Consider the following 72089-nt stretch of genomic DNA (forward strand, 5'->3'; position numbering starts at 1 on the left):
TTTATTTACAACCATATTACACTCTGATTTACGATTCACCGTAAATTGAATGCAACATTTAAGGAAAGCAATTCCTTTGTTTGTATTTTCTCGCAGCTTCACGTTTTTAAATTTTATTTTTTTAAGCAGCGGACACCATGTTATACTACTTCGCACACTTTAAAATTCACAAAAACGCGATTAATTCACTGTAAAACGTCCTCTTTTCAGCGAACACCGTTGCAAACGCACGAAACGTACAAATATAAAGTATTACTTATAAAAATTATTATTTACAAGCTCGAAGTAGACGCAGATTTCAACGAAAACGCAAGGCTGCTCTGCGACAAATGAAAACGTTACTAGTTAGTAGTTACTGACTACTGTCGTCTGTGTCGGACTCTTGGTCTTCTAGAAGTTTCTAAACACTCACACACGCGAAATGAAATCGACAGTGTTAACAACGGCAGAGTCTGCAAAGTGCAAGCCCGTTGCTTGAAGGGAAAAAACTCGGAAGGCCAGATAGTTCGCTTTTGCGACGGCACGCCTGACTTCATGCACCACACGGTATGTAACATTGAAAAACAAATAGCGTTTCAAAATTGTTCGTGCTAGTGTTTTGTTTTGTATATTTCTCGGGTTGTAATACTCCGATAAACTTGAATTTTTCACAAAATAATTTACACATCAAACAGACCTATTCGTGCAATTGTTAAAGTCAACTGGTTCGTTAGATTAGGCTACATGGGTAGCCGAAATGATTTTTGTAAAATGACACGGGTTAAATACGAGTTGGTTTTCTCGTGTACCTAATATTCTACCTCGTCATCTCACGCTGGTTTTTTATTTTTATTTAGCTTTGCGCCGCGATCGCTGCGTTGAATTATTCCTAACCCGGTTATCTACATCCGCATCACTTTTTTTTTATATTCATCAAGCCAAATGTTAGTAAACAGCCGTTGACAAACAGTATAAATATATATAGAAGTATTGATAACAGTTTTTATATTATACCTAATATAATAAAATTAGTGTTCGCCATTACACCTGTTCTTTTCTGAAACGGGATTAAAGCTCCCGTAATTAAAATACACGTACATTATTCGTGTATTTATATAGAAATCATGGTTATTTCTCTATATTTTAATTATTTATTAACAACTCATAATAAAGAGTTGTTTAAAGTGAAGCGTGAGTAAAATATTGATTTAGGTATTTAATGTAGATAAATGACACGTCATCACGACTTTGTGATTAAGTACGAAATATATAATACACAACTGGTCTGCATCAGAGATTGTACATACAGTAAGACGGTTTAAGAGCGAATTCCTTTATCTATATTGAAAGGTCTTATTTATATCCATCATAGAAAGTAACAATGACTGTTTTGTTAAAAATAAAAGGACGTGATTGATGAAAGTGAAATGCAACATTGTTACGTGCATACACGTGCTTAAAATGGAATACTAATATTAACTGTATATTTCAACATGTGTAAACAAATCTATCTAAGAAACGTAAGATTGTTAATGCTTTTCTATAATAATATTAAGAAGAGGTCTGGTTGAAATTGAACAATACTTTTCACTCATCAAAAAATGATATTAAATGTGTATTTTGTGCTAAATTAAAAAAAAAAAATTCTTCATTATGAACGGGAAATAAGTGTATAAGGTATAACCAAAAGTAATTCATTGAAAAAAATCGTTTTAGTTAAAAAAATACTGAACAAAACGCAACATGAAATAATTTTAAAAAAAAAAAAAAAAATGAAAAAACTTACTATGTTAATTGCTTGTACTGTAAAACGGGGTCAATTTTAGAGGGTTTTTAGCTATAAGTTCGTGAATTCTGTAGCTATAAAATAAAAATTAACTTGTAACGTAAGTTTATGCAATGCTCGATATATGTGTACTATTTATATTTTATAACCATGCTAAATTATCTAAAAAAAAATTTTTAAATTGTGACCCTATTCACCCCCTTATGGGGTGAATAAAATCGGTGTATTAATATTAATGTAAAATCCATTTAACCCCTCATTATAGGTGAATAGGGTCAAAAAGTTTTTTTTTTTTAAAAATTCAACTTCTAAAGATCATTTTTATATAATATTTCATATATTTATGATACATTTTAATGTTATAACAAAATATATAAAAAAAATATGACAATTTTAGTTAGTTTATTTAACAATAAAAATAAATACGATCTTAGATATTTAGTCTTTCGAGTTAAAATAGGAAAAACATTTTAAGTGTATAGCAATAAAAAAATTACTTATCATAGGTACTCAGCTTTTGAGTTTACAATAGAAAAAACTTTTTTAAACATTTTTAGTTTACAACAATACAAAAAAAAAAAAAAATAAATACTTATCATAGGCATTCAGTCATTTGAGTTTGAGTTTACAATAAGATATGTTGGATAAGTACAAAAATTAAGTGTATGCAATGTTCAGTGTTCTTTTTTTTCAAACTCCTCTTGTACACTTTTCAAGCTTACTTCAAATTCCCACTTATCTCTTAAAGATTTTGGTTCTTTTAGAATTCTGATAACTTGATCTTTGCCGAATTCACTAAAGTCAATTATATCAGGAAATGCATGGACGCATTTGTCCATATTTCTTATGGTTAGACTAGGTCTTTTAAAAGACCCTTCATAAATTTTGCCTTTTTTAATAACTGACACAACTTTCCCAAAAAATATTTTGGGCTTATTTTTTCCAAAATTGACTGCAACCCATGTTCCTTCGTCAATGTTTGTTTCCAAAACGTTTATTGGAATATTTATTATTCCACGATTCCCTGAACTTGTAGACTGTGTTGGTTCAATTATGGTATCATTAACTGATGGTTCATCGATATCATTGTCATTTTCATCAATAAATGTTTGAATTAATAGATTATCATCTTCACTTATCTATGATTCTGATGATTCAAAATCATGAGCACGAACACTTTTCCCCGCTGGAACTTTCAAACGTGATTTTCTAGATTTTTTATGTGTACTTTCTCCAAATCTAGACTCTTAAAAAATTTGTTAAGTTATTTTTGACAATTTCACTGCTTATATCAAATTGATCATCTTTCGGTAGCATATTTAAAACATGATTTCTACTTAAAGGTCAAATACCAGATTTTTCAAATCCAGCTCTAATAAAATTTCCATCTCTTCCATTTAAGTTATTAATTGTTGATTTTAGAAGAGAAGGAAAAATACTTTTATCAACTGACGGTGATTTTTTATTACTTTTCCAGTCATCTAGAACTTTTCTCCATGATCCTTTTAACGGTCGAAAAAATGCGATATCCAATGGCTGGGTTATATGAGTGGATTTTGCGACCTTTATTTTTGTAATAAGGCACTATTATTTTCATAAATCATTTTAAAAAGCATCGACCGTTCATCCATCCAGAAGGAGTTCTATTATATCTAGCACCTCTTGGACCACCCTTAGTTCATTTATCATACAAATGCATTGACTTATAAATTACATAAGGTGGGAAAAGTGTACCGTCAGCAGCAGCAGCAAACATGACAGAGGTAGCTGATTTTGTAAAATTCTTAATCCTTTCTGGGTATTTAGTACCTTTCTTGCATAATATGAGTTTACGTCCCGGATCATCTGACAAATTGGTTTCATCGTAGTTTATAATTAAATCTGGGGAAATGTCTTTTAAATATGGTGTCAAATTGTCAAAATAATCATTTATCATTTTATTAGTTACTGCAGCACAGCTCCGATTAATATTTTGACATATTCTTTGGGATATACTCTGCCTATGTCTCTTTAGGAATAATTTAGCTCAATCGTATCCAGGTCGATTATCTTTAAACTTAGCTATTTTCGTTCCTACTCTATCCAGATGGTATTTTACGAACATTCTGAGTTAGAATTCAGTAATAGGATAACCCCAATTAGAACATTTTAAAATATTTTCGACCAAAGCTTTTTCCACACTTTTTGGTAAACTAATTTAACCTCCTAATTTTTTCGGGACAAAATGCGGGTTTTGTTGGCGATTTTTATGAAACCTCTGTAAGACGCTAAAAGAGATATTTAAGTCACTGCTCACAGATCTTATAGATTTTCCACTTGCAATTATCGTCAATGCATTTTCCAATTCTTCAACACTATGTTGTTGATGTCTGACCCCCCCCCCCCCCGAAGATTCGGGACATATGTTCGCGGCATTTCCTCTAAAATATTTTTTTGTATTATGATATTTTATACTTAACACATTGCCTATCAAAATTATGCGAATACGAATCGAAACAATAATAATGTAAATATTAACACTAGAGTATCAATTAAAAGTATTAGCTACTATAATATTCTATTATAAAATAAGGTAGATTTCTATTTGTATTGATATTATATGTAGATACCTATATCAAATAGTTCATGGAGATTTATTTGTTACACACAATTACAGTATACATATTGGATAAATGCATGGAGTTAATTAAGGAAAGGAAATTTTTATAATCAATTTGTTCTTTATTTTTCAAATTATATTATGTCTAATCTCGTACACTTGTTATTGGGAGAAGTGGCTATTTTTTCTGATTTTCCATTGTGCACATATTTAAATTTGAGCTTAGTTACTGTCAATTAGGGGCTAAATTGTGAATTTTTTTTAAGTGGTGTACCTTAACGTTTCGGTAAAATATATTTATATATTTACAGTCCTAATTGTATATATATTTTATATACTTATGTATGTATATTGTATATAATAAAACAAAAAAAAAAAAAAAACAACAAAATGTTAAAAATTAATTTTTGGCTGGTGTTTTGTTGTATAATTATAATAATTCTTTTCAGCATCAGGAAAAACACAAACCATATTTGCTTAATGGATTCTGGATGTACTTGATAATGGTGAATTTTTTTATTGAGCCATAATTTTGATGCTAGCAGTGGATTGAATTCGCTTAAAGTTGACATGTTAGTTTTTATGTAGAGAGTATCTATAATAGTGTCTTGTGTTAAGTTTGATCTTATGGTTGTTTTTATAACGTTAAAGTATGAAATTAAACGCTCTGCATCAGCACACGAGGCTTAGTTGATAAAATACGAGCCTGAAAATCCATTGAAATATTCATAACAATTACAAAAAAAATCAATTTTGTACCTACCATTGACGTAGAAAGTGATTTCCATGCATCACATTTTAGTAATATATTTAAAGTTTAAATGATGCTTTTTCCCCATTTATATTTGATAAACTAGCTGCTTCATGGTAAGAACTAATGAAGTGTACAAATTCAAATTTAAAACAAATAAAACTATGACACATCTTTAATTCAGCATCTGCTATATACGAATTGATGGTCTCTAATAGTTTTAATTTTAACCATTCATTTGAATTCAATCTTTCATCTATATACGTAATTAATAACGTGTTCCAGAGAATTATGAAAAATTGCACAAAAACTACGATGATCTGTGATATTATTTTCTTCTCATATTATTAATAATTTTTTCATGCGAAGTAAAACTTTTGATGTTGAATATTTATTTCATAATCTTCAAAATTAATTTAATTAAATGTTTTAGTTTCAATAACAAAGTTATTAAATGTTTCTTCCCAACCACTCCTAACAGGAGATTTTTTTAAGATTATCTAAACACTTAAGGAAAGCCTTTTTCTTTTCTTCTAAATCATATTTTGTCACATTATCAGCTTGCAATTGTTTTTGAAAATGTAAATATAAATATCCCAAATCTATTATAAAGCATAAAAATCTCAATTTTTCATAATTAGTGAGGAACTAAAAAAATTCTGTTGTATATGATTTAACCTTCAAGTCTTGGAATTTTTCTTATATTTTGGTTAAACCAAATCCACCTCTAGGCACGCCTCTGATATGGTTAACTAATAAATTAACAATTTTCTTCACTGATAATTTATTTTAATTCTTTAGTGCGTAATCCGGATTAGAGAAAAAAACTTGATATGGGTGCACATGCATCTATATTTTTTCTTACTTCGATCACATTTGCTGTTAATTTGTCTCTTGCTAAAGCAGTACGATACATAGCACTGCAATTTTTTTATAAATGGTAAACTTATCTATTAGTTCTTTTTCAAGTATAGATCATAGTCCATTTTTCACCTGAATTAATGAATGTACCATCAGTTACAATTGACATTAAACCTATTGAGTCATACCATGGTATAATTTGATTAATAGCTTTTCTTATTATATTATAATACCTCTGATATCTCTGGATTTTGGTTCTTCAAAGCTTAAAAAAATTAATTCAAGATTGCCTTCACTAGTCACTACTTTAATTAATACATGAATGTTATCAATTTTATTTCGATCAACAGACCAATCTACTCTTAAGTGGTACAGAAATACAAGCTGACTTTAATTTCTTTGTCAAATTTGGTCTATCTGCTTCTACGATAACTTTAAGGAATTTCTTATGGTTAATAGGAGTAATATACTGCAGATCCCTTTAATTAGAAACAAATGGAATAAACTCATCCAAAATATTGTTATATTGTATTTTATTTTTTTTAAATGTGCTACTTGATTTGATGGCCAAGATCCAACTATATGTTTCACGCTTAGTATCATAAACTGTATATAAAAACTGATGTTTTTTAGCTAATTTTTGTTTTGAGATAGTATCTTATTCATTGGATCATTAGTAATTTTTTTTAGAAATATTTAATTTAATTGATTGATCTTGTTTTAAGTGTTTAATGAGTACAGTTGAATTTTCATGAAAACAAGAAGGAGTAACATTTTAGATTTCTGGACCTTGGGTCAAAAAAGGCCAATTTCACTATTTAATACTTTTGGATAATACACAACTACATTTTATTTAAACTTAAAAATTCATATAAATTTGAATTTTTTATCGTATGCATTTTTCCTTTTGCAATCGTCATGATATAATAGTATATACTAACTAATGGTATACGTTTGGATTTTTAATGTACTTATTTAAGTATTTTTGATTGACATCGGTCCTATGAAAATCAGTATTTATAAAAAAATATGCGACATTGCCCACATCATCAATATCTATAAAAATATTTTTTTTATATCTAGCCTTATACTTCTTAGGTTTTGTAACAATTAATCAAAACAATTGATTTTTAATTTTTATATTTATTTAAAATTTATACATTAACAATAATTTGTTTAAAGATAAATATAATAAATTAACACTCACTAAAATATTATATTAATAGGATAAAAATAACTGTCTAATATAATAGTTTATGAGATATTATAATTATTATTCAGCCTTGAATATTTGTTTCTATTGTAACTGAAATGAGAACGCTTCTTTCATTTTTAAGGTTCACAAGTGATTATTTTTATACAATATATTCTTTTTAAAACAGGTTGACTGCCATGAGACCTTTTTCGGGGTCTCATTAGTTTATTCTCTGACGCCATGGTATTTTTAATGCGATTACTCAAATTTAATTTGAAAAAAAAAATGATAGAATTTTGCTGAAAATTTAAATATGGTTTTAGTATCACTTATATGACTGATATACAGTAATTTTGGACAAATTCTAGCTGAGGCCCTTAATAGAGTCTCGTGGCGGTGATGAATAACAATAATAACATGTAAAAAAAAAATTGATGATTGTTCCTAACAAACTGAGATACCAAATAGGTTTTCAAAATAAATATATCGTAATAATATTGTCATTCCATTAAATTTAGGATATTCAATTACAGAATATAATTTTTTAGGAACTTGAGGTTACAGGTTTGCTTAAAACATAATATAAAATTTTAAAATAAACATTTTCCTTAGACGAACTACCTTATAAGAATAAAAAGTAATATTATAACAATAAGATAAAACTAATTTAAAAAAGTAACATTCTCTTAATTCATTTTTAGGATTGAATATATAAATGCATTGGTAACTTCATCTTTAATGACTCTCCATTGACGATTTGGTTCAGATTCTGGGTTTGTATGGTTCTTTAGGCGTCCAGGTGGGTTGTGTATGTCTGTAATTTCATCTTCAGACTAGTGATGGTAGAAAATAACAGGAACTGTGATTTATAACAGTTATCCAACGAGTAGCAGTAACAGGCTGTTACTCAAAAGAAAAAATAACTGTTACCAATATTTTTTTTTCTAAATGTTATTTCCCTGATGTGTTGTTCCGATAATAGATAATAGCAAGGTTGTGATTTGGTTATTACTGTTATTAGTATTATCATTATTCACTATATACAATCTTACAACAACTTTACTGAACAACTGTTATTACACGATTTAAGATATTTTAAATGTTGAAAATCGTGCATGAGGTTATGACTTGTCAACTTGATTAAACTTATAAGTATTAGTCTAATACTTTAATGTTCTATATGACATGTTATTTTTTTATAATTTTAATAGCAAATAGCTGCTAACTTACAAATTACTATTTTAGTATTTTAAAGTTTTACCAAAATATGAGTAAGTATAAAAAATAAAAAATATTATTAATTTAATATAACAATTGCTTTAATATTATTTTTATATTTATTATATTTTATTTTGTGTAATCGTTAAATAATTGAACATATTTTATAAAATTTAGGTATTAAATATTATATTCATACATTTCATTTTACCTACCTATTTGTTAGTTTATTGGTTAATTTTCAAAATAATATTGTTATAAAATAACATTAATAACAATATTTAATAACTTTACAATACATAGTAACAATATTCAATAACTTTAGAATAGGAACAATATTCAATAAATTTAGAATAGTAACAATATTCAATTACATAATTATATAAACAAAATAAATAAGCTTTGATATAAACTATATAGCTAAAAATATAAAATAATTAAGTAATTTTTAAGTTAAAACCTCAATTGCTATTATACATATTGTTTAGTTAATAAAAACACATTAAAATTCATCATAATATTTACTTAAGTGTCATAACTTCATATTGAATTATAGTTTAAAAATAATAACATTTCTACCTTTTCACTTTTGAGTCGAGTCGACAACGACGATCGTTCAAAATAAGTCCTGCTTTCGAAAAAATACGCTCACAAGGAACTACACAAGGAAGTACCAAGGAAACATAAAGTTTGTCTAGCCAAAATATGTAAGTATGGATAGTTATACTTGTGTTCTTGCCACCATTTAAGAGGATCCAAATTTATTTTTAGCATACCATCTTCTAGGTACCTTTGTATCTCAATTGTTGCGCGCGATTTAGATGTACCTGAAGGTATTAATTTGGCTATGCTCGTGTCTATAGTTTCCCAAATCGATGAGCTATTTGATGTGGATGGAGTGTCTATACTTATATAGTCAGGTTGGTCTTGATTTTGTTCATCCAGTTGATTTGATCTTTCTAAATAATTTATATTTGCAGTTTTTTCAATTACTTCATTTTTTGTTGTTTCAGATAGTGAATTATTATTATTAAATGGAATGTTTTTGAAACGTGGATCCAAAAAAGTGCACCTGCATAATGTTTTACTTTTATCTACATTTCTCCATGCGTCTCGATTTTTCATATTATCTATAAGTTGCTTTATAATAATCAGTGTTCTTTCATTAAATTCCATTGTATACAACTTTTTGCACGCATTTAATAAGCCTTGAGTTAATACTACGACTATAGATGCAGTCATGTATGATTCACTACTGACTGCTCTAGTAGCCTCTTCGAAAGGTCTGAGTACAGTACACAATTCTTTTATTATAGTTCATTCATCACTGTTTAAGGTCTGAGGTGCCTTATCAAGCAAACCTAATGTCCCCCTTATAGGATTTTCTAATTCAATAAAACGATTTAACATATAATATGTAGAATTCCACCGGATCTGGACATCTTGTAGTAATTTTTTAGGTTTGTCTATCCCATTATTAATTTGATAAGTTCTGAATTTATTGTTGGCGATCGTGCTTCTACGAAAATATGTAACAATGGTCTTAACTTTATCAATAAGTGTAATTTCTATAGTAAGAGCCGATTGAACAACCAAATTCAAAGTATGAGCGAAGCATCCTAAGTGTTTGAGTTTAAGTAAACCTAATGCATTTTTGATATTACTAGCATTGTCAGAGACAGCCAACTCTATTTTGTCTTCAAGGTGCCATTCATTAATAGTTTTTTGGATTTGTTCACTCAAATTTATGGCAGTATGGTTTTCATTAAATGAAGAACAACTTATGAGAATCGACTGTAAACTAAAATTTGAATCAACAAAATGTATAGTGATGGCCATGAAACTTTCGTTGTTACGAGATGTCCAACAGTCGGTTGTTAAACACACATGTTTTGCTTCCTGTACTACTAACTCTTTAACTTCTCTCAATCGCTTTTCATACAAGGCTGGAATATACTGTTTAGAGATTAAATGACGATTAGGAAGTGTATAATTAGGGTTCAGCATTTTAACGAAGTGTTTAAAACCCTTGTCCTCGACTATTTTAAAAGGTTGGTAATCTTTAGTAAATAAATTTAAAAGTAACTGATCTATATCTTTTTTCATATCAACTGTCATTTTTTTTGGAATGTATGTAGCTATAGATAGTTGTTTACGTTTATGAGATTTCGCATTATTTTCAGCTTGCATTTGGCTTTGACCAGTTTCGATTTGAGAAAAAGCATTTGCATTTGCATTTGATGGAGCTGAATCAATTAATGAAGTACCGGGTATAAAGGTAGTTGATGGCAATATTGGCAATGATATAGCAGAAGAATTTATTGAATTGTCGTTAAAATTATGTGTACTACTAGGGTCATCAATACCGGATTCAGTGGATTGATTCTAGTTTTAATAACAACAAGAGTAAAGAATAATTAATTAAATCAAAAAAATTAGTTGTTTTAATGTGATATTAATTTATAAATTTACTTACTTAATTTATACTTTGTCCTTGTTTTAAAAATATAAAATGACAACTAGATAAGTGTTTTTTAAGATTAGTTAATGTCGACTTATAAGAATAACTCTTATGGCATATATCACACTTAGCATTGACTTTGTCTTTAATTGTAAAATAAGACCACACTGAGCTGCTTCTCCTATCCATGATTTATTTTTACAAATAAATTTTACTTGTTGAAATATAATAAAAAAAACTATCAACAGTAGAAACGTAATGAATAATATTTGTTTTATGGTAGGACTGATATATTGTAATATCTAACTTGTTTTCACATTTCATAACATGTCAAAATATTGTTATGAGTTGCTATTTAAATTTTTTTCTTATAAAATTCCAGTGATAATTGAGTATAAAAATAGAATTCATAAAACACAGTTTCTTTAATAATAATAATGTCATATATTTAAATTTAAAATAATGTATAATATTACAGTATAGAAATAGAATTATACAACATAAATTAAATCATCAAAACAACAATACTGATTTACATCAATTTTAAATTTAAATATACCAAGTATGATCTATTATAATACAATAATACAAACAAATTTTAGTTTCATATTCTGTATATTATTGCAAAAAATTAAACTTTATGGTCATACAATACAGTTTACAATATAAGTAAAATATAATAAAAACAAATAAGTTGTACACATATTATAAATATAACACAATACATAATAGAAAAAAATAATACAATGCAATACATTTAATGGAAGTATAATAAATGTATAATCAAAAATATTTATTTTGTGTGTGGTATATCTCAAAACATGGTGCTGGACACAATCCAAAATTACATTTCACACACATATATGTAGTATCTTTCCTCTTGTTATTTTTATTTTGACAAACAATACATTTTCTTTGAGGTTTTGCTCTTGATGGAGTAGGTGGTACTATTGATGGATAATGATTACCTAGCAATCGATGTGGTAGTTCTACAGTGTTGGATCGACGGCCTTTCTTTTAAATGTCCAATTTTGGTGTGCCATATTTTGTAAAAATTTCTCTAATTAATTGGTATTGAAAATCTGCTAGACTTATCTTATTTCCTGTACATGTTTTATAGGCTGAATAGGCATTTAGAAGGGATAAGTCAATTAAATGAAAAAATAACTTTTTATACCATTTTACAGTTCTTTTAACACATTCTACAGAAGACAACAATATATCTGTCTTATCAATCGCACCCATATTTTCATTGTACTTCAATACACTAAGGGGTTTAATTATTGAGTTACCTTGGTGATCTTGTTTTCCAGAAGAGATCATTTTATCCTCATATTGTGTAGTAAGCATCATTTCATCTCGACGGTCTTTCCATTTTATAGTTAACATGCTGTTGGTATGATGTTTGTCCTGTTTTCAGTTTTGTAGTCATGGATGGTATTCCTTTACGGTTTTTACGAACTGTACCCGTAACATTAGTTTTTTTCTTTATGTAAATACTTTGCCAGTGATGGAGAAGAATACCAGTTATCAATAAATAACTTATGGCCTCTATTCAAGTATGGCTTGATTAGTATATTGACTACAGCACCAGAAATACCTAGGTTTGGGTTAGTTTTCTTATAGTTTGTTGTACTACCAGTATAAATTAGTATATCGAGTATAAAATCTGTTTCACAATCACATATAACAAATATTTTTATACCAAATCTATGTCTTTTTGTTTTAAGAATATAAATGTTTATGAATAATGTTAAGTGTGTCTCGAATGATAACTAAACACTTTTCTTTCAGTTGTCTTAACTTTAATGAATTTTTTTTGAAGAAGTTTTTAAGCCGAGATGATACGTGATCCGAACCATAGGCCATGAACTTCCAAATTATTTACATGGTATTTTTCTTTAAAAAAAGATACAGTTGGATTGCATAGAGTGTTCTTTATTATTTCATGAATAATTATATACTAATAATAATAAACTATGCTAAAACGTCACATATTATTATGTTGATATAAGTAATCAATACAATATTTCTATATTATAGTCAACATATTATAAATTTTGATTTATCAACAAATCTTTTGTTATAGCTATAGTAGATTTAATGAATGCAGCAAAACCTAATATAAATGTTTTTCTTTTGCTTTTCCATAGATCTAGCCTGGTAGCTGTTTTTCATAAATACAAATATTCAATATTTTTTTTCATTTTTGTTTCTAGGTATTGAATATTATGACTATTAATTGGTTGCTTAAAGCCTTTTGCATCTGGGTTTCTAGAGTTCAAGAAATCAAAAATCTCATCTACAATCCTGATGAATGTTATTGTTGCATCACATTTTTCAAAATTAATTGAAGTCTTGGATAGAAACTGTAGAAAGTCTGTGACGGAACTGCTGATTTTACCTTCATACTATTGCAGGGGTTCCCAACCTTTTTATCATCGAGTACCACCAGACACTTTTATAATCAATACGCGTACCACCTCAATTTTAAAACTAAATTAGGAGTCAAATTTTTTTAGCGTATATTTTTATTATTCAATTCTTTACATTTTTATTATTTGATATTTATGAAAGTAAAAAAATCATAATTTTTAGTTAAATCTAAATATTTAAATTTTAAATTACAATTTTCAAATTAATAAAAAAAAATAATAAATATAAATAATAATAATAAAATTAAATAAATAAAATTAATGTGATATTTGTTGTTGTTTATTTTTTACAAGGTCATCAATATACCATATTATATAAAATATAATATAAATAACACAAACGTTAAAACACTTAAAACTATAAGAATGCGCTTTATCGATAAGAATAGATTATCTAAAATTCTAAATTGCTACGATTACAAACCCCATGTTATCGACATTAAATTTATTTTGATAAAATAATAATTTTATAAAATTAGCTAATATCAAATAAACTAAACTAAATAATATTGAATGCAAATAGTAATAAAAAAATTTCTTCGCGTACCACCTACGAGCCTTCCGCGTACCACTAGTGGTACGCGTACCACGGGTTGGGAACCTCTGTACTATTGATTTTCCAATTTATATGTGAAGAGTTTATCTTGTTAACTAATTTAAAGCCAATGTTGTTTTGCAGTTCAAATAATTTTTGAATATATCTCTATTCAATAAGATTGTTGTTTGAGTCTTTAAACACTCCAAGTGTTCCCAAAGCATTCCTAGCTAATTTCGCATTATGGCATGCATCAGGTGTGAAATAAATATAAGCTTTAGATATTGAAAAATTCGGACTTAATAAAATCAAAAGGTTGATCTAGATCACATCTTAGAGTTTTAAAAGTTGTGAAATTAACATAAGCTTCATTACAGGTAACTGTCCCCACATTAATTTCAAATTTATTACATTGCGCAATAACAATCCTGAGCTTGTACATTTTATTTAATTTTATCTATAAACCAATACTCTATTAGCCATTTTCAATTTTGTTTTAAGTTAGATAACATAAAAACTAAAACCTCTGTTGACTCTTTTTTATAGTCTTCAACTGTCAAACTATTGCTATAGTCACAATAACCAATAAACCTAAATTAATTTGAATTTATAAATTTATATTTAAGTATGATATATTCAACTATGAATGTTTTCTAGTGATATATTACCTATGACTAACTTTATCCCATTGAATTGATTTTTTAATACTCATAGAATCTAATATCAGACAACAAATTTTGTCTTCTTTTAGAAATTTACCTGTTTCTATTAAGACATCTTGTAAAAACCAGTTTCTGCATTTATATTTGATACCCAATTCCTTATAGCACTTGGGTTAGGCAAAGCAATTGAAGTTCTTTAAATTAAAATAAATATTAGTTTTTCTGTAACTCTAGTATATAATTATTTCAGTTATTGGGGATATAGGAGATATATACCTAATATAGGTATACGCTTTTGGGGAATAAAAGTAAAGCGTAGTTGCGAATTTTTTAACTTCTTCATTGTATCGTCTTGCAGTAGACGTCACATTTACATTATTAATAATATCTTTTAAAAAAACCATTGTGAAATTTTTTTCAATTAAATTAGTAGTTCCTCTATCGGTACAGGATCCAATAGTAGACATCAATTTCTGATAGGAAAAAATTGTTAAAAATTAAAAAAAAACACTTCATCATTTTAATTGCAATATACAATAAAGTTTCACTAATCTGGACATAATTAATACATATATTCTTAAACTCTATTTCAAAAGAGATTAATAATTTTTCTCGCATACCGACTGACGGTTCTGGTATAAGTGAGACACTCTACTGTAACATTTATTTTATTTTCTAGTTTCTTTATAAAAACCTCAGTGTATTAATTTTTATATTCTGCCTTCTAACTTTTGTAAAAGTTTAATTCGTTTTTTAAGGTTGGTTATTTTTGGTGTATCAAATAATTTATTCTGTGTTGATGTATTCGTAGGGGTATGAAGTGACTGGCTAGAATTACAACAAATATAGCATTATTGTATATAAATTAAAATTGTTAATATATTTAACTTACTAAGTCCAATAAAAGTCAGATCAACAGCTTCATGATTACCCACAGCATTTTCAACATCAGAATTAATCGGTACATTAGGACAAGTAGAAAGTATATTCGCATGTGTTAATATATTAATTATATTTGATGAAGAAAAAACTGTAGATGGAAATGTAATTTACTTAATAATTGTTAAATAAATAGGTAAGTAGTACAAATACAACATTGAATTTGGTATTTACCTACCTGAAGAACTATAATTGTGATCAAACTTGTTGATTAAATGTTTTATTGTTCTTTTGGGATAATTGGAAATGGATGGAATAGCTGTATTTTTAATCTAAGTTTATCTGGAGCTTCTACAAAGTCACTGTTATTAAAATGAAGACTACATATGCGTGAATATTTTGTAGGAATAAAGCTATCTTTGGATAGAGTCCACCCATTTTTGTCTCCTTACCTCATCGATTGGGAATCTATAATTCAAAACAAAATATCAAGCACATTATTTATTATACGATAAATTTTAGTAGAACTAATTATTTTTGATGATTTTTGTGTTGAGTATGCAAAAATGTCTAAGCAAAATGCAACGAACAGTCTCAAAATGTTATATTAAATAAAAAAGTAAAGGCAGACACAACCACTCACATTACAGTAGGTACACAATTCGACAAATGTCAAGTGTTAACTGACAACTAATAATGATTAATAATAAAAATTAATAATGAAAAATCTACATCGGCCTCGATTAAAATGGCGGATGATGACTTAAAATCTTATCATCAGTTAGTAATCTAGTTTTATTATACATACTCGTATATCTGTGGGTTATTATTAGATTATTATCATGATAACAACTATTTTGTGATAACAACTTAAATTCAAATAAGCCAATTAAAACGCATTATTACAGAGCTGCACTGTAGCATCTAGGGTTTTTTTTTTATAAATGAATAATAATAAAATAATTACTACGACAGATTGTAAATCATTAACTAATCCATACTTTTTAATAATTACATAATTCTGTACCTATGCAATAATCACAGTGATCGTAACGTTGGAAATCTGGAATGTTTCTTTTATTTAGTTTTATTCAATCATACTATATACAGATAGTAAGTATTGATAAAAATAAATGTCAAGTTTTACGTTATACTAAAGCAACAAAAGAATATGCTTAGTATTTTTATAAACATTTTATTGTCTTTGTAACAAACGAATAACGACGATTTAAACGGTGGAGCAAATTTTTAACAATTGAATTGATCAAGACATCAAAGACAAACACATTGGATCGTTAGTGCACTTGGGTAAATCACTATAATGGAACACTTGTGTCCAGAAATAAATCAGTTGGTGTCATGCTTCATGTGTGGCTCACAGACATTGCCGCCGTACCGATTGTGTGCGGAGGCGCACGTAGGCTGCCCTCCATGCATCAAGTACCTATCGAGATGTGCTTGTGGTTGCCGTTTCCTCAGGAGATCGAACATGACGTTTGATTGGTTGATATCCGCCTTGAAGTTACAATGTAAATATAGGTCTAACTGTGTGTATGGCGGTCGACGCTTAATTATCCCTGGCCAAGTTGACTGCACGAATAAATGGTTTTCCGTCCAGGAACTCAGCAATCATTACCTAACAGGCTGTATGAGAAATTTTTTCACATGTCCTATGCAGAACTGTGGTTACGTGGCCCGTGTTGACACCATAACCGACCACTACGATAAAATTCATGGCCCATTTGAGTTGCTCAGCCCTAGCGATTACCACCAAACGTCTAACTGCGTCATGTTCAAGTTACCGACCAAGTAAGTCTAATGTCCTGTCTATATTATAATATGTTATTGTTAAAATAATTTCATATACTGTATACCGCACCTGATGTAGTGTTAATCTCCTTAATTTTTTCAATCCCAACATTTTCTTTAAAAAAAGTTTTTGTTTGTTTTTTAATTACCAAAAAATAGGCGATCCTGAATATTTCAAAATTTTTACACGCTTATTTCTAGAAATTTTGATATGTAATTAGGACTTGACGGTACAACAATAAGATTTTAAACCGAACATATTATTCGAGTAAAAATGTTTACAGTGAAATTTTTATTATGCATAGATATAATTCCAAAAAAGATACTACAATAAAAAAAAAAAGTTGAGTTCAAGTCAACATTTGAACAAAGATTCTACTATCACATCAGAAATGATGTGTTGAATTTGTAGATTTCATTGCTATGAACTGTTTTTTTTTTTTTTTAAGATACTTAAAAAACACTGATTGACACTGTGTTATTTGAAAATGATAACTTTTCAATTTCTTTTAAACTTTTTTGATCAAACATGATTCCGATTGCGACTTTTATTACAGGTAAAATTAACCAGTTTGAACAATTCGTAAACTTATTTTATATAATGCGTAAAACTAAAAATATTATTTTTGATGTTTTTAGCAAATCTAGTTTTCTTTCTTAAAAATCGAGTGGTTTATTTTTCATTTTTGTATGGTTCGTATTGGTATGTCGATGTAATTTGTTGGTCGCATACTCTCATTTACAAGTATACATCTACAAATAACACATTGTGGTCATGGATGTTCTTTTCCTCCGTTCCATGAAAATTCAATTTAAAAATATTCAGAACAATATTTTCTAAAAGTTTTTTTTGGTTCTGACTCCGGAGAACTCTTTGAAGGGTTGTCGTAATTTAATTTTCTCTTTTTAAATATTGACCCGGATATTGTTTCCATTTCTTCTTGACTTTGAGTCATTTACTTTTTGTTTAACCATTTGTTAATAGTTGTACAAAAGTACCAAAAAAAAAAAAAAGGAATTTATTTGAGAAAAAGTAGTATTAAATGTATAACTTCATACGTATATCGTATTTGATATGTCACGTGTTACTGAAAATAAAAATTTTGAACGTCATGTAGGTAACTACTAATACAGTGGATTCCGCTTATTGTGGGAAAACATGTCTGATCCCAATACAAATGTATATTAACAATGTTAAATAAAACCGTGTAATATGGACACTCGATTTGGTTTATGTGGGCAATTTTTTTTTATCGTAGCGTTAGAATATACACATAATCAGGGCTTGAAACCGAAATTTTTTTTTTCGATTTCGATTTCGGTTTTTGATATTGATATTTACTTTTTTCGATTTTGATTTCGGTTTCGGATATCGGTATTTATTTTTTCCGTTTTCAATTTCGGTTTCGAATACCAGTATTCACTTTTTTTGATTTCGATTTTGATTTCGGATATCGGTATTTTTTGTTTACGATTTGATTTGATTGGTTAACTTTCTTCCCATTTTAATAAATCACAAAAAAAAACTAAACAATGTTAAGAGCAAATACCACGAGAGACGATACTATAACATAACCACAGAGGTTTCAATGCATGCGAAGTAATAACTAAAATGATAGCAACTTTCAACTAGATAATAGCATGATAGAAATTATATTATGTTATTACTTTACTTCATTAGTACATAAATAGTATCCCAATAACAATTAAATTTGTACAACAATATTATTCTAATAATATTTCTTTTAACAGTTTGGATCGGTGGGTGGAGGGCCGGAGGGAACACATTTTTCAGTTGACAGAATTTATAAATACCCAGACGATTACGTTTTAGTCTATAGTTACTATTATATAGATCAGGGATTCCCAACCGCCGTGCCGCGGCGCATAAGTGTACCGCGAAATTATTTGGGTGTGCCGTGTAATTTGTGTCTTACATTGTAAATGTGTAATAGAAATCTCCTAAAAATAAAAATTGATAAAATGTCCACATGGAAAGACACAGCTATTATTATACATTAGAATATTAGATAATAACCGATACGGGTATTTATAGCAGTCATTTAGCACTTTAGCAGTTCAGTCATTCAGTATGGTGATAATCGTGCGCGTGTTATTACGTAACGTGTTAATTTTGATCAAGAAATATTGTACTTAAATTTAAAAAATGGATAGATTTGTAAAAAAAATTAAATTAACGAACGACGTTGATGCTAATGTAAATGACAACAATTTAAATTTAGAAATTAATATTAAACAATCCACTTCAGTAAGTGATACAAGTTTACTTATACAATATACTGATAGTTATTTATGTTTTGGATTTACGTGGAATGGCAATACTGACTGTCCTTTACATGTTTGTATCGTTTGTGGTGAAAAGTTAAGCAATGAAGCAATGGTACCCAGTAAATTAAAAAGGCATTTAACAACAAAACATCCGGGTGAGTCATTAAAAACACGACTATATTTTGAACGCCTCCTAAATTCAAATAAAAGAGCTGCATCTAGTATGATAAAAAAAGTGACTATATCTGATAAAGCTCTTGAAGCATCATTTAAAGTCGCAGAACTGATTGCTAAAAATATGAACTCTCATGTTATTGGCGAAAAATTAATAGGACCTGCCTGTTTAGTTATGGTTGAAACAATGTTAGGTAAAGATTCTAAAGATGTTATATCCAAAGTGCCACTTTCCAACAATACTATTAGTCGCCGAATAAATGAAATGGCTGATGATATTAATGACATTGTTTTAGAAAAAATTAAAAATCAAAAATTATTTTCATTACAAATAGACGAGAGTACTGACAGAACTTCTAAAGCTCAATTACTAGGTTTTGGCAGATTTGTTGATAATTCTAATATTGTTGAGCAGTTTTTATTTTGTAAAGAATTAAAGTCAACAACAACAGGGAAGGACATATTTGACGTAGTAAATAATTTTTTTGAAAAATCTGGATTATCATGGAATTATTGTTGTGGTGTGTGCACTGATGGAGCTCCGTCTATGACCGGAAAATATAAAGGTTTTGTTACTCTCGCTAAAATTAAAAATCCAGCTATGATTATAACACACTGTTTTATTCATCGAGAAGCTCTGGTTGCAAAAACATTAGGAGAACAAATGTTAAAAGTCTTAAATGATGTTATTAAAATTGTGAATTACATAAAATCTCGGCCATTGAAAACAAGGATTTTTGAAACTATTTGTAAGGAAATGGGTTCGGATCATATACATTTATTGCTACACACAGAAGTAAGGTGGCTATCACGAGGTCAAGTGTTTAATCGAGTTATTGAATTGAAAGAAGAATTAGAATTATTTTTTGAAAAAGAAAATCTCCCAGTATACAAAAATTTTTTTCGAAATGAAAACTGGTGTTATATTTTGGCATACTTGGCTGATATATTTAAAAAACTAAATGATCTGAATGCGTCAATGCAAGGACGTCAGGAAACAATAATTTCTTCGACGAACAAAATCAGAGGGTTCAAAAACAAAATTGTATTTTGGAAATCTTCAATAATTAAAGGGGATTTTTCAAATTTTCCAACATTTTCAAAATTAACGATAGTTAAATCCAATATTAAAGAACTACAACAACTTATAATTGAACATCTTATATTACTCGAAGAAAAAATTGAACATTATTTTCCATCATTGACAACATCTGCAGATTGGGTGGTGTTGCCATTTGATTTTACAGACAATATGAATGAACTTGATCTTACTAATGACGAAAAGAATGAATTCATTGATATGTGTTCTAGTTCTACTATCCGAATATTATTTAATAGTCAGAAAAGTAACATAGATTCCTTCTGGTTAAATTTAGCTTCAGAATATCCATCTATTTCTCAGAAAGCGATACTATTGTTATTACCATTTTCTACATCATATCTTTGTGAACAGGCATTTTCTGCTCTGAACAATATAAAAACAAGTAGTAAAAATCGTTTGAAAAATGTTGAACCTGATTTGTGTCTTGCTGTTTCAACTGTTTCACCCCGAATAGAGGAATTGTGTAAAAAATATCAGTCTCAAATATCACATTAAATTTGTATCATTCAAATATTAAACAAAATCAATTTATTATTTATAATTTATTAAATTTCAGATTATAATTTTTTTTTTTTTTAATTTACATTATATTTAAGTTTCAAATTATTTTTTATTTTTTTTTATCAAAATTAATGAATACAAATATTGGAGTTTCAAAATATTACTGTAGTTTGTATTTCTACAACTCCTATTTAATATAAGTATCTTGTAAATATTATAATTAGATAATGTCAAAAATACAAAAAAAAGCATTTTTTAGAAGAACAATGACACAATTGTGATTTTTTTATTAATTATTTATTTGTGTGCCGTGATTTTTTTTAAAATGATCAAGTGCGCCGTTAGGTAAAAAAGGTTGGGAATCCCTGATATAGATTAATGATATTATTGGACCGGACCAATCTTGTTCTAAGAAATTCAGTCAAAACATGTTATTGACATATTTTATCGTGTGCAGTATTATACTATTATTATTTATTAATTAATTTTTAGCCCGCATAACCAAACATTTTCCGACAACACATCTCATCATTCTCATGATCTCATCTGACAATTAATTGTAATACCTCATTTCATATCCACATTTATTTTCGAACACTATAGGTGAATAATGAGAATATTAACTCATTAAATATTACATTAAACGATAAGTAGTCGAAATTCGAAATAATGCTTCGAACTCATCTTCAGTATCTAGTAGAGGTTTTAATTTCTGTTTTTGATATCGTTATTTATTTTTTTGATTTCAATTTCGATTTTGATTACCGGTATTAATTTTTTTCAATTTTGTTTCCGGATTTGAAAATTGGTATTTATTTTTTCCGATTTTGATTTCGGTTTCGGATATCGGTATTTATTTTTTCTGATTTCGATTTCGGTTTTGGATATCGGTATTTGTTTTTTACGATTTCGATTTCAGTTTCGTTTTTGATATCGATTTTTAACGGTTTTAACCGGTATTCAAAATCGGTATTCAATACCGGTTCAAGCCCTGCACATAAGTATTTAAAAACGACTAATTTAATCGGGTTTCGTCGTATCTATGAGATTATGTTTATCGAAAGTAATAAAAATCATTACCATTCAAACAAACAAATTTTGTCAAAGAGAGGCGAAAAAGTGCATTGATTTCTTGTAGAAGTTCTTCATGCAAGAGGGAAACGAAAATAGTCCGTCTGATAAACTTGAAGCGTGTGCCCATTTTGTCAACCAGATCCATACTAAACAACTTAGACAACGAAAAATTACAACGTTTTGTATACCTTCTACATCCAAAGATTAATTTTATTTAATATATTATATGTATTTAGTTTTATTTATTTACCTAGTAATTATTTAAAATTGTTTTAAATTATATGATGATATAAATATATTTTTTTTATTATAATTTTTTTTTTATTACTAATTTCGGTTTTTATGGGCAACCGCTTAATGTGGGCAAATAGGGCTGGTCCCAACGTGCCCACATTAAGCGGAATCCACTGTATATACTTACATCGCCCAAAATCTATTGATATTGTGTTTTCTTAATATACTCGTAATAATAATGGAGAAATGTTAGTTATGGGTAACTTTTATCCTTCAGAAGTTCATAGTTTTCTAATGGTCACAGTTTACTATTTGATGTTAAACATTCTGAAAGTGCTGATATAATTTTTGACTAATACACTCTTTATGAGTATAGTCAATGTAACTCGTTTTTCAATACTTTAGATTTTCTTTTAGATCTGATATTTTCTAATATGCCAAATCATTTTATAAGTCTCAGAAATAATGTAATACTTGTTTTAGCTGATCATTACCTAATAGATTAATTCTGAATACAAAAATTATTATTTTATTTCTAATTCTTTAAAAAAATGTATTGTTTTAACTTTTATATACCCCCAAAGAAAAACTCGTAGACTAGAAGATTATAACGACTGGATTCGGCAATGATTACGTCATTAAATATATTACGTTAATGATAATATTATAATAATTTAGGTTGTGAGTTTTTAGCAAAACATATTTTAGCTCGACAGTGTAAAAAATATTATAGATTTCTTAACTCAGGGTTTATACTATGTACCTAATAATTGTAATAATAAAGCATTTATTTAAAATTGTTTGCATGTAGGAAACAGGTACAAATTTTAAAAAAGATTTTCAACGGATACTTTATGTTCAGCGTTAAGCCGTATCGTCGCATGCACCAGGATTTTAAATCACTACTATCCATGCAAAATATCAATCCTTCAGATTCCTTCCAGTATACATATACCGCATCACTGGAGTCGCACCAGAATGCGATTACGGTCACCGTAACATTGATGGAGATATACAATTGCCGGCACATTATATAATATTATGTAGGAATGTAGTTAATTTATGTAAAGTGTATATTGAATTTAATAATGTCATGTGCATATATTTATACCTAACAATGCTGAAATATTCATCATAATAACTATGGATCAATAACTTTGTTGCATTAGACATTTTTATTTTTAGCTATTTTTTAACTGTTATAATAAACAATTTAATATAATTACATATTAAGTAATTAATTTCATTAATATTTTAATCAGAAGTAATAAATGTCAGATGAGTAGATAACTTCTGAATTGTGTTGTATTTATTTTTAGTCGATTTTTCACTTTTGTCAGCCCAGGAATCTTGATCAACTAAAGGCCTCAAACTTATTTACATTAGTCACATTAGTCATTATTTTATATTTATAAAAAATTAACAAGCTATTTAACAATTATTTGTTTATATGGTATCTTATATCCAGTGGCGTCGAGTCATATAAATTTAAGTGAAATAAAATCAAAATATTTACACACTAACCCACCACTGAGGATTTTATTATTTTCCAGTTGATCTTTTAGTTATTAATTTAATTATTTAGTATTTAGTTTTCCTTTTATATATTCTTCCCACAATTCTAATGTATAGTCTTGTTTTTCTTTAGTATTATTAAGTAATATATTGATTTTTTTGTTTGTTGATAGAATTAATTTTTAGTAAGGCGTCTGTTTGAATTTCTTTTAAAATATTAACTACTTGATAAATATTAGGATGTGGATGATAAATTTGTGGGTTATAATCACTGTAAAATGATTCAGCCTCCTTAGTAGTACGAGGTTCGTCAATTGGTTCTTTTGTCCACAGGGAAGGTGGGAATTTGGCATATTCTATAATATAATTGTTTAGAACATAATCTGAAAGATCAGAAATATTGGTAGGATAAATAAACATCAACTCTGTAAATCCATGTTGAATTTTATTTTATGGTTATAGCGATAAACCAAAAAAAACAGTTCACCCAATCATTTATTTCTGAGTTATTGTTCAAGTATTTTTATATACATTTTGTGTAAGATGGAAGACAGCAAATAATTTGGCATATTGGAAAACATTTAAATACTGGTTTATGAACGGCAGTTTCAACATCTAAGTAAAATTTAGTAATATTTAATTTAGTATTTACTAAAGTATTACATAAATAGATAATTTCATACTACACTAATTCGTATTGTTGAGTAGTCTTAGATAATAAAAAACAAAATTCTACGGGTACATAGAGCTTTAGTTTGTACACGTGAAGTATATATAACTGAACAAAATGTTTTGAGGAGTAAGAAAAAGTCTCATCATTGTATATATACAGAACTACATAACAGCTCAAGATTAGTCGAGCATGTTATTATTATTATACATTTTTCTTGATTAACAAAATAAAACTGTTCACCATTAGAAGCAATATTTTCTTGGATTTCATAAAGCTGTTTATACGCTTCTTCTATGGTATGAGGTAGGAAAATTACGTTTTCTGATATGATACGTACACTGCCTAATACATGATTATGTTTTTAGGTTTCGGAAGTAAAGTTGAACGTATAATTTTACCTGGTTTTGAGTTTAAACTTTAAATCTATATTTGATTTTATTTCTACAGCAATTTTTACTTGATTCGATGCTGAAGTCTTCGGAGTACAAACAGGGTGATTGTAAGATGTATTATTAAATTTAATAATATTAGAATTATTTAGTGACACTAATACACTAGATACACATTTTTTATTTACAAACTGAAAATGTACACTTGATTGACAAAATATTTCTTATAGAATCGAATTTGGCGTATTTATTTTATTATAAATTTATAACCATTAGAAATTTTTCGTTCAATTTTATAAATACCGTTCCGACAAATATGGCATAAAGACTAAATAGTAAATATTATAACTATTCTGTATTTGTATGTACTCGTATACTACTATGCTCTTTACCCATAGTGAGTTAAGCGTTTATCATCAAAATGTTGTAATTCAGTATCTAATTACATTAGATATGGACAGAATATAAAAATTCATCTTGTAATATACTCGTCTTTGTACAATCTAACAAATTATTGATCACTATCTATATTTGTAAATTTGTTTTAACACATTAAAATAGTTATCAGTGTTATCAACAATTAGCTGAAAACATGTAATAAATATAATAACACTATTCAGTCGTAGCAAATATATAAAAATTATTGTATAGGTAGGTTAGGTAGGTATGTATGATACTTACTCATTATTCAATAATTAATAAATCACTTGAATGATCGGATAAACTCGAGTTGGGTCTCAGATTTCAAAAACAGCAGGTTCCGGTATATTTATGGAAGTACATGGTTGGGACTAGCTTATTCACGTTAACCAGGAGACACCACGTGGAGGTTGGAAAGAATATTTACCAAAAATGTTGTTTTTTGTTATGTTAAGGTATATATTAGATTAATTTTAAAAAATAAAAAAATATTATATATTATTTAGTAATAAATATAAGGTAGGGAATACATTTAAGACACTTCTTTTGTAAAATTTAAGCGGGTCAATCCTCTACTAGTAAAAGAAAGCACCTTTTCTCTTAAAAAATGTTCTTTTTCTGCAGTTTTTTTGATTGGCTATGTGGTTGAGTTCCGAAATGATACGTAAATTTCACTCTGAATCCCAAGTAAAATGTCTATTAAAACAAAAATTTTAGGGTGAACTGCATTGATACTAACATTTAATTTTGCATGATAACTTTCACAACTATTTGTGGTGCAATTTGTGGTTGCTGCAAACTCGGCCCAAATATTAGATGAAAATAATCTATAATAATAATACTTATTATAAAAACATATTATTTTTCTATGGAGGGAGGGGGAAGAAGTTACAATATGTTATCCAGCGACAACTGTCTTAAATAAAATATTACCGTGGACCCAATTCGAGTATTATCGAAAAACACCGTGGACTCAACTCGCGTTTTCCCAAATGATCGGTTAATTTTTCACTCAAGTGATTTATGCTTTACTTAGGTAAATTTTGAATTATTCACTTATATGAATAACGTCCCCAAACGGCGTTTTTCTTTGGTTTTTTTTTTTATATTGAATATTTCTTTATTTTGTTTAGTAGGTGGGTACCTACATTTCCTATAAATTTTAGTTATATTTTTAGGTAATGTGTATATCAATCATGTATGTCATGTGGTATTCATAGTATATAGTCCACATTATTATTAATAATCACAATAAAAGCAATATTTATTTTAATTTTACTTTTGGATTATTTATTATATCATTTAATAATAATAACGTGACATAATATAATAAATATAATGTTTGTAACCATTAGATATAATAATGTAAAAATTGTATGAAAAACTTTCAAAACTTACCATTTATTGTTTAAAATATATTTGTAATATTTATGATGAGAAATTTGGCTCACGCTCCTTTTAAAAAGTCAAAATCATACTTTTTGTTATTAAAACACTTTACGCAGTTATATACCCAAAAAGCGGGATTGGTAAATTGGGTCCCGGAAAAAAAAAGGTTGTAGGTAAGTTGAGTCCCGGAAAAAAAATATAAATTAAAATGTATGCGGTTTTTATAATATTATGTTCTCAATAAATAATACATGGTATAACATTTTGTGAAACCTAAACTTATGACCATATTTTATAATAACAGTTTTGTTTTTTTCGCTAGCCATTATTTCCATTTTCAAAATTTATAAAAAAAACAATAACTGCAAAATTGTGTAACTGTATAGCTGTAAGACACGATATAGTCACAAGTTGATGTTCAGCAGGCTACTAAAAATCTAATGAAATAGCCCAGATATATCGTACGTGTATCTGTATGTTGACGCGGCTTCGGCGGCGGTCGTATGTTTGTTGGTGTGGAGTGTTACGTCGAGAGGAGACGAGAAAAAAATAACACCGTTTTATTATGTCAACTGTGACGAGTGGTTATATTATATTGTTACACTTGGTGTATATAAAATTATAACAAGCAATCAAAACAAATCAATACACGAGGTTATTGTGGGTATTCAAAAAAAAAGAAATACCAAAAAGAAAAGAAAAAAAAACGGACGTTTGGTCGCGTGTTGACTCGTTAGTCATCAAAATCTAAAGTGATGAAATGTCGGAGGCCGGTACTCGTCTCGCACGACTTATCTTCCCGTCTCGCCTAGGCTTTTTACTGCGTTGGTGGGAGAGTTGACAATATCGTGATTTTACCCGTGGTGGTGGTGATAGTGTAGACCGGTCGCTGCGGCGCCTGTACTTTGTACCGGCGACCGTTGCGTACCGTGTCAATGTAATCATCATCAAAATCGATGATAACTACTAACTTATACAAAAAAATACAGACGAATAATACAAACACGTCTTGTGTACGCTCGTATACTCGTATATATATATATTATGTTAATTAGGTTTAATCAAAGTTACGACATTACGGTACCTATCTCATTTTTGGAGAAAAGTGGCTAGAAAAGAATACCTGTCTATACACACATTAACATCGTGCGTATAATTAATTGGTGTCCAGGCGGTGTACCACACTGTATGCAATATGACGTATTATTGTAACAATTATTCAAAAGTAAATTATATAAATATGAAATATTAAAGTTTTAAGTTTTTAATATTTTAGACCTAATTGCGCCAATGATTTATAGCCGGGACCCAACTTACATACTACTATTTTATACCCGGGACTCAACTTATTGCTTTCAAAACGAACCCAAATTATCGCGGACCCAATTCACCTAGCTCCCCAAAAAGGTAAAACGCACGCTATCACATTCACTATCGAATGCAAAATGAAAGTATTCAACAATTATTTACCTTTAACCTAATCATACAGTGTTCGTGTTCTGCATTTTTATCGCTTAACCGGTTAGTTTTATGACCGCAAAATTAACAATAACAGTTTAAGTCCTATATTTAGGAAGTAAATGTTTAAAAAAACTAATAATATACCTACATACTTCACTTGTGGTCATGATTAATATGAAAAGTTTTTTAATATAAAGTAAAAATTCAATTCAAATTTTAAACTAAACGTATTAAAGGAAATAAAATATTAAGAATTTAGTAATACGTACACCTAAGTTTGAAATAATAAGTTCATTATACAAAATTGTTGATTATAATTAGGAAATCGCTTTTTTTAATTATATATAAGTAATACTAACTGTACATTAAAATTTATTTAAGTTTATAATTAGCATATAAATATTAGATATTTTCAAACAATTCTTTATTAACGATGTATTTATTAAAGCTTATTTTACATTTCATACACAATGAGTATTTTAAGATATAATAATATTAATTACATAACTTAGTCTTCCAAAGGGTAATACTTAATATACAATGATACAATGTAGCCTTATTATATGTACACATGAATAATTTTATGTATGGAAATGTATTTTAAGTTGAAAAAACAAAATTCCATAGCCTGTATACAATTATTTTGATTTATTTAAAGATAACATTTAAATGAATATAAATTCGAGATCAAAAAGAAAAAAATATCTACATCTAAACACGATTCTTGGCGTAAACCTAATGAAATATCATAAAAACTGTTGCGCGAACTAATGATACACATGTCACACAAACACGAGAAATAAAATAATTATTAAACATTTTAAAAACTTGGTTCTCCTGAAACAAAATAATTAAAAATACAGGTATAAAAGTTAAAATACATCAATAAATTGAAACTATTATGTAATAGGTAAATGAATAGAAACATCGCAAATAATTAGTAACAAATATTAAAGTTATAATGTTCTCACCTAGTCAGTATGTTTGTTATAGCCCTTGGTAGGTTAAAAGAACATTTTTGATTTGTACTTCGTAATACATTATTTTAATTAATGATGATATATTTTCAATATCTGTGCGGTGTTTCTCCCAGCCATGAATCTGGACTTGGTGGGAAATCTGCAAAACCGTGTGTGCTACTGTTGTCACTTAGTTCTGAAGGCGCAGAATGTGTAGGACCTAATAAAATCAACATGATATTCAATTTTAGATTCATTTATCGTTAATAATTATAAAACTAAAAATACATTTTACGCCCTATCATATTTGAAGTTTTAACAATATGGTATAAATGTCCAGAAACTCTTACTTGGAAAATGTTTATCATACGTTGAGTTATTTTCCCCTAATTTATCCCTAATATTTGTTAATGACGAGTAAATGTATAATTATTACATTTATTTTTACCTATTATACTGATAAAAAATGCGCGAGTAAAATATTTACTAATTTTTTACCACTTTTCATTGTATCTATAAGTATCAAAGTTTATAGTGTTATATTATTATAGTATATTAAATTATTTATAGTGTTATTATTAAATATCATTCACTAATTATTTATTTTATATTTTTATATATATATATACGAGTAAGTACCTTTAAAAACAAAGTTTAGTTTTATGATATTTTTTATAAAATATCTAGTATACTCCTCCAATGCTGCAGTTCACTATACCCAAGATAATAACAGTGCACACTGATTGAGTTTCTCACAGGTACGATAAGAAAAAATAATATACTAATAATTAAGTCTTACGATTTCTTCGAGTAAAATATAAAATCAACCGTAACATAATAAAAATTATACAGAGTTGACTACGTGTTATCGAGTAGGTATATCATTTTTACGGCTTTCTCTAGATTAAAATAATAATAACAAATATAGGCTGAGAATTTTTGATTTTATTTGTACTGTCAATAATAACAGTTACCGATATTAAATAAGATACTCTAGTTTACTAAATAAATGAATTAATGTTAATTGAAAGAAATAAAAGTGTTTTTTTTTATCAATAGGTACAAGTTTTGTTTTGATAAACAATTATCGACCATCCGACAACCAAGTTGTTGTAAAATAAACTGTAAGTCGTTTTTTTTTTTTTTTATTAAATTAGTTGAATATTTTGATTGAGAAAACAATAAAAAAATCTCCAGATTACGGAGTAAAATGCTTTACTGATTACTTGATATTTTAGAAAATTACATTCCCGAAAGTTCATACTACTCTCCTGAAACGTCTTCGTTGCACCAACTACAATTGTGAAAATGTCCATTCAAAATGCGTGCTATGTTTTAATTAGCACATTAAAACATATATAAAATTATAAACTATTTAGTTAAATGAATATTTATTGAAATTAGAAGTATTTATATTATTAATATAAATGACATCAAAAATGAAGAAAAAAAAAATCAGTGAACAAACTCAGGTATTGTATTCAAACTAAATAACATAATTTGGATATTATATTCAAAGCTTTTTTTACATTTATTTATTAATAAACAAATAAAAATTAAATTATTCAATTATTACAACTTTTAAATTATATTTAAATATAAGCGATTGAATTAATTTTGCATAATATTATGTTCGCAAATTAATTAAATTTTTCAAAATTAATATTTTAAATCATTTTCGTAGAATTTTTTGTTACGGACAGTCCTAAAAATATCTGAGAAATGTGGTGGAATATGTTTTTTTAAGTTCGGCTGGACTCAGTATTTAAACATAGACTCAATTAGTCTTATATATTAAATTTCGCAACAAAATTCACTCAATTAGTATGTACTTTAAAATAACCTAGAACTCAATTTATTTTAAAAGATTTCATTGAGATTCAATTCGTATACAGTCAATAATAGGTTTATATTTGTTGATAATTCCAACAAAGATTCTGATAATAGTGATTGACATGCCTTCCGGCTTCATCAGTATCAAAACAATGAGTACAATTTCAATAATATAACAAATCAATTATTTTACTACTTAATAAAATTTCCGGAGGGTAACTTAATACTCGTAAAATATAAATTGCATAATTCATTGTAAGAAAAACCAATGCAGCATTCAGTGTGAGCGTTAACTCATTACCTCCGGTGATCACAGAAACCCATCTCTTGAGGTTACTTTTATATGAAAATGAGTTAAATTGAAAATGTCAACGATACAATATTTATTATTTAGTTGCTAGTAAATGTTTTTCAAGAACAGCTATAATTTAAAAAAAGTATTGTGAGTGAATATGTTGTACAAGGACATTGAAAATTAAACTATGACGAGTTAAAATTTTAAAAATATAAACCGTTAATTCGTAGGAAATAAATATTAAAAGGATTATTATTTTTTTTCTAATTAATTTTAATTTTAATTTTTTTAGTTCTTCATATTTAAATGAATGTTAATGCGTTATACTTTAAGGTTTGCCTATTAAAAATAATTTCTATTAACTTTACATTTTATAAACAATTTTAACGAAATTATATGACGTATGTAACAAATAAAATATGACGTTATAACAGTAAAGTTTTACCTTAGTTACTTTAAAACTCAACATTGATAATGCTTATTAAGTTATAGTTAAAATAGTAGGTATTGAGTTTGATGATTTCTTTTTTAAATATCAAAAATATATTCAATATTTTTTTTTCCCAAAAAGTAAATAAATAAATCCATTTGTAAAATATATTGGCATTTATAAATTGTAATATACTTGGAAACTAAAAAAGCATTTTCTGTTATTTTTTAAAATCATTTTGTATGTAATAATAAAATTAACATGATGAATATTATAAAAATGCATAATTACATATTGAAATATTATGCGCTGTAGTAAGAAAAATACAATTGTTTGTTTTCTGAAAGGTAAGGTCCTTAAAAAAGGTTTTCCTCTTTACTAAGGTTTACGCGATGGTTTCAACTCAATCGAACTATTATATTTTATTTTCATATACATTTTTTTTTTTTATTATTGTTTAGTATTTAAATAGCAATTGGTTACCTATCCTTTATGGTCTCTGGATCTACGTCTACCAATGATCAATTTATGATATTATATGTGTGGACTAAGACGAACAAAACTGAAATCACATACTATTATCTGACTACGAATATCTAGTGTTATTTACTAGATAACCACGGTTGTTACTTTAACCAGAATGTACTCTATGTAGTATAGAAATAGAGCTATTCGTGTTTTTAAATTTTCTTATTCTAGTCTTTATGCTCGACGTCATATAAAATTAAAAAATATCACATAAATAAAAATCTTTAAACTTACTGTAATATGTAATAAATTTAAAAAAAGTATTGAACTGCCGTTTTTAATTACCTACCTTTTTTAAGTCTTAATAATTTCTTTCTGTTTACAGATACAAACCGCGATATCTATTTTCTAGGTACTTAAAATGGTACTTTCCACAAAACATTGTTTTGGTTTTCTAATTTATTCATTTAAATATAATTTTTTATTAACAACCCATCTATTCTATTCAACCATGTTTATTAAAATAAATAAGCATGCAGGTAAATTTTATTTATTTTTGCAATAACTAATACTGTGAAAACAAATTCATCGTTTAACTTGCCTACTGTGATGTAACCATTATCTGCTGTAAATGTCGTAACGTGTTGAGTGGGGGATGACATGTATTGATGTGACGATGGTGAAGAGTTGCCAGGTAAAAACTTGTGGTGATGACTCCCAGGTAAAGGAGAGCTGTGTTCTTGATCTATAGTTAATGTGCTTGTACCATAACTGTCATTGCTTTCTAGATCTAAACAAAATAAAATAAATACTTGAAAAATATCACTTGCAATAATTTATATTCTATTAATTTACCATGAGAATGACTGAAGTTCGAATCAAGATCAACCTTAAGATCATCTTTGTCATTTCGAGGCGAAATCGAACCTTTCATTGTTCTGAAATATTGACTCCAGCGTGATCTACCAGCGTCCTTTTTAAGCCTTTTTTCTTTTGCACGTCTAAAATATAGTGATATAATTTAAAAAAATATAATAAACTAATTAAAAAAAAAAGTTTATAAGTTTTAGTTGTAGTATTTATTTATTTATCTAACAAATAATTAATTATTTTCACTATCTAATTTAGTTTTCATAACTATAACGATTATAATATTAAGGTATTACACGTATTGCTAAGAATAAAAAAAACATTGGTCATTTGGTAATTATTTAAACTCATAGAAAATTATTTTAAAACAAATTATAGCTGTAAAGTAATTTTTTTGGTATAGATTGCAGATCACGTGGTAAATTCACATATTTGTTAGGTAATTGTTAAATAATACATACACAAACATAATATCTATTAAATGTTTGATTTAACCTACAATATACTGGTGTTTTAAATATGTGTTTTTTTTTTTTTTATATATATATAGTATGATTCATTATTTTAAATACACAGCATATAGCAAAATGTATCATTTATATTAAATTCTAAAAATAATTTAAATTATTCTTTATATTTCAATATTAAATAAATATAACATTTACAATAGGTAGTGTATGTCCATTATCCGTACTTTTTTAAATGTTCGTTTTACGGATTATAGCATATATTAAATATTTTACATTGTTAAAAAGTATTACTTCATTTTTTTTTTTTTTTTTAATGAAGTTTATTTAAGCTTAAATTATATTGTATATAGCTTAATTTTATAACTGTTAATTAGTTAATAAGTATATCATTGTAATTTTTTATTATTTGGTTAATTAAATTGATAATAAAATAATTATAACAAACTAGTATTGGTGCTGCTAAAATTCGGAGTAAATGGCGTAAGTATACAATTTATAAATAAATATAAAATTATAAAAATAAATTAAATTATTAAACGAAACAATCTGATATATATAAACAATAAATATATAGTAATTTTTTTAAGTAAAAATAATTTATACCTAATAAGAAATAAGGAATCAATGTTTTCTTTTTGTTGTTCTTATGAACAATGAATATTCAATTTATTTAGAATTAAAATTAAAATTTTATATAATCTTCTTAAAATTCTAAACTTATTCTAATTTAAAAGTTATAATTTTTCTTAAATGAATATATAATAGTTATTTGTTTTTAGTTTTTAGGCAATGATAGTTAACATTCTTAAAATTTTTCTATAAAAATTATTTTATTCATTTTACCATCAAAATATATTATAATGTTGAATATATAATTTTCTAACAACATTTTTTAAATGTATAAAAGTGGAATATATAAGAAAAAATGTTCACAAAATATTAGACAAATAAAAAAAAAAATATAATGCATGCTAAATAAAATGAATCGTTGACTATATTTTAAAAAATTGAAATAATATAATTTTAACATTATTACTCACCTGTTTTGAAACCAAACTTGGACTACCCTCATGTCTAACCCAGTGTCTTGACTTAGCTGCTCTCTAACATGTCTAGCTGGTTTTGGACTATTGTTGTATGCCATTTTTAATGTTTCCAACTGTTTGGCCGTAATAGTCGTTCTTGGACGTTTATTTGGTTGATCGCCGTCCAGACATCCACCCTCTAAAAATAATCTTTACTATTAAATGTGCATCAATGGCAGTAAAAAAATCACAAATTTTTCGCCTATTTTGGAAAAAAATGCTTAAAATTATAATGAAGTTTGAAACTTACCTTTAGTTTTTGCGGCTTCGTAATCAGGTTTGCACACTAATTTCCGATCTTCCATTAAATAAAATTCATCACCAGTATTTAATGTACGACCACACATGACACAAGCAAAACATTGTAAGTGGTAGACAAGATCTTGAGCCCTCCGAACTATTTGTGTGGGCGGGATTCCCAAATCGCAACCGGCACATTTTGTCCCGTACCTTCTGGCAAACACCAAAAATTAGTCTCTAACCATTTTTTTTAAAAATAATTCTTTAATAAAATTAATTAAAATGGTAATGAAATGTTTTATTAATATTAGGTGATAACTGATAACCAGGACTTGCATTTGAAAAAAATTTGTTATACGTTATTAAACTTTTGAATTTATCGTTATTCAGAATTAAAACTTTTAACTATTAAATAATATTGAAAATTAATTATTTCTTTTAATGATATACTATATATATAACTTTTGCGTTATGTTTTGTTTTATGAAATATCATATATTTTGATAATCGTTATGTTTTGTTTTGTGTTATTCAATTATTTATGTTAATCATTTTCCGTTATAATTATGTTTACAAATTTCAATCGTTTTTTCAAGTATAAATTTACTATAGCGTTTATTGCAAACCCTGCTGATAACTAGTTTTTTTCTAAAGAATCGAGACAATTTTATAATAGATTATAGGTTAATTTTGTTAACATTAATCATTTATTTCACAGCTGAACAGAAAAATAAATCAACTGCCTTGCGCAAAACAATTTTTATAAATGCATGATTATCCTGGTTGGTTGGTATTCACAGAATTTGAAATTAATTCTAATCCAAAATTATCAAATTTGGATAATTTTATAATTTTTATTAATGGTTTCAAAATTATTCAATTAAATATAAAAAGCATAACATCATGTACCTAATATTGAATATTTACTAGAAAACGTTTGGCTATTTATTCAAAGATATTTTTATGATATAACATTAAAATTCGATAAACATTGCCTTTTAATTTATCAAATTGTTTCAGAATAAAAATAAAAATAATATGACATGTAAAATTAATTTTTAATATTTTTTTTGATTAAAATAATTAATTAAATTAACAATTAATTTGTCATGTTAATTTTATTCGTAACTTTTTTGTTTACACCTATTTATCTTATTAAAATGGACAATTTTTATAATAAGTACCTTCTTATTGAGTAATTTATGTGTTGAAATGGTGGATTAACCAAATTTAGAATTTTATAATTTAAACACCTAGTTAATGGTCTTTTAAATGAGAATTATATACACTTGATAAAACTTTTTGTTGGTATAACGAAATTAGTTTATAAAAAATAAAATATAGATTTTGTTAAATGAATTGAGAAACAAACTAATTAAAAACAAATTAATAGTTTATATTACCAAGTTTAATTATTTATACATGTTAACAACGCTGATGATTAAAGAATTAACAAATTACTTTGTTTAATTAAGCTGGCAATTTTGTAAATCAACAATGGAATATTATTAATCAATAAATTAATAAAATTTTAATTTTGAAGTTAACAATGATGTCTGTTGGTCCTATATTAACTATGAGTTTGTTGATTCAATTGGAATTATAATTAATTTGAACGAGGTATTCCGTTACGTGTAGATATATATTTTTGATTCTTGTGATAAGCTTAAACTGAGGTGATTTTATCATATAATTTTGAACATGAATTTTAGGGCGGTAATAACTGGAGTATGGTCATGTCTTGTGCATTTTTAAATTATCTGTAGTAATATCGAATTATCAGAGATAGGAAGGAATTTACTTTTTTTCCATTATACTAAAAATTCAAAATGTTTATTTTTAATATTAGTTTATAAGCTTTCCAATAAATATAATGAATAGGATTCAAAATATCATATGCAATTCCACAATTACATGATATTTCTAATTAAAATAAGTTAATTTTCTTTCATTTATTTTTAAAATGTTATGCACGATTTTATATTTTTCAATTCAATAGCCAAATAATCTTAAAGAACTAAAAGAGAAAAAATAATAATCGCTATACTTTTAGTATGTATGAAAAAATATTCATGATGATTGATGTGTGTAATACTATAAAAAAAGTTTGATTATAAAAATATTAAATATTTATTCATTTCATTATTGTATTATCTCTCTTATTTTAAATAGTTTAATTATTTATTTATATTAATTTTGTCGCTTACATAAGCTGTACTCACTTAAAGAAGTCGTCTTTACAAAACAGCATTCCGTTTCTAGCAAAACACTTGTCGGCTAATGTAGCTCCACACTCGTTACACTTTAAACAGCGAGCGTGCCAAGTGCGTTCCAATACTTTTAATATAAATCTGTCTAGTATTAATTCTTGACAACCACCACACTTTGGTATACTAGCTGTAAAATAATTAGATTAAAAAAATTAATAATGTTATATATTATAAATATCGTTATAAACTTATGAATTATTTATCCAATCATATATATATCACCAATAATAAAATAAAATAATGGGCTTGTTCATAGGAGATAAAATATCTATGAAAAAATCATTATTATTACGTTAATTATCAAATTTAATTTATCGGTACTGTATACGTAATACACTAGCTACTACTTCTGCTTTATACGAGTACCTTTAAATAATGATTTTGAATGAGACTATGTGTTAAATCTTCAGAATCCGTATTCACATACAATAGTTTATTGTCGAATTCAAATTCGAAACATTCATTACATTGACAATAAAAAGATCATTTACTATACAGCAGAACTATTTTTACGCTTTTTTTTTATTTAAGAATTTTTAGAATTTTCTTTATGTTGCGTTATAACCTAATTTTTTCCAGAAACATCGCATAGTATATTGCACAGTAATTCTAATATTCATATTATATAAAATAATTATAATTATTATTAATGTATCAAGTATAAATTATTCCAGTGGGTTTTTTATCTATTTTTTCTTGTAAAATGTATGTATATTTTTCGAAAAATATATCGAAAAACTTAGGAAATTAACTAATCAAACACCAAAATCAACAGAAAAAGTAATTATATTTAAAAAAAGATAAATATCTTAATCAATAATATTTTAAAATAAAGTATCCGAAATAAGATAATTTCATTAGTTTAAGCTAATGTATATATATGTTACGGGTAATGTTAACATTCGGATAATGTCGACATTATCCGGCTAATGTCGACATTAGCCATCCATGTTGGCTAATGTGTAATTTTTCGTTTATAAACTTGAAATATCAACATTATCCGGATAATGTTAACCTTAGCCAGTCAATTTTGGATAATGTTAAAAGTTATGTACTATTTAATTTATTTAAGTTTCATCACTGCTTGGTATATTAATTTAACGTGACCACTGACCCCAGCTTATCTTACTGATAATCAATCGATAATAATAGAAAAAATTCTGAAATTTGTTTGATAAATCAAGCTGAAAAAAATGAAATTTAGGTCTATCCATAAGTTTCCCCCAGCTAACGTCGGAGATAGTGTGAGAGTCACTTTACCCGATGTCGACAGAGGACGAGCAGACCCAAGAAATATTTTATTTGCAGTTGTGGCTATTGAGGACGAACAATATTATAAACTTGGTAATAAATATGGTACTTTGCCACAGTTATATACCAGAAACCAGTTTGGTGTTTGTCCGATATCATTAATACCGCTTGATGAGGTGGTACCTATAGAAAAATCATTGAGGGAAATTGCTGGTCTAATATCAGACGGTAGTGGTGGTCAAGGATACAAAAGGTGTTCATGCAAAGGTAAATGTGATACCAATCGTTGTAAGTGTAAATCATCTAATATTTTGTGTAATTCAAAATGTCATGGAAGTATGCCATGTAATAATAAATAATAACACATTCATTCTATTCTTAAATACTATTTAAAAAAAAATCTTAAAATATAAAATAAAATTTAATATTGTATTATTAGTAGATTAGGTTATTAAAAATGAAAAATAAGCTCATTTAAATTATACTCGTATTATGTATTTTATGGTAATTAGTAATTATTGTATCTTTTTTTTTTGGCATATGGTTAATTGTATCTAAAATATATTTAATATTGCTAATAATTTAAAATGATTTCCTATCATGCATGATGCAATTTTATAGTTGTTAAGACATTATCCATAAGTCCTTGGCTAATGTCATATTAACCGGTTAATGTTAACATTAGCCGGCATTTAATAATATTCATGGCGGGTAATGTTAACATATGGCTAATGTCGACATTAGCCGGATAATGTCGACATTATCCGAATGTTAACATTACCCGTGACATATATACAATGTGAGTGAAAGAGTACGGATAGTGATAGGATGAGGATGAGATATAAAATTATAACACTATCTGTCGTCCGTGTTTAAAAAGGATTGTTTATTATTGACATTTAACTTTGCCCTCTGGTGCTTATATGGGTAATAAGAATCCCTGTCTACATATAAATCGATATCGATAAAAATAAATGTCATTCTCATCGAAAAATAAAAGTATCGTTATTATTGTGGTTATAGTAATAACCCTCTGAATACATTATACAAGATATTGTGTTTTTCTGTATTTTTATAACTTTTAATTAAATTTTTATGTGTAAAACACTAAAACATGCCACAAAATTTGTAAGTATATTGTATACCTATATAACATTATTAGGACAAGTTGTTAATAATGTTACATCAACTATTAAGTAAAAAATATTTTAAATCTAAAATTTGACCACATATTTTCTCATGCACTTGTTTGAAATTTTATTATTTTACTATTTAACTCGTCTAATCAATAACCAAAAAACAGGGTTGTAGGTAATTACCGTTTTTTTCAAAACTATTATATATTTATTATTAAATAAATATTATTTTTGATAATTATTGCACAATGACGTACCTATGTTTGATAACACTTATATATTAAATTGTATTATAGCGATCGATTTCTTCTCATTCGATTTTTGATATTATGTTATGATACAATAAATATTAATCATAAAAAACACGAATGATTCGACTGACCACCACTACTACTCAAAATATAATTTCCCATATATAATGGAGTTTTTAAAATATTTATAATGTCTTACTTTTTTTTTAATAAATGTCGATGAAAAAAAAATGCTTGCAAACATAATAAAAGATTCTTTAGAATCTGCACTTAGAGCAGTTTAAAAATCTTAAAAATATATTAATTTACATTACATTTTGAATAAAAATTCAATGGATAATATGTATATTATATAATATACGTACCGACTATAAATAATATACCTATCTAGTAATAAATAATACACTATATGTCTATATTATTATAAATACGGTCACAAATTTGTTTTGAATCTGTTTAATACTACCCATACGGTCAGGCGTAATAATTATACATTATAAATATATTTATTATATATAGTGGTTTTAAATAAAAATAAACCAATAAATATTTTTTGATCTATTTTATACTTAGTAAGCACAAACATTTAAATTCTTAACAAATACTGTGCGCATCAAGTAAGATTAATATTTACATAAAAAGTGATTAATTATCATAATTTAAATTTAAAAAAATGCACAACATTGACTTAACTGAACTAACTCGAGTTAATATTTCCCATTAACTAGCCTACCCTCGTTACATGATAATACTTTATAAAATAAGTACCTTTAGTAGGTATCTACTATGTCTACCAAGGTAGAATATTACATACCTAAGATTTTCACCGGTATATTATTCAAATCCTGTTGAAAGAATCTTAAAAACGAGTTGGGCAGCCAATCAGCCGTGTCCGATTCTTCATTGCTCACGTGCAAAGACGAATCTAACATTTTCGGCCGTTAAGACGAACATACTACGGGTCATCGGAACATCGCGTGAAGTCTGTAGAAATATAGGCGGGGTATATAATAGGTACAGCGGCGGGCAGTGGAAATAATTTTGACGAACAAAATCAGAGAGAATAAAGACTGTTGAAAACCGAATTTTGTTCCGGCAGAATGACAAATAGTTATAATAATAACGACGACAACGACGGCTAACGTAGCGTACAATGGATTCGTAAAGACTGACGAAGCGCTGTCGTTGCCCCGACGAGAAATACTACCCGGTAGTCAGGGGGCGGCGATCAAAAGAGAGGGTGCGCGTGTGTGCCTTTGTATGAAAACATCGGTCGGCGGTGGTCGGGGGATCGATAAGCGCCGGCGACGGAGCCCGGCCAGGCGGCGAGCGCTCCCATTTGCGACTGTCGGCCACACCCAGAGACACGCCGGCGGGCGACGGATACCGCCCCAAACTTACCCGTAGCCGGACGACCCACAACCACCATCTCCGTTTCCACCGTCCCGGCGTGACGAGTTTTCCCGCCGGGCCTGGTCGCAGTGACAGGTAATCCGTGAAAAGTCTATAGAACGCCAGGGCTGGGGCAGACAGGGCAGGTGTACGTACCTGCAGTGCATTTCAGTAGCGTGGAGTTGCGACTTGTAAGGCGATTTTAAGGAGTGTAAAAAAGGGGGGGGGAAATGAAAAAAACAGGAGGAAGCGCGGTAGGACCGAGAAAGATGCGCACGCGAGCTGTGCCGCAGGAACGAGAGAGGGAAAAATGATATCCACCCAAAGTCGGGTACATAGCATATGTATATATATATGTATTATATATGTACAAGCACAGTAAACGGACTTATATTCTGCTATAAAGCCGTAAAGGATAAAGCGCGTGTATAAGTGAAACGTGTATAATAATACGTGTATACAGTACACAGTGTATTGGTATAGTGAAAAAGCCAATGTTCGGCGAAGGGGCTTACGTATTTCACCCCACCGCCTATGGCACGGTCATGGTATGGAGGTGTACCTAAGAACCAACACCGTAATAATAAAGTGATGTGTAACACACCGCCGTCTGTTTTAGTTCGGGTTACTGGGTTCCTATAATTTTACGGATAAACGCCACAACCGTGACTACTGCAATTCTATATTATATGACGTATGTGCAGATATAGATAAGTGGGTAGGTGAGTGTTATTCGCGAACAAAACGAAAAGTCACTAGTACAAAATTTAATTCTATTTATTATTATCATTATTTTCCATTGAAACGGCTTCCCGTCAAATATATTATACGAGCGTAATTTCAACGGTATTTTGACCAATGCTTTTACAGTGAATATTGCAAAATCAATATTAATTGTGAAAAAATGACTTAACGTAGCATACTAGCTAACCCAACATCTAAGGGTTGTAGAAATAAATTAAATATTTTCGAGAGTATTATAGCTACAAATACAATAAAAAATAATTTATACTTTCATAATATTGTTGCAAAAAGCAAATTAATACTTAAATTATTATACTATATAATATACGAATTAGGTATATGTATTTTAATTTTTGATGGTTAAATACATTTTGGAGGAGATAATTTATCAATACTTGTAAAACATATTTATTTTTTTTTGTGTGGAAACATTCACAATACCTGTAAGTTATTAATACTTAGTTATATTTTATAATCAAGTTCTAAAGTTTTATTTACGATCCAATAAAACTAAATATTCTTTTTTTAAATAAATAGTATAGTAGATAAATATATGAATTTTTAAATTTGAAAATACATTGTTTAATTTTAGTACAATAAAAAATGTCTAACTAAAATTAAATACACATATTATTCCGAATAAAGTTTTAATGCTGAAAAAATTACAATCAATAGTTTTTATAGCAGTAAAAAATTATATTAGATATCATATCTTTAAAAAATAATTTTATTTATTTTACATTAATATTAATGCATAGTAAATTATATATGTATAAGTTTATTGAAGTATTTCTTTTCTTATGAAATAAAATATTAATTATACTTTTATATTTCAATTTATATAAATTAAAATAAAAACCACATAAAATAATATTATCTGAATCGTAAATATTCATATTTTATTCTTGTGTTGTACCAAAATTTGTTACATACTTGTGCGAAAAGCATGTACTAAAATAACTAGACAAACAAACATCTTTAATTACTTTTATCATATAAAATAACGTATTTTAGTAAAATTTACTTAAAAATACATTCAAACAGTTATGTTCGTGTAACTCATAAAGGGTTTATCAACAGATTAAGTTCACTATGATGCAATGTAAAATTCAAGTTTTTTTTTAAATTTATTTTTAAAATCATAAAGAAAACGTGTGTATTGGATATCTAAGCTTTTAAGTTTACGGTTTCTACGGTTTCTTTGTTTGATTGATTTTTAAATTAGTAAATTTAAAGTTTAAAAACCACAATTTGTTATGAATTATCAATAGAAGCTATAGGTGGTACATATAAAAGTATTTAATTTCTATACATTAGACACTAATATATAAACGGGCGATGGTCGTTTGGGCGAAGGTAATCATTTTGAAAAAAAAAATAAAAAGTTCATTTAGACGATTAAAATTATTTTTACCTGCGTGAGGTACTGAGGTGTGAAGTATAAACTTGGTAACGGACTTTGACGTGGACGATATTGCTACTAATCATTATTAACCAAGATTATAAGAAAACAATATTACAGACATACAATATAAATCATACATCATAATATTGTCAGACTCGTCGCTCATATATTATACAAACCTAATCTAAAAATTAATTCTTTAATAAACAGTACATTTTAAACATTTATTTCAATATGAATTTAAATATTAAACATACTTTAACAATCGAAAAGGGTAAAAGATGTATATCTTTTGAATGAGCAACACTCAGAATCAAATGAATTACAAAATGGAACATTTCGATTTCGTTATACGAACAAAAGATAAAATGAAAGTGTTTTAATTTGCAGTAATATAAAAAATATATTAAAGATGACAACATAATCACATAATCATGACCCGAGTTCAAAGAGATCCTTAACAGTAGGTATACTGCATATACTAAAGTTCGAAGTTCTTCTAAAAGAGAAACTATTGAAAATACATACGAAAAACCAAATATAATTAGGAAACAATTAGTAGCTAACTTAGGACTTCAAAATAAATTTAATTTAAAAATCAGCAATGTGTAAATAATTAAAAGTAAATTTTTATTATAACTAGTGGTGAAAATTTACGACTTATATGTAAATCTCAAAATGTTTTCGGAGATGGAATATTTTCGTATTGTCCTATGTATTTCTGATAACTATATACATTAGTACATTACATGTATAATCAGTAAATATATGCTTTTTATTAACACACAAACCTTTAATCGATAGATGCAGAAACATTTTTTCAGTATATCATTTGTTATAAACTAACAACTTAAAACTTATAGAATATAAACGTATAATATATTATTCTCAAAAATTTACTAACTACTCAAATTAAGTCAATTATAATATGGTGTTTAAAGGCAATAGAAACTTTTATTTAAATTTAAGAAACAAATGTAAAACGTTTCAAAACCTAAAATATATCTCCCAAAAAATTATTTCTTTTACGATAAAAAAAAAAAAAAATTGTAAAAATATTTAAAATAAAAATTAATATATAAAACTTCAGGGTAAAATTAAACCTAACTTTATTCTCGGTATGAATTGTAAATAATGTTTTTTGTATTTATATTATACAGTCATAAATTTATGCTTTCTTATCTGATCTGTACATAATATTGTAATAATATACAGTGTTAATGCAATTTATTGTTGTTCATTTTAAGTTTAAGTCAATGATGAAATACTGAAAAAACTTTTTGAATTTTGCTAATTTTATTAAAATGTTAATGTCATAAAAGTACAATGTATGATTAATCTCAAAGTTAAATTATTCAAGTTTTTAAAAATTAAATAAAACATAAATTATTTCATTGTACAAAAATGTATTCAAAATAATATCAGATTGAAAATTAAAAATATTTTTTTGACGCTATATGGAGTTAGTGAGCTCTGATCAATAGTTTACATTGGTAAAATAAAAAAATAAATAAAAATATAATTGTAAATATTTTAAACAAAATTAACAATTATATAAAGAGCAGAACTTTAATATATACAATTCGTATGCTCAATACATTTATTTAATAAAAGAAAGTTAATTTTACATACATATTTTTTTTAGATGTAGATAGATTTTACCTAACAGGAATGATAGTACAATAAAATAATAATATTTTTATTGAGCTATTTATATTTTATATGTATTATCATTTACATCTTATTGTGTTATATTTGATATCTATACTTGCACAGCAAAGCTTTTTAATGTCAACTCAAATTTACTGATTTCAACAATTATTGTTATTGTTAATATAAATTCAATAAAAAATAATAATACTATTAATTACCATGTATCTATTTAACATATTTGTGCACATTTCTACTATTAACGATAAAAAAAAAAAAAAACTATTAACGATTAAGTTATACTTGTTAGATTAATTTCTACAGATTTGTTATACTTTTAAATTAAATACTCATATTCTCAAGAAATAATTAGTTTTACAAAATATTTAATTGTTATATTTAATAACACAGTTCTATATTTACAAAGAAAAATGTAGTATTAAAAAAAAGTATGAGCTAGCAGTATATATTTAAGCTTAACAAATAATTTTAAAAGCGGCAGTAATTAAGTACAACAGTTATTATTTATTTTGGTAATATGTCTTTTAATTTTAATCTTAGTGCTTGGTAGCTTATTGAATGAGAAGGTTCTAAAATAAATATGCATTATTTATACTTTTATTTTACATAAATTTGAATTGTACAAAGTAAAAATTATATATGTGCATATACTAAGTATAAGATTTATTACATGAAAAATATAGAAAAATATAACATCCGTGTAATTGATGAGTAAAAATTTTTAAATACTAAATTTTGTTTTGTGTGTCAGGATATTTATGATAAAACGTAAACTTTGATAGACATCTATAAAAATGAATAAATAATAAATTGAAATTTGAATATTGTACACACATTTACATTTGTATATGTATATTTATCAATTAGTTATAATATATTTACATTTTACAATAAGTAAGTGAATACACTAAACGATTTAAATATAATAAGGATTTTTAAATATTGTTTTTGGAATTATGATTGGAGTTAAATCTCTAAGAACATTTTTGAAATTAACAGTTTATTTAAAATCGAGTTAGTTTTAATAATAAATAGTCTAATTTACTGATATTAAAATATTTGCTTTATTTCTTTATCTGTTTTTGTGTTTATTTCAATGTAAGTATTATTTTATCTGAACTATGATGATTCAAAACACGTTTTTAATACTTTTTTGAATTCTATACATTAATTTTAACAGAAAAGTTGCAACTAACAATATAAGCATGGCTTTATATGCAATTTATATAGACGTCCGAAAAAATACAGAGATTCAATTACTATTGAGGCGTTAAAACAAGGTGTGCTGTGCAGATACTATATATTATTATGTCATTTTGGCATAAAAACTTTATTGTTATAGAAATCGTCCTTTAATATTTTAATATACACATTTATTACGATGAAAAAACTTAATTTATAAATCTGTTAAAATAACATATTGGTATTTCTTAAGTTAAAAATTTGCAGTTGTTATTGAAAATAAATACTAAGTAAGTGTGTAACTAAAATAAGCATATATACACCACAAACAGATGTTTTTTTACAATCCACTAAGTCTACGGTATTACATTTTATAGACTCTATACACACTGAAATACCTAATAGTTATTACGCGGGCGGCACCGTCTTCAATTTACGTATAATATGCGCTTGGTTGTATTATTTTTTTCTTCTTTTTCATTTGAACGAGAGCGCACCAGTCGAGCTCGAAATGGTTTAATTTAAAAATATAAATTAAATTACTTTTTCTTGAGTTTGCTGCGGAGGAGCTGTGACTGCACGCAGATAATTTATATAGGTAGGGCTAATCCATTCAACTGGCTACATTAAATTCTTATAGATTTTTGAGTTTGTAAATAATAAATTTGTATATAGTTTGAATTATCCTCAACAGTAAAAATATAAATTTACAATGTATTTTTTAAATTTTTTCATGATAACCTATTTTTTTAATTTCCCATTCAGAAACATAATGTATTTTATAAAATATCAAATAAAAATTTTTTTTTGTTAATAAGTATACGTTTTTAAAATTAATATGATTAGCGAACTACAAATTTGCAGTGCAAATATCTTTTAATTTCTGCTCATTTAAACAAGAAATGTACATAAATAATAATGAAAAAAATATTTATTTAGTATTTAGTCGCTAAAAATGTTTATTTAAGTATTTGCCAACTAATTAAAACACTTATAACTATTACTTATAATAAAAATGTATATAATGTGTCGTGAGAATTGAGTGTGAAATATTATAGACCATATAAAATAATTGTTTTCAAAGATTCAAAAAATTTTATTTTGAAAATTAGTATTCCTATTTACATAATGTGTCACGCTGTATATTTCAAAATGCTGAATGCAGAACAGATCCCAGCGTGGGTGTATGTGCGTCTGGTAACTGATAGTTTTTAACAATATTGTCGTGTTAGAGGTACATAATATTATACACTGTGCGTCGCCGTTTCTATTGTCGGTAGCATTAGAGGAATTATATTTTATATTTTATTATTATCGTGGCAGGAACGACAAAAGGGATACGCGCACACAACCGGCAGTGCATATAGCTGCTGCTGCAGTATGGAACCTATTATTGCAACCGACCGATACGACAGATGGCCGCCCGAAAGTCACATTATTTATATTATAGAAACTGCCTTTTTATAATACGTGTTTTTATGACGATTGTCCAAATGCGCTCGATGACGACCGCGGCAGCGATGACTTATGTTTTTATTTATTTGACTATTATTGTTATTTCAATAATTTTTTTTCCTTTTATATCACTATTGTTATATTATTTATCAAAATTATTACATTAATGGTTGGGGTCTAGGTTTGCGTATACTTTGGCACTACTATACTTAATGTTCCACCTGTTCGTTTTGTAGGTATATTGTCGTTGAAACGAAAATCATGCTTTAATTCGTAACTTATAGCTAAATATGGGTTTAATGTTTAATTGCCACAAATCTTAATAATATTTTGTGGCATAGGTAATTTGTAAATTTACAAATGCGTTTTTTAACAAAGATATTATGTTAACATTGTTTAGTATAAAATGTAATTAATAGAAGAAACGCCCTCATTATAGATGTTAACCTATGTAATAATTTATTGTTATTTAATGTTATTTTGCACGAAATACCAACGTTTACTATATAAAAAAACATTTATATAGTCAATGTATAGTTAATTAATTAAATAATAGTGTTATATAAAATTAAATCTTTTAAGCAAGTTAAATATATTTTATACCCAGTATATCTCTTATTAAGATTTAAAATATAAAAGTGCACTAAATTTTGTGTTTTATCTGCTAAAATAATTAGATTAAGTTAATATATTTTTGTTTTTGCAAAATATTTGGGTTAAAAGTAAAAAAATAATGTATTACGGGTTCAATGTTATTACTTATTTAAACTCAATCATTATGGTGCAATTATCATTTAAAGATGTGTTCTGCAATAGCATAGTATTATAGTGTAGCTTAGTTGCTGCGAGTTATGTGTACAATGTGTAATTTAACCAAATTAATAACGATTCAAAGATAAATATTACCTATTTCTACAACGATATAATATAGAGTCGTTATAGCTATAATTTATAAATTAAAATTTTAATTATTTTTCTCAATCGTTTTCCATATTTCAGATTTTATAATATACATTACACGTAGTGTATTAATTTCTATGTTTAAACAAGTAGTAAGTATGTACATAAAGTGTGTATTTTGGTTATTTTGTTGAAAATATAAATTATTAAGATCATAATCATCTTATAAGAGAGAGAAACGAAATGTTTAATAGTTATTATTAGTAGTAGTAATAATACTTTTTACAAAGACTTAAAATTAAAGAGAACTTGTAAGTAGTAAAATATTCCAATCAACGTTTTCATTCTCATTTAGCATAACTTACTAATCCTCCTTACTTTTGCTCGCAACCACAAAAGTATACGAGGTAACAGGAAAGACTCTAAGAAAGTTAAATAAATAAATGCATATAGATTTAGTCTATTTAAATTTAAAAAAATTAGTCTTTTTTTACTTAACTAGAAAGTAGGTATCCACGTAATTCTCAAAGTATTCATTACATGACATGTAGGTATATTTGATGAATATATATTAAAAACAATTCTTATTGTATAAATTTCCTTTTTTTTTTTTAAATTTGCGTGTTTGTTTAAAAAGTTTAAAAGAATTTATTACATGTTCTTATGTACAAGTTTAGTATATATATATACTATTGATAACTATTAAAGAATTTGAATTATTTTCGTTTGATTTAATAATTACAATTTTTAATATAATTTTAATCAATAGATAAAATACAGTGAGATTATTTATATTCCCCGTTGGAGAAATAGAGACAGTAAAGGTTAATGCCGATGTAACGGCGTAACACCCTACTAATATTTTTCGTATAATATAATTCCGTAAACTTTTTTTTTTAGAAATGGAACGTACAATGGTCATCTAGATTCTAGGTCAACCAAAATGTAATCATAAGCTGGCCGACCGCTTCAGAGGGTTCTCGACAACAATAATATCAGCAGGAAGTCTTACACAAAGTAAATTAGTGTATACCTATAAAAGAAGAGATCGAAAAAAAAGAATTAAAAAAAAAAAAAGAAAATGATGCATAATGATAAAAGATTATAATGCGGATATAAACCGTTGGATAATTTCACAGTCTAATCCCCAAGAGAAAAGCGCGGCGGAATTGTCGGTGGTGCGCGGGAACCGGGACAGGTCGCGTGCGCGGTTAAACCCCAAGAGTGCCCGATGGCTGATATCCATCAAACCTAATTATTATTTGCGCTTAGGATCGGTTTGGCACGTGATTCGAAAACAGTTATTCTTCATTCTTTCTTTTTCTCTTGTTTTTTTCCCTCCCACAGTTTGCTTTTCTACGGCTGTGGCCGCGGCAGCATTTGTCTGCCTTGGGCGGGTGAACCAAATTGAATTATCGAACGTGGTTCGTAACAAAAACCAGGGAAAGAGTAATGGGAAGCACACGCACAAAATCGTTTTGCAAACATCAAAGCGGTTGTTGTTGAGCACAAACGAAATGTAATAAATTAAATAAAATTTTAGACACGTAAAATATTATTTTTAAATTTACAAATTTTCTATGATTTATTTATTATTTAAACATTATTCAAATTTTTCTGTTTCTTTACCTACAGTATACGACTGTAATAATTAATTCAAATTTTATAAAATAAGTTATAATATTGTTTTTCATATAAAATTTAATGGGTATATTATATTGTGATTATTAATTAAGCGTTTAATTAAATTAAGTACTAGATTTTAATACTTATTCACGAACATTAAATGAAGATACGTGAAATTTTTTTAATATGATGACTTTAATTTCTTATTTTTATTTAAGGTTACTGTAAGGATTATTAATTTGTTATTGTCGATTTACTCATATTTCCTAATAAGTTAGAATAATATAGGTGAGAACGTGTTTTCCTGATTGAAATTTTACAGCGAATTTAATTTTTATTCTAACAGTAAACTCCTTCACACGTGACTAAAAGTTGTACTTAATGTTTAGTACATAGTATATAATGTTCACGTGCAAAGTTATCTTATATACTATAAAATATGTAAAATGAAAATTGTTTTTAGTATTTATTTATTAAATGACAATCCTATAATTAGGTACTTCAGTTTTCTCATTCACGTGGCATTAAATATTCAACCTTTAGGCATATAGTAAGTAAATACACATAATATAATATATAATTTTATATATTACAAATGTATATGAATTTATGCTTACAATAAAATATATGCGTCACATTAATTAGAGATTTAAATAATTTTTAAACCAAAAAAAGTAAGTATACTATTCCATTATTTTTTTTTTCAAATATTTTATTTTCTGGAAAATGATCTAATTGAAATATAGTTTTATAAAAATAATTTAAGAGGAAAGTGGGATAAATGATCACCCGAAAAAACCACGATGACAGATGATTCAGTAATAAAAATAAAGTATCAACACACATAACGAATGTCACAGGCTATTGAATTCTATTGATTCATTTCAGATTGTTAAATTGACTAACAAATAACATTTATATGTAAAGCGAACAATACGCTAAATGCACTTATATGTATTGGAGTTAATAATTTAGTATCAAGATTTTTATGTTTTTAAATAGACGTTTTATAATATTTGGTACCTACCTACTGAATATTTTGGCATTTGACTTGTATTTAATAAATGTATTGTTTAATTTAAACATTTTATAAATAATTGCTATTAGAAAACTAATTATCATAAAGTTAGCTTAATATTTAACACAAAGCTAAGAAATGGCCATAAAAATTAAAGCAAATTAACATAATATTTTAATAAAAAAAATAAAAAAAAGCCACAATCAATAATATTCCATTACATTTTAATACATAGTTATAAGAATACATTAATTCTATCGTTATGGTTATATCATAAATTTTATATTTATATTGCTCATAAATTATAATATGTACTATAGTTTCCTTTTCAGAAAAAAGTGTGTTTACCAATTTTGTAGCAAGTCGCAATAAAAGTAAATATACAATTTTTTTCTATAACTACCTACATAGTCATATCAATTGCCGACGTTCAATGAATTAAAACGGCACGAATAACGTTTTACGATGTCTCGGGATAGTATATACTGTATTATACAAAAAAAATAAAAAGAAGATATCTATTACGTGGACCAGTTATGGTGGAAATACATTGTGGTTTTTTTTTTCCTGAGTGGGTTGAAAAGTCTTGGAACGTTCTGTGGAATCAATATCTGCTGTGAGGATAGGGGTGAGGAGGGGCAAAAACTGGCGATGCGATGACCTAATAAAACACGACGTACAATAATGCACGGCCATCTACAAACGTGGTGTATAGCGTTAGGCATGTCCAATGTCCATTACGAAATTAATGTACACAAAAACGATGGCACGTACATCATACACAGTACAGCAAGGCCACCTACAACATACGTGCGTACATATATTCCCTTCCGTTTCACCCTCATTGGATGTGTATTATTTTTAGGCGACGGGTCGTTCGAAAACGTTTACCACCGTAATATTATAATGTGAGGTTTTTATTTTGTGTTTTATTTTTTATTTATTTATTTTTTTTTTTTTGTTTCTCATTCCTTCTCCTCGATGTGTTTCGCAGAACGCGTGCGGTTCACGTGCTGTCCGGACAACAAAAGCGTTCCGCCGGTAAACGTCGGTCGTCGACTCCCACCGTTATCGAAATTCACCCTAACCTACTACTGTTACTATATTAATACTTCGTTTTTTTATTATTATTATTTTGTTATTATTATTATTATTATTATCATCATCTAATATAATTACACGATTGAAAGTCGAGAGGGTGAAAATCTGGGAACGTTAGGTGATGCTCTAGACCGGAGTACGAATATAATACCGCTCTATGATAATATTATAGTTGTCGACGATTGTTTCGTTGTGAATATTGTTGTTGAAAAAGATGGAGAGAATTTTTTGACGTTTATCGCCACGCCTGGTTATACTTCACAAAACATGATAGCCGTTATGGCCGGGAAATTGTGTATTTTTGTAGATAAAAACAATGCGGCGTTTGTTTTTTATACTGGGCACGTGAAAAAAATCGTATTGGTAAAAGATACTACTCGTTCCGACTTCGTAGCAAAAATAGTATACACTTTTTACAATATGTAATCTAATCAACTTTCTTCGAAAGACATTTATAATATTTGTTTCATACAGCGCATCGACTTGAACTTAAAACATAAATATGAATATAGCTTATAAGTTAAATATGTTTTAAGTCTCAAGTACCCATCACTAAAGTCAATTTTTAAGTTCATAGAAACCCCTAATCTTAATGTGCCTTTTATGTCGATAGCAGTATTTATTATAATTGTTGATTTGGATATAGGACTAGGTATTATAACTAAATTCATAAGACATACATTTTTAAAATAACGACTTTAAAAAAAATTTTATTTCATCACGTTGTAATTTATAATTTTAATGTACATATACTTATCTTTAATAAAGGTAGTTTTAATGTTTTGACTACTGATATCAGTGATTAAATTTTTCTTACTTTTAGTAATTCTTTCTTTAATTTACCACGTACAAAAATGTTCAAAACACAGCAGTTTACTTTACATTATAAACATTATTTTTGCTACGATATTATAAATATAGATTTGCATATTAAGAAATATATATATATATATATTAGCGAATACTCAAAAAGCACATAAGCAAGAAAAGGTTGATAGGGTTAAATTGCAATGTGTATTTATGACGGGTGTTTATGTTATCCCCTAATGTTTTTTTTTTTTAGATCCACCGCTGGTTCTCATGACTGATATACAAGGGACTCGAGTGATTTTTTTTTAAAGCTATTATCAAAAGGATCTTTTGTTTCTAACAATAACAGTTTATATATATATAACCACTTGTGACCTTAAAATGTTTAAATGCATTGTATAAATAGATACGTTTATGCTTATATAGTTTTTATTAGTATTTTATTGATTCAAATATATGTTATGAATGTTCTGATCAATATTTTTTTTATATATACTTTATAGTATAATAACTTATAATACTACTATATTAGATTTCTTAGCAATTGTCAATACGTGTTAAATTTCTAATATACTTAATTTATGTATAATAATGTTAAATCAATCAAAAACTTATAAAAAAAAATAATATATTTATTATTTTTAAATCAGTTCTAATTAATAAGTACCAATAAATTAAAAAAAAAAAAAAAAAAAAAACAATCAAATAATTACAAAAAAATCAAGATACACAGTTTATTCAAAAGTATTAAATTTATTGAGTTTTCCCCTTCTACTGAATCGTAAATGGATGTAGTATATAATATTCTTAAAATTACCTCCCCCAAGTGTAAATTTACTACATCGATATTCATCACTTTTCGGCACTATATCATTACTACAGCCATTCAAATAACGACAGTTATACACAATGGTCCAATTCTCAGTAACCCTATACGGAACCCGCCTAGCTTTATAACAGATGGCCTTATATTTAGAGCACCATTTCAATTGTTTAAGTGTTCCATAAATGAATGTTAAAATCACCTCTTTATGATATCGTACACAGAACCATTATTTTAAGTAAAAAAATAAATATATTTTTACATTTTATGTAGGTTAATTTGATATATGACATATTTCCTTTAAAAATGTTTATGTAATAAAAAAACTCAGTGAAGTCGCTCTGCTATATAATTGGAGTAGAGTTACCCTTATTATTGAGTAGGTCACTGTAAAGGATGTATTAAATTAGAATTCAATAATAAGTCAACACATATGAAAAAAAATTCTGAACAGTGACGGTATCTTATTTCTCAATGATATTTTGATAAAAACACGGCAAGTTAAATTGATTTTTTCCGAAAACAGATCACATTTGATAGTCGATAGATACAAATTATTATTGTCTATAATATTAATTAATATATTACTTGTTTTATTAAAAGTTCTATCAATTTTAGTCAATACTGATGTATCGTAAAACGGTGTAAATACATAGATTAATTTAATAAATAGCTGAAAATCAAACTATATTTTTAGAAAATTGCATTATACAGTCAGGTAATAATAATATATTTGATAGCAAAATATTTAAGTCTATAAATAAAATTTTGTATTACAACAAAACACGTGTTTTAAATCTTCAAAAATTTCTCATTCATACCTTTGTCAGCACTTCAAAAAATATATTTAAAAATAACTTTAAATGATCTTCAAGTAGTTTAAATATTTATACATAAAATGATTATTTAGATAAAAGTGAAAATAAATATTTAAGATTTTTTGAATAGTAATAAAATAATATTTTTCGTTAGGAGATACCTGTAGATTATTATGTGTTACCAACAATTTTAATTTTTAAAAACACAAGAAATGTACGGCTTCCTGCTAAAATTTGTTTTAAATTTCCAGAAAAAAAAGTATGAGAATCTTGTATTCAACTTTAAATACAATTTTGATGTTAAAATTATTAATGTTGTGCTTTTTTTAACCATAAAATAAATTCCAAGATTTCGTGATTTTAACGAATTACATTAAGATTTTAACTTATTAAACGATTATAAACAATTGTGAACATTTATCGCATTCTCAAGATTGTTCCAGAAGCTAAATTTTTTATTTTTCCTATTTTATTATGTCATAATTTCTCAATGCGAACTTTTTGAATAATAAATATATATGAATTATAAATTTATAATGTATTTGTTTATGATTAACTTTCTATAAGAAATATTTATATTTTGATATTTTGAAAACTAATCTAGCAAGGTGATACAAAAAAAAAAAAAAGTTAAAACTATTTACTTTAATATATAGGTATGGTTATAATATAATAGAATCTAAAATGAATGCAGGGTAAATATACGAAGAAAAAAACGAGGCCGAATACATTTACATAGTGAACATTATATATTACGTATATTAAATTCTGTTTGAATTACTGTAATGAAAAAACTCTCGTATAGCAATTTATTTTTGAGGTTTTTATAGGTATATAATTTTCTCATAAACAATCATTATATATTTCTTAGTTTTTATTTAGTACTTAAGTTAAATAACTGTTAAAGTTTAAATTAAAATCTAAAAAGAGTATGTGGTTATCTTAATTTTAGTTTTTATTTATTTCAAATGATTAAAATTAGTTTATATGAAAAACTGCGATCAAGTAAATTATTAGTTTTTCAATAGTTTTATTTTTCTTTTTGTAGTGAAATTGCACTATAAATGAAATTTTTATTTTAAACAGTTATAAAATAGGTTAATATTTATAGATATAAACAAGAAGGTTAAGTAAAATGTAGTTAAATATTTTGAAATTTAAATTTAATAATTTTTTTGCCTAACTGTTACATATAGTTTTATATTTAAAATTGTTCATCAATTAAAAATTTAATTTATATGTACAATAACGTTAATGAAATCCGAATATTATTGGTTTTATGACGGAATTTAGTCCTAGTGAGAAATCATTATTTAAAAATAACTTGCGAAATTTCCGTGTAAGCGGGTATTTTATGCAACTTAAATTTTAATGTGTGTGTGTGATCGGTGTAAATGTCAAATTTCGTGTAGATATGGGGATCTAAACCACAACATATTTTTATTTGGAAACTTATTATCGGCATTAAAAAAAAAAAAGCTATGATAACTACTATACCACAACATATAAACCCGTAGAAGGGGAAAAAATTTAAATCTCTATAGTTTGTGCATTGATGGTATTTGTATATATAAATATATATACATAGATACATACAGTGCAATCCTCTCCAAGGCAGCATATGAGTAATGACAGCACTACACTTACGCACACATACACACTCACACAATGTTTTTGTATATGAGTTTTTTTTTTCTCGAAAAGAGCGCGCGTTTAAGTGGTGTAATTATCACCGCTGCAGTCGTCGGAACGGAATCGGATTTGGGGAAACGCGTCACCGCGGTCTGAACGAGGGGTGGGTATCACTCGCGTCCGTTTATCGATTCGATAAACGCCATACGTATGTGTACTTACGTACAATATGTATATATCGGAAACTCACTTCCTCTCTCTCTCTCTCTCTCTCTCTCTCTGTTTTTCTCTATCTCATTCTGCCTGTATACATATGAGCGGCGGCGGCGGTATATCGGTTTGGAGTAGGGTGCGTGCACTGACTCCAGGTGGTGGTAATTGAGGGTAGCAGGGTAGCAGATTATGTGCGCGTATATATGCGTGCCAGATGGTTAAGACGGGTTAGACCAGTAAAGCCACAACGGGGTCTCCCTCGCCGTATAATAATAATGTATAAGTGTGCGCGTAGTAATAGTAGTAGTAGTACTATACGCTATAATATATTATAATACCATGTGTGTATATATATATATATATATATATAAATGTATGTATATGTACGTCGTGTATATTTCAATCAACAAATTAAACGGGCCGACGTGCTCCTCCCACTGTTCCCCGAAAAACCGTCCGTCAAACATGATTTATAATAATTATTATTATTTCCTATAAACACAGCGTACACGAAGCTATGGATCGCTCGAAAAGCTAAAAAAAAATACAACGTAATATACGCGAATGCGTGTTTTATACTCACTGCGGTGATATAGTATATTATACATTGCCGATTTTTTCGACGCTTCCGATGACGAAACTATTTTCGGTGTGCGATTCGTGATGATAAAAATATATGCGATAATACATATATATATATAGAAAGGTAATACCACTATGGATCTGGATTAAAGTTTTTTTTTCTATTATTATCATTATTATCATTTTTTTTTTTTTTGTAAAAGTAATTTTCGATGCCGAATCGTTTGTGTTATGTAATGCCACCGCCGCTGCCGCTACGAACCAACTTTGGCAGCGGAAAATCGAACAATGCTCAGCAGTCTTTGTACAATATTAGTGAAAACCAAAAAGGCTTTCAAATCGATTCTAAAAATATTGTAAACAATGATGAAAACCTAAACATTTCGAAGGCTTCTAAGCCTGTACCCTATGTATATCTATTGACGAGACGTACCATCATTATGGAACTCTTTGGGTCTTTATTCTGATTAATACTCATTGTATACTATTTTTCATATATATTATATATAAGCTCTTCTCCTTTTCTCTCTTTGTATACATTTCTGCTTAACCATGTAAACTTTTTTCAGTGGCTTTTGTGACAATTTATATTGTCGCTATATTCAATTTTTTTTGTTCTATCTATAGACATCTTTAATTGCTTGTATTTTTTTTTATTTATTTATTTTTTTTTGTTTTATGGACATTAACGCTATATACGAGTAGGTTTACTGTGTTTCATTGCTTAGGGCATAATATCTCTAATTTGGTTTATTATTTATACATTTATAATACTCATATGTTTTTCTATGGATACATACGTAAAGTCTATTTTATATTTTAAGATATCACCATATTTCTTACAACGTTTAAATAGTTTTTGAGTAACATTACAAAATATGACTGTGCTTTTTAAAACACTTTTTTTCTGTTGTGTGTACAATTGCTTATATATTTGTTCGTTAAATCGTATTCATAAACACACAGAGTGTATTACACGCTAATTAAATAAGTTAAATTATAATTTTGTCGTTTATATTATAATATTGTAGTTCATCATTCTTCACAGTTGTTTATTATGCATTCAGATTTATTTGAGTTTTGAAAATCTTAATATTTACACAACAAATAAAATTAATATAATAAATAAAAGACTGGGGAGTGATGATATAATGGTAAGGGAAAGTTAAGGGTTGGCCAATACGCACAGTTGTTATAAAAACAAATAAACTTGATAAAAAATATGATTCCCGAAGGATGGACATTGAAAAGCAAATACTAAAAATAGAATAAAAAAAAAATAAACGCTGCAGGATCATAAAAACTAGCCCCTATGTTTATTTGTGGTGAGTATGAATATGAGTATGAGTACCATGAGCCGGTGGGCAAATACAGTTATGCATGGAATTATTTACGGTTCACAAACAGACACTTGCTTTAAAGATATACAAATAATAATTCTGAGTGTTGTAAATAGGGTCGAGGAATTATATAATTTGCAATTTGCTTTCGTATGTATGATTTAAAACTAATAAACAGACACAAAATTTAATCTTATATTAATATTATTGTGTAAGTTTATTATACTATTTTTGGTTTTTTTTATATTTCAAATTATATAGTCAAATTACGTATAAGTACGGCCGTATCCCGGGATACTGTCAATAGTAAACAGTGATGTATATGTATAAATTATTATAAAAAACATAGTTCAATAAAATTAATTTTCTACTATCAATATTATTAGGTATAAATTTATTTGAATATCTATAATATTTGTTCAATATATTACGTCAATTTAAACTATTATAACGACTCTATAATCTACTCATAAATGTAAATATATACCTATATAAACATTTGTGTAGGTACTGTGTACAAGGTTACCATATTTTTAAATTTTTTTTATTAAACTCTGCAATTTTATACATATTTTTCTAATATTTATCGATTTGGAAAATGTATACTATTTATTTAATAAAAATCCGAAATAGATTTACTCCAAATTAAGCATTGCTTGGTAGTAGTATTAACTATTAAATTATAATAAACCTATGTGTAGTGGATTTCTTAATATTACTTAACCGATGTATATAAATATATAATACATCTTAGCTGATAACGAGCTAACTTAAATATAGTATCAAAGTAAAAATCAAGTATATTAATAAAAGTACAATATGAATATTACAAATACACTATGTTTTGCAAGCGCATCGAATATTTAATATGAATTTAGTTATTTTTAAATGAAAATTTAAATACTGATAATATTCAACAGTAAAAATCATGAATTATGAATATGATTATTCGAATAGCTTGAATGAATATTATTCACTCGACTTTCGAGACTTTTCATACATTTTATATAAAAATTCTTTGTATTGTCATCACCCATTAGTGTTTCTATTTATATTTGGTAGCTTTGTGTTCGCTTCGTTTACATTATTGATGATTCTACCAAGACCGTTGGACAATTTGTCATATGGGGATCACGGAGACACGTGTGTTGTTATTGTTTTGTATTTTAAAGGCGTGAAAGCACGGAAAATATTGGGAGAAAAAAATAAGCTCATTCAGTCATTTAGAAACACATTAGGGAAACATTTACAATGCACGAGATTTGTACGGGTTGCATTATTGTGAAGGTCTCATGCGTGTAGAGTATTATATTGTGAAGTCTCGTGCGGCACAACAATGGCAGTAGCGAACAATGACAACGTAAGTCACGTGCCATCTTTTGGGTGATATAAAACACACGGGCGTGGTGTTCTACATGAAAATCAAACAACATTTTTCTCTTTTTTTACGTGCACTCGTTTTATATACAGTACAACAGGAACCGAAAAACAATTTGTGTAACTGTAACAGCGAACACGACGTTATTGAGTTGTAGGAAGTAATCTAGGTTAAAAAAAATGTACTCATGAGTGGGTCAATATATTATAAAACAACTATATAAAACTGTTTTTCAGAGAATACTATGCTTATGACGCAGTGAAAAGCTTAAGCTTTAAAAAAAACAATACATCGAGATAATTTATATCCAAAGCATTTGCAATTTCTGTAAATCGTAAGGTATACTTGTATACAAAGGTATTTATCAGATATTGGTTTTTAGGTACCATTGACAATTGATATAAAATAAATAATAGACATTTATATTATATTTTTATACATTTTAATGTCTATTTATTTATTTTTTCTATATGACAATGTTAACAATTTATATTTATTTGTGGATATGCAATAATATCACACTTGTATTATATAGATTAACATGAACCAATAGATAACTACATAGTAAATAAATAAATGAAAGTAGAACTGTGATATCTGTGAAAAAATTGACAAAATAATATTAATAATCAATACAAATAATCACTTAATAATTGCTTTTACTATTTACTATACTTATTAATATAAAATATGTTCCGTTCAATACTATATTGCTTAGATTTGAGTTAAAATAATAATAATCTTTTTTTTTAATTCTGAATAACCAACGTGAAGTTCTGAACTCACAAAAAAAAAAAATTCTGTTAAAATTAGTGTTAGTTTCCTTTTTTCTTTCTAAAACAATTTATAAGTACAACTCAATTAAGACAGTGTACTTTATATATACATATATATATTGTAACAATAATAAAAAATGATAATAATCATTTTTGTTACAAAAATAAATTATAATTAAAATATATATATATAACAATAAATAAATTAGAATAATAGACGCATAAGTATAGTATTAAAATATTCATGATTTTCTTATTTTAGTATTATTATTGAAAGATAGGTAAAATATAATATTTTATTTGGCACTATTATTTTACTTACACGTGCAAGTATATGATGGTATACTTATTATTTATGTATTGAAATTATGATTTATTTACATATGAAAATAATTAAATTATTGTTTGTCAGTAATTTGATAGTATAATTATTAATTAGTAGACCTATACCATTAAAATATAGTAAATAGATAGTAGGTAGAAGGATAGAAGATAATATTATATCTGGCAACCGCATTTTCGTATGAAATAATCTCAAGTGTAATAATATACATAGTTTTGCCTCGTATTTACATATTTTGGTTTCAGTTAATCATTCTAAAAGCAGCGGTGTGGCCTTTGAGAGATTTGTCAACCCCATTACGAAATTTAGTTGTAGCTAATTCCTAAATTTCTCTTTATGTGTACATCGGCGTTTTATGATAATCCACACCCTCTAAGTGTTCAAAACGTTCAGTATGTGTGTACATGTCCCCTTTCATGGTGTTGATCCTTAGCACGCCGATCGTCGTTTGTGACTTATCCTATGGGGAAAGGTTTAGTGATAATCAATGGTAATCCCTCGACCGATTTTAACTGCTGGCCGTTTTTCAGAGGGTAAAATGGCATTTGGACTAAGTGAAACATTTGGACGTATTTCATCGGTTGATTAGTTTTGATCCTCATTTTTTTTCTCCGCGTTCCTAATAGTCACCCGCTGTTAAACGCCGAAAAGTCGAGCTAAAACACATAAGATTCGGTGCGTTATGAAAATAAAACGGCTGCGTTTTCTCGAAGATAAGACTTTATTATTCTTTTCTAAAATTTAATTTTAATATGTAAAGTAAAACATATTACGCTCACTACTAAAAATTAATAAAATATTTGGTTATTGCACCAATAATAGTTTATTGGCCTGAAAAATTGATTGATTGATAGGTTAAAAATTTTTGTTCATCTGAGTTATAATGTATATACTACATTTTTCTTATGAATTAGTAAATAAATATTTACTAGTGTTTTATTGTTAATGAAATTCATAGCTTGCAGCTGCTTTAAATATAACTAAGCGTAAATTAACTAAATGAAAATGCAACTTGTGACCAATTAAAAATTTCCAAATTAGGTATCTTGCATCTTGTAACCATATATAGATTATATGTGCACCGTTTTGGTAAAACTAATCAGTTGAATATTTATCAAATAGTTTTTCCATTCCTAGATACAGACTGGTTGTTGAACATGAAATTACTCTCTCATTTCGGAGTGTTAAGACTATTGATATTCAATTTGGTAGTATTGATAATTTATTACCATGATTAAAAAAATTATATATTTTTATCAGTGAAAAAGTAAAAGCATGCCCATTACTCTTTTAACTTGTACAAAAATTGTCTATGGTTTTGAAAGATTATTAAAAAAATAAAAAAACGACTTTTTCACAACTGTGTTATAGACAGATGATTTTTCAACCCTCTTTCTAACCGAAACATTGATCAGTAAAAATATAACAACAAAAAACATCATAAAAAAAAAAAAAAAATGAAAAATAATAATATGCTCATGTACTAAAAGTTTATTGGAAAACATTATTTTTTATTGCGAATAATTATTTTTAAGACATTGTCAGACTGTCAAGTTCAAAATACTCTTGCCGAATATAGCCATACATAAATAATAATATAATATACTGTTTAGAATTTTCATGAAAATAAAAAACTAAATATATTAATTATTAAAATTAATTTTTTTTTCATAAACCATATTTTTATGTAAGTACATTGAATCATACTCGTATCACAATTCATAACTGTGTACACAAACTTGTTTAATAAACTTCACGTTAAGTTTGACTTATATTTTTATACTGAGGTATATTTAAACATGACATGATATTCACTCTAGTCCACAAAAATGTAATTAAAGTGTAACTTTTGTGCTTTTTTAAATATTTTATTTTTTGTTTTTTTACCGTAGATTTTTAAAATCTTGAACATGCAAGAGAAATAATACTTAAATCTAAAATTCTGATATTTTCAGATTCATAATTTTATTTTTACCTTACTCGTTAAATTAATAAGCTAATAAATCCGTTAACTGAATTTCATCCATATCATAAAAAAAAAACTTAGCCTAATGCAATAATTGAACAACAACATAAGTTAATCTATTAATCTCGCTGTATTGTTTTGTCATAGAGCCTATAATACTAATTAAGAAAACATATTATTTATATAATTTATATCTAGATTTTTAAAATGTATTATATATATATAGATTTCTTCAGTACCTATATCTAAACTCGTATTGTATAAAATATAAATAACGTATATATACTTTTATAAATCCATTTTTTTTAGAAATTTTTAACCATAAAATAAAATTAAAAAAGACGTTGTTTAATAACAGCAAATTACGTTATTTTCAAAATTAAATTAAATTTTTTTTTTTTTTTTAAATTGTATTTATAACGAAACTTTTTTTATGGAACAGTGTAGGTAATATTCAAGTTTTTTTTATGATATAAAAAGGAAGAAAAAGAAATCTCCAAACTAAGAAAAAATGAAAAAAAAGAAAATTAATCACATGCTAAAAGGAAGCCTCAGGTGCAAAAGAGGTCTTTGTAAGTTTTAATCAACACCAGTGAACAGCAGTAACATTCATTACTTAACGGTTGGTGGAAGTGTTTAACCTTTCCGAACGCCTTTAATTGCAGGTCGGACCTGGGGAACCCTCCAGCTTTTAAGTAGAACATATTAAAGCGCCGGAATGACTCAATAAAATGAAACTTGCATCGTATACCTTTGGCCCTTTTTTTATGGTTTCGAGTAAACAAGATTACAGCAGTATTTTTCTTAAAGTCAGTGAAAATAACAAGTTTTTTTACATTGCAAATAATAACCTTTTGATGATCACTTTTTAAAATGCTCTCTTCAGCCCAAACCAGAAAACATAAGTTTTCTAAGATATCATAGACAATTGTATAATAATGTTTTTGTCGGAATCCATAAAAGAAACCTTCTAACATAAGGGATGGCCAATGAAACCTTATTATTTTTCTCTATAAATAATTTTTTAGAAAATAGCAATCACTTTTGCTCTGTATTTTATGACTAATGAAAATAAGATGAACTACATTATAATAATTGAAAACATTTTAACCCATCAATCACTAAATGAAATGATTGTGTTGTTCATAGAAATCAAATAGGTTATTTGAATTTGATAAATAAACTACGTGTGGTATAAAATATACATATTTGTACACATAAATAAAACATTGTGTCTGACATACATATTATAATAAACCGTGAAAAACTAGTCCTGTAAACTGAGGTTGTAAAAACTTGCAGTATATTTTATTCTATTTTACATTTACAATATTATTATTAAATATTGAAGCGGACAGCTTTTCAAAGTCTGCCAATTCAACGTTAATTTTTCTACGTCACGTTTTTGCTGTTTGTCCCAAGAAAAAAGACACTAGCCGACTGCTCCTCTCACGCATTTCCCTTGAACCTTTTGTTCATATTTAGTGATTACATTTCCTAAAAATCCAAGTGGTCGTTGTAATTGGCCGTTTATATATATAATTTTTTTTTTTAGCATTTGTTTCGAAAACCATTTGCGTAATGCGTGTACTTCACAAAGTCCGCTTATAGTAATAATAATAATAATAATAATCGGTCATTTTCATGCAACTAGTATACACATGCATACACGATAACGATGACTAATAAGGGGCATCGCCGCCAAGGGTAGCCCATCATTCATGCGACTAATCATAGTAATATCCATATTGAACAGGTGGTCCCGTGTCCTTTATTATTTTGACTAGTCGAACGGTCATTTTTCCGAGTGACGCCGAGTGCCGCCGTATGTTACTGCTGATAGTTATCTTTTGCTCTGTCGGTGTGTCCCTTTTTTTATTATTATTATTATTTATTATGTTTCGAGGATGATCACGCAAAATACCGTGAGGGGAAAAAGCCAGGACCCGTATAATACATTTTGTCGGCACTTAGAATCTATTAAACCGTAACTAACGCATTGACAAAACAGTACGTGTACATTGCTTATAGGTAGATACTTATATTTAAGTAAATCCAACTCAAAATAGCGCTCTCAAAACATTCTATTTGTAAGTATAGTATTATTAATATTTCCATTGTTTTATATGTATTAACACCTCCTAAAAACTGAACGCGATTAGGCTTTGTCGAATTTGATTAGTTATGTATAATATTAGTTGTGTTTAATTTTTTTTTTATATTTTTTATTTTGTTATTTAATTTTATTATCAACCATCAGGAAGATTTTATTTTAAAAATTATTTAAACAAAAAAATATACTGGAATGTAATCATATGCCTATATTTTAGGTGCTTACCAACTTAGTTTTATTATTTACTGTGAACACGATTATTTTTAGAGTGACACAATTCATTGGAATGTTTTTGATATAATTGAAAGTGACTAGGTTAAAACTAACACTACTTTTGAGAGATTTAACAATAGATTCCATCATTTACTTAGTGCTTGACATCTCTGTATCTATACATTATTTCTAAATAGCTTAAAACGTCAGCAAAACTTAATTTAAATCAAGTTAAATTAATCGCATCAAATATTTTCACAAGATCAAAAGAGTAGAGTAATAAATGAGGTTATTTAACAGAAAAAAATAATCGTATTACAATAAAAAAAAAAATACTATTTAAAAGGAAATGCAACTAATATTTATTAAATAAATTATTTTTATATTTAAAATAACTTTTTATTTAAAAATATTTTCAAATTTCTTTACAAAAATAACGACATTATCATAATCGAATTACATTAAAAATATTTGGCTGTGGTTGTGTTCGAGTTTTCTTTGACAAGTGACTTATCGTACGTAGGTACACGTAACATATTTCTGGTTTAAGATTGACCTATCTAGTGTTTTAATCCTTAATTGTACACACAATTTTTTTCCGATAATTATACGCACAGTATATTTTATTCACCAATTTGATTTACACAGTAATCAATGTCGCATTGTATATATATTTGACTTTATTTACTTATAAAGAACAAAATATTACTTAATATTGTTTTAAATTTAATTATAAAATATACATGACAACAGCTATTACACGATCCTTACATATAAACTTCTGACATAAAGAATATTATATTGTTAGCCCCTATCCTTTGCTTATTTCATTCACCAATACAAAAATAATTTAATATTGAGCTTGTTTATGCTGCTACAAACATCCAATGACAATTTAAATGGATTAATATTTAATAAATAATAGATAAGGAAAGCGTGTAGTTATATTTGTGTAGACAATCAATTGTACGTTTATATATTACCATTATTATCAAAACATTTTAGATTCTGAATAAAATGATAGATGTATTAGTTTTACAATAATATATGTGTTTGTTTTATTTTGTTTCTGGAGATAACTTTTGTATTGAAAAATGTATAGATTTTCAACTTCAGTATCTTATCTGGGGTAGAAAAGTAAATCTAATTGGAACTTTAGAAGTCAAAAGTTAAAAAAAAATTATATTATTTTTCTTAATAATTGAAAAAATTTCCAAAAAAAGTGAGGTAAAAACAGAAATTTTTATAATAATTTTTTTTTTTTTTTAAAAAACCAAATTTTCACAAGATGCTTTAGTATAATTTTGTATACGTGATTTAATTATCAAAATATATTCATTCTTTTTGGACTATTTATAAGCATGATACATTTTTGATTGTTTTAAGTTTTTTGCTATTCATATCAATAATTTTGTTCGTTCTACCAAAAAGCTTGAAAATCAAATATAAAGTTTCTTCTCAGTGATACTTAAATAAATAATAAAGATTATAATTATTTGTAGTAATTCACAATTTAATTAGTGTGGATTTGTACATATATTATTAAACTTTATTATATGCAATGACATTTTAAAACTTAATGTTGTCGGCAGAAATTAATTTAATTTATTGTATTACTAAAAAAAAAATACTTTGGTTGCAAGACAAATATATCTAGGTAATACAGCCTGACAAACCTTTTTCGCTCAAATTCATTTTTCGTATGGAATAACAGATATAAAAATATCAATTTACTTACTCAATGACGAGAACATGACGTAAACTCGATACCTATTGTACATCACAACGGTTCCCTACTTTTCTTTCTTTTTTTTATGTTGATATAAAAGATAAAAACAAAATAAAGAAGAAAACAATTTTATAAATATATCTTTAGATTTTGTTAAAACTTTTGAAGTGAAATAACATTTAAAGAAATGGAAAAAATATATAACTATAATATTATTTGTAAGTTCTTATTTTTATTTTTTATAATATACGTATCATAATTGATTTTTAAAGTTTATGAAAATAATATAGAAAATTAACTATCTAAAAATTTTAACCAAAGAAATTTTGATAGGTCGCATACCTACTTAATTACAGCTAAATATTAATATATTTTAATTTATGTTAATATGCTATTGTGTTAGTAATAGGTTAACAATATATTTTAATAGTATTTAAATATTTTTAATTCAAGATTTTAAATGTAAAAAAAGAAAAAATCTAGTAGTACCATCTTTTAATTATAAAAATATGCAAAAGAACTTTTATTATGTTGTACATTTTATTGAAGAATATAAACTATAGACTAATCACAAAGAAGTATAGTGAAATTGATAATTTTCTGAAAAAGTCATATCTAATGTCTCTACCATAGAAATTATTATATAACCAATATTTTTATCATCGTTTATTTTTAACGAAAGAATACGTTATATGTAACCTTTAATGCACATATGGGAAATAAATGTCAATATTGTAATACTATTCAATAGAGCACTTCTGATAATTGGTTGTTGTATCATTTTCCATCTTTTATGTGCACTTTATATATTGTTTGACAGTTTAACTATCATAGTTTAGAAACTTAATAAATATCCGCATTAATATGTCTAATATCTTCTTTGTGTCTCAAAGTTTACCATGAAAGAATAACGCCTATGCCTAATGTAATTTGATATTGTTCAGAATCAAAATATTAGAAAAATGTAAGTAAAATTAATAATCTTTTATAAAACACCTAATAAAAATATATACCATTAAAGGGTAAGTATACAATTATGCTGTTTGATTAGGTAATTTTTGATTATATTTAATCAGTCACATTGACTTTAGTATTTTTATACTAATACAATTTTATATATTAATACATGACAATTAAATTAAAAAAAAAAAAAAAACGAGTTAAGAAATATTTGATTTATTTTTTTTTATCTACAGCCCAATAAAAATGAGAACAGCCATAAAATATTTAATGATATTAGAATAATTTAGTAACCATGAAATTAAAATCACCTGAATTCGAAATGCGTCCTACATTTATGTCTATCGTAGTTTCATAATTTAATGGTATAGGACAAATAAAGTTAAAACATTAATTCATACAAATATTATTTAAAGTGAAAAGATGAAATATTTAATCAAACGGGTCAAATATTATTCTTGATTGATTAGTATAGATCAGGTTAGATTTAAAATAGTTCGATGGCTAATGCGTTTGTCGCCCTAAGTTTTACGTCAATTGAAAGTTATTTAACCATATGCGGTCTATAGAAGTCACAAGTATAAAGTACAAGCATTCCAATGTACTGCCGATATAGTTCGTTCGTATCAACCACCATTTCGAGATACAAACAGCACGACTCATTCGACTATCTCACTTTACTTGATTACGGAAGAAGTTGGACGGGGTAGCAATGGTAGCGTTCTACGATTAAGCAGGTCCTCAACGACGACGACCACTGACCATTACGAGTAACTGAGTGTAATACATATTAAAACACTGATCAAATAAAATCTGATATCTATCATACAATCAGTTTTACATTTAATGTCTGTGTTTTATCCTTACTTCTCATACAACATCAATTTTGATCAGACAATGACAGTCAACAACGAAAGTCAACGTAGTGCGCATCAACTAAGTTCAACAGAAGGTATAGTGTTAATATTTATAACGTCGATATGAGTATAGACGTTGCAGGTTTCTATAAGCGGATTTCAGTTGAAGTAAACACCATGTTGAAATTTAATATCGTTTACACTTTTTAATATTTTAATATTAAGTTTATTTGGAATTTTGATTTGAATATAATTTATAAAAGAAGAGATCTATATAAAAAAAATATTACTTATTCGATTAATCGAAATGCACGAGTTAACTCATTGAACAGAAATTAAATAAAAAAACACAAACATCTATTGAATATTTGTATACAGGAATTGTAATTAGATGAAAGTGTGTAGGTCATGTCGACATTTTTATACAATTATAGTATGAAATAACTATAAAAATAACTACAAAGTTACTTCGTGCTGGGCCACAAAGAACTTATTCCAACAACAATCATATTTCCACTCATAAAATAAGATATCACAATAATTTCCACATACATTTTAATTATAAATACAATCAAATGCCTAGGTAGTTATTTACATTATATTACGATACTTCATACTTGATAACGCATTTTTTTATAATGAACTATATCGTCAATGTCCTTATTTTTTTTACTAGTTTTTGAATATTATTATTCATTATAAATATTTATCTTTATTATTTTTATTTATTGTATACAATTACATAATATAGTATAAATTGTTAATAACCTAACTTTTGCATATTTATTAGCCGCATACATATACATGTAATGTAGAAGCTATTCTGAATTTTTAGATTTTTATTGGTTTTATCTTTCGTATTAGAAGGGAGCTTTTACAATCAAGATAAATAATTTCTCATTATTATAAAATTATAACATTCAAAATGTTTTCAATAAATAATTCTGATTTTGCGAATTTGATCCATATTATGTGTCATAAATGAAAAAAAAAAACATTAAAATATTTTAATATTTTAATAATAACCAAATTGAAATATTCCCACTATTTTAATGAGAAAATATATTATGTGAATATTGTAAATTCATCATTTTGTGTTAGTATCTACTTGAAATAATTTATGGAGTTTATAATATGCATACATAAACCTATCGTAAATATTCAACTAGTTAAGGTATACTCGGAATTAGTATAGTTTGTTTGTTTAAAATAAAATTAGATGAATATGGTTATTATTGATTTAATTAAATCTATAACATTAATAATAAATAATATTTTTTATTTTGCTAATTAAAAAGTAAAATAATAAGTTTAAAAATTTATATTTTACAGCTATAACTTCGTTTGTTTATATTTAATACATATAGTATAAACCATTTATCATTAAATAAATCCATATAGGTATAGGTACTCCTCTATTGTATCATAGGTACCTATGTAACATCGTCCCTCATAAAACTATATAGTATACCTAGCACTCTTCACAGAATGGTTCATGAAATGAACTTAAGTCATATTGAGATAATGTGTAATAGACATACATTTTATTAATTCTGTTATGTTGAAAAAGTTTTATTTTATAAAATAAATACGTTGAAAAGCAATTTTTTATACTTTCACCGTTTTTTCCTGTTTACTCTCTAAACCGATTATTGATAATTAAAATAGACTATAAACTGTATACGAAGCATAATTATTTGTATATCTGATGGACAAATCTATGTACTGTCATGCTGTAGTTTTTTCGAAGGACGATTATCAAACTACTAAGCCGGTGTACTTGCTCCAAATGTTTAGTTATGACGTGTAATCTATAGTGTGTTATCATTTTTTTTTTTTTTATTTTTCTAATTGTGATTATAATTATAATAGAATTTACGTAGATACACTTAATTTCAATATTACTTTTTTTCGCAATATAAAATAAAATTGTACTTCACTTATTATAAGTAAGACTCAATCGGAGTAAAATATCGACATCTATTTTGCAAACAGTATAAAATGCATGAATTAACGGTATAAGAATATATTCATAGATACATGGACCTAAAAATAATAATACTTTACATAGCGATAAGATCAAAAGTATCTTACTCACAGACAAAGAACTTATATTATAAAATAAAACTCTCGAGCCAAAAAAAAAAAAAAAACATACATTTTGCTGATGTATTTAGCAAACTAATTAGAATGTTGTATTCAAGTTTATAATTTTTTGTATACAAAACATGAAACTCGAATTCATAGGTGATTAGCATGTCGGGTTCTACTTGTCCGAGTACCTAACCTATCTAGAACCCATTTCCGACATTTACGGAAAATCGTAAACTACAGATTTTGTTTTATAACTTAAGAAACTATGTGGAAACCATAAACCGATTATAAATGTAAATATTATTTAAACCCGATTTGTAAGCACCTACGTTATTATTGTAGTACGAATTCAAAAGCACGTAAGCGCTTACAAATCGACTATTTCAGTCGAACCCCGCTAGGAAATATCTATTGGATAGGTACAAGCGAAAACGCGATAAATCGAACTGGTATGATTTCGATCGCACGTGTTGTACGAAAAAACCGAACGTTGCCCCGGCGACACTCGTCCGAATGTCCGGCATTATGCTAATGTACGCAATATACCAACTATTTATCACCTATAATATTACGAGACGCTCGGTCCGGTCGATACGCGACCGGGCCGGAAGAGACCGGATCTCGTGGTCGCGTACACGACGACGACGCGGTATTCAGACGACCGACCCGACCGGCGGCCTAATCTCTCGCGACGTCGTAGCCTATAACCTCACCGTCCGGGTTGTGGGCTGCGGCCTATGGTTCAGCCGACTGGCCTGTGGTATATCATGGCCGTGGTGGCCGACGCGGATACAGGATGCGGCAGCAGCGACGATTGTGGTGCTCCTCCGGACGGCGGTTGTTGCAACACCGTGGACATGCCGCCCGCGGTTTACGCTGGCCCGCCGGTTGTCGTCAACCGCCGGCTGCAGTGGCTATGGCGGCGGCGGTGGCGGTTTCGTCGACTGCGGTGGCGGTGCGAATGGACGCACCAGTGGTCGTCATCAAAAGCAACGGACG

General features: G+C 27.0%; 3 protein-coding genes across 5 annotated transcripts; 2 read left to right on the forward strand and 1 right to left on the reverse strand.

Moving 5' to 3' along the window:
- The first annotated feature begins 16461 nt into the window (after positions 1-16461).
- LOC112600050 lies at positions 16462-23625 on the forward strand. Its single transcript, XM_025347195.1, has 2 exons — positions 16462-17170; positions 23356-23625. The coding sequence occupies exons 1-2, from the start codon at positions 16683-16685 to the stop codon at positions 23579-23581; spliced, it is 714 nt and encodes a 237-aa protein (XP_025202980.1). The 5' UTR covers positions 16462-16682; the 3' UTR covers positions 23582-23625.
- Positions 23626-29024: 5399 nt separating this feature from the next.
- LOC112600052 (LIM/homeobox protein Lhx3) lies at positions 29025-41128 on the reverse strand. Of its 3 annotated transcripts, none has more exons than XR_003114983.1 (8): positions 40764-41128; positions 37264-37438; positions 35052-35251; positions 34757-34940; positions 33232-33377; positions 32978-33166; positions 29363-29570; positions 29025-29228 (listed from the first exon to the last, which is right to left on the reverse strand). XR_003114983.1 is itself a non-coding variant. In XM_025347198.1 (7 exons), the coding sequence occupies exons 1-7, from the start codon at positions 40879-40881 to the stop codon at positions 29458-29460; spliced, it is 1128 nt and encodes a 375-aa protein (XP_025202983.1). In that variant the 5' UTR covers positions 40882-41128; the 3' UTR covers positions 29235-29457. The 3 variants fall into 3 exon arrangements, 1 of the variants encoding a protein (XP_025202983.1); XR_003114982.1 differs by having other exon boundaries at positions 35052-35254; XM_025347198.1 differs by lacking the exon at positions 29025-29228 and having other exon boundaries at positions 29235-29570; positions 35052-35254.
- On the forward strand, positions 38220-38923 carry LOC112600053. The gene has a single exon (XM_025347199.1). The coding sequence runs from the start codon at positions 38505-38507 to the stop codon at positions 38919-38921; it is 417 nt and encodes a 138-aa protein (XP_025202984.1). The 5' UTR covers positions 38220-38504; the 3' UTR covers positions 38922-38923.
- Positions 41129-72089: the final 30961 nt, after the last annotated feature.

Source organism: Melanaphis sacchari, unplaced genomic scaffold, assembly GCF_002803265.2.
Source record: "Melanaphis sacchari strain LSU unplaced genomic scaffold, SCAv2.0 Contig59_pilon_pilon, whole genome shotgun sequence".
Classification (NCBI taxonomy): Eukaryota; Metazoa; Arthropoda; class Insecta; order Hemiptera; family Aphididae; genus Melanaphis; species Melanaphis sacchari.

Excerpts from the sequence above, each read along its gene's own strand:
- LOC112600050 (XM_025347195.1), top strand. The coding sequence starts at position 16,683 with ATGGAACACTTGTGTCCAGAAATAAATCAGTTGGTGTCATGCTTCATG. Across the intron at positions 17,171-23,355 it reads ATGTTCAAGTTACCGACCAA|GAAACAGGTACAAATTTTAA; the intron begins GTAAGTCTAATG and ends GTTTGCATGTAG.
- LOC112600053 (XM_025347199.1), top strand. The coding sequence starts at position 38,505 with ATGAAATTTAGGTCTATCCATAAGTTTCCCCCAGCTAACGTCGGAGAT.
- LOC112600052 (XM_025347198.1), bottom strand. The coding sequence starts at position 40,881 with ATGTTAGATTCGTCTTTGCACGTGAGCAATGAAGAATCGGACACGGCT. Across the intron at positions 37,439-40,763 it reads TATACCGGTGAAAATCTTAG|CTAGTATACCAAAGTGTGGT; the intron begins GTATGTAATATT and ends ATTATTTTACAG. Across the intron at positions 33,167-33,231 it reads GAACTTCAGTCATTCTCATG|ATCTAGAAAGCAATGACAGT; the intron begins GTAAATTAATAG and ends TATTTTGTTTAG.